The sequence below is a fragment of the Hoplias malabaricus genome, chromosome 6 (assembly GCF_029633855.1).
Source record: "Hoplias malabaricus isolate fHopMal1 chromosome 6, fHopMal1.hap1, whole genome shotgun sequence".
Classification (NCBI taxonomy): Eukaryota; Metazoa; Chordata; class Actinopteri; order Characiformes; family Erythrinidae; genus Hoplias; species Hoplias malabaricus.
Genome location: NC_089805.1, coordinates 52,970,509 through 53,040,855, shown reverse-complemented (window position 1 = coordinate 53,040,855; position 70,347 = coordinate 52,970,509). Strand labels below are relative to the sequence as shown.

At 46.0% G+C, this 70,347-nt stretch overlaps 2 protein-coding genes across 3 annotated transcripts in view; one reads left to right on the top strand and one right to left on the bottom strand.

Annotated features, from left to right (window-relative positions):
• Positions 1-18,989: 18,989 nt before the first annotated feature.
• cdk12 (cyclin dependent kinase 12) lies at positions 18,990-48,376 on the bottom strand. 2 transcript variants are annotated; one of them, XM_066673524.1, is made up of 15 exons: positions 47,586-48,376; positions 46,431-47,475; positions 44,661-45,323; positions 43,437-43,643; positions 43,125-43,264; positions 40,559-40,729; positions 36,058-36,247; positions 33,604-33,660; positions 32,085-32,186; positions 31,720-31,797; positions 31,301-31,417; positions 29,012-29,143; positions 28,564-28,766; positions 26,596-27,006; positions 18,990-22,495 (listed from the first exon to the last, which is right to left on the bottom strand). In XM_066673524.1, the coding sequence occupies exons 2-15, from the start codon at positions 47,411-47,413 to the stop codon at positions 22,248-22,250; spliced, it is 3,702 nt and encodes a 1,233-aa protein (XP_066529621.1). In that variant the 5' UTR covers positions 47,414-47,475; positions 47,586-48,376; the 3' UTR covers positions 18,990-22,247. The 2 variants fall into 2 exon arrangements, with proteins under 2 accessions (XP_066529621.1, XP_066529622.1); XM_066673525.1 differs by having other exon boundaries at positions 47,780-48,376.
• A 4,685-nt stretch (positions 48,377-53,061) lies between these two features.
• Positions 53,062-70,347, top strand: part of fbxl20 (F-box and leucine-rich repeat protein 20) — a 36,568-nt gene continuing 19,282 nt past the window's right edge. The window contains exons 1-6 of the mRNA XM_066674423.1: positions 53,062-53,624; positions 64,852-64,913; positions 65,653-65,707; positions 66,252-66,326; positions 66,481-66,575; positions 67,187-67,255. Coding sequence (XP_066530520.1) covers positions 53,583-53,624; positions 64,852-64,913; positions 65,653-65,707; positions 66,252-66,326; positions 66,481-66,575; positions 67,187-67,255 — 398 coding nt within the window. The 5' untranslated portion in view covers positions 53,062-53,582. The remainder of the gene's footprint in view (positions 53,625-64,851; positions 64,914-65,652; positions 65,708-66,251; positions 66,327-66,480; positions 66,576-67,186; positions 67,256-70,347) is intronic.

Below are 70,347 nucleotides of genomic sequence, written 5' to 3'. Positions count from 1 at the left end.
GAGAATCTATCCAACCTCTCACTACATCAGATCATCTTTAATCAACATCTAATCATATATGAAATTGCTCCACAGCCACACAGAAAGTGCACTATAACAACCTCAACTGTTAGTGCTTTTATCAATAACCTTCCAGACCTTATCACCATTTCTCACCTTAATGACTTCGAGCTCATTACAAACAACCTACAGACTGCGCTGTGTACAAACCTAGAGAGTGTTGCACCAATCAAGACCAAACAATTCAGAGAAAAAAGCTATCTCCATGGTATAGTGACAGCACACGAGCCTTAAAACTGGTTGTTTGTAACTATAAATGTAAATGGAGAATTTTTCTGAATTGCATTGTTATGCTGCGTTATGTATGTGTATGTTTTCTCTCTCTCTCTCTCCATCTCTGTTAAATTTTAGGTTATGCAGTCTGTTCCAGTTCGTGTGTTTGTTCATCTTTCCAGAGTTCATTCCAAAATCCAGTCCATGTATTTGTTCAGCTTCCTGAGTCCGTTCCACACTCCAGTCCCTGTGTTCTGTCACCGTTTTCTGTACGTCATCTCAGCACCTTTGTGAACCCTGCTAGCGAGCCATGTTCATGCTCTGTACTTTTGTGATGGTGTTGTGCATCTTGAATTCTGTGTGTTTCTAGGTTTTGACTTTGTGACATTTCTACTTCAACTATGAGTTTGTTTTGCCCCTGTTTTGTTAATGATGCTACATTTATATTTTTGCAAAGGTTTTGTAACACTGTGTATATATATATGTATTTCTCCAGAGTAGGGTCTGCTGCCATTTGTTTTGGGAGTGGGTTTTATGTGTGTTAAGACATTGTTTTTTGTTTCCTTTTTGTTTCACTTAGGTAAGTTAGAGCTGTCTGTGGGTCAGTTAGTTGGGTGTTTGTTATTTTTGTCGGCAAAAGGCCATCCTGAAGTTCACTGGTGTTTGTGTCTTTGTAAATATCACATCTACAATATATATTCTATTCATTATCCATTCTGTGTTTCTGTGTGTCTCCTTTTCCTCCACATTTTTGTCTGCATTTTCATCTCTGTTACAGTTATTCATTTCCCATACATTAACCCCAACACGCACCTTATTCTGTTACGGCTCAACCCTAGCCTGGGTTGTAACAGAATTTGGGGATCATCCTTTTTTCTATTTCATTTACATTTACACTTATGCATTTGGCAGATGCTTTTATCTAAAGCGACTTACAAAAGAGGATCTAACATTCAAACTATAGCACAATTTATACAAATTACCTAACACTGAGTGCAATATGCAGGAAGTAATAAGTGCATTAAAGAAAGACTTTCAGTGCAAGAGATACTCTCAGAAGAGCTGGGTTTTCAAGGATTTCTTGAATGCGGAGAGGGTTTCTGTTGCTCTGATAGTGCTTGGAAGCTTGTTCCACCAGCGTGGTACCAGAGATGAGAATTGCCTCGACTGACCTGTACGGGGGGTGGGCCGTGTTAGTTGGCGCTCCTTTGAGGAACGAAGAGGGCGGGTGCTAACATATGGTTTTAAGAGTCTATTGAGGTAGATGGGAGCAGAGCCAGTGAATACTCTGAAGGCCATCATTAGTGACTTATGTTTGATGCAAGCAGCTAAGGGTAGCCAATGCAGCTTAACTAATAGGGGCGTGACATGTGCTCTTTTAGGCTGGTTGAAAACCAGGCGTGCTGCAGCATTCTGGATCATCATATTTCTGGTTGCTCTCCAGCTCGCTCATCGGCCGTAAGTACAGCGTAGGATTTTGATGTGAGTCGGCAGATCAGTCTGGTTCCTGCTTTCAGGGACAATGAGGAGGAAGGCAAATTTTCCAATTTTTGAGCGGATCGCTACCACTCTTAGTTGGCCTAAAGTCTTGTGGTCTCTGCTGCTTCAGTGCAAGTTAGTGGGCAAGGCTCAGGAGGTTTGTTCCTCTCTGTCACTGGAGCAGAGCTTGGATTATGACGTCATGAAAAATACTATTCTTCAGGCATATGAGTTAGTTCAGAAGCCTACAGGCAGAATTTCAGACGTCTTACAAAAACCCCCAACCAGACTCAGTTTAACTTGGGTAAGTTAGAGCTGTCTGTGGGTCAGTTAGGTGGGGTATTGGTTTGTTAATTTTATTTAAAAAAAAAACAATCTTGACCCTTGAGCTCACAAACTACAGGCCAATATCAAACCTCTCTCTTATTGCTAAAATTCTAGACAATGTTGTGCTATTGATATTCATGAAATTTTTCAGTCTTGATTTAAACCAAACCACAGCACAGAAATGGCTCTAACAATACTAACTAGTGACTTCCTTCTTTCACTTGATAAGGGCTGTATCTCTATTTTGATGCTGCTTGACCTAGTGCAGCGTTTGATACCATAGATCATGTGATGCTTCTTGATAGCCTGGAAAATTTGGTAGGAATAAAAGGATCTGCCCTCTCTTGGTTCAGATCCTATTTAGCTGACCGTTATCAATTTGTTTATCTGAATAATAAATCCTCTAATCATACTTTAGTTAAATATGGTGTTCCACAAGGGTCAGTGCTTGGCCCTGTATTGTTCACACTCTACATGCTGCCACTGGGTAGACTAATCCGTAAGCATGGTATTCAATTCCACTGTTACGCTGATGACACACAACTGTGTATATCAGCCAAACCTAATGATGTTGCTTGTCTACGTAAAATAACAGAATGTCTAACTGAAATTAAAGACTGGATGATGCTAAATTTTTTCATGTTAAATTATGATAAAACTGAGGTCTTTTTTTACTAGGTACAGATACTCAGAATCTCATAACATTCACTCAGAAATATTAATCGTGATAATTCAAAAGTAATACACAGTACCATCATTTAAAAATTGTGGGTAGTTTTTGATTTGATACACACATATCTAATACAGTCAAAGCCTTCTTTCACTTACACAATGTTGCCAAAATTTGTCATATTTTATCCTTAAACAATGCAGAACTGGGGCATGCTTTTATAACTTCACATCAAGACTACGGCAACACACTCCTAGCAGGAAGCATGAGCAAAATGTTACACAAGCTTGAGTTAGTTCAAAATGCAGCAGCCAGAGTGTACACTAGAGCTAGTAAATTTAACCATATAATCCCAGTTGTCTCGCCCCTACACTGGATACCTGTACATTTCCCATTGACTGTTCTTAGCTTACCAATCTCAATGATTTAGGGCATCTTACTGAACTTACCTCACGTCCCGACACAAACTTCATTCGTAAGACGCCCATCTACTCTTAGTTCCTTGCATTAAGAAAACACTGAAGTAGGAAAAGCCTTTTCTCACAAAGCTACTCAGCTCTGGGATAGCTTCCAGTTACTGTTTGGGGCTCAGACACACTCAGTTTTCACACAGGATTTTTGTTGATCATTTATTCTCAGGTTACTCCTTCTCTACTGGGGTTAGAGCTGGTTTTACATTTTATCACTACTTTGTATTAACCCTGTCTTACTACCATAGTTACAGCTTTTTTAAAGTTAGCCTTCTGGTAACCACCAACCAGACTGCACTCTCTCTCTCCTGTGTGTCTGTTACTGGGTTCTCTTACCTGGCCTTTAGATGCTTTTTGCAGGGCAGTTTTGTCCCTGCTTTATCATAAACCTATTAACCCTTTTATTTTTCCCCCCTTGTCTGGTTTTCTTTCTCCTGCCTCATGATGTCCTGCTCTTCTTCTGGCGTTGCCCTGATGCAGCCCTTGACTCTGTGTCCCCTGTACAAGATTCTGGCCTTGTCTCACCTACAGCATCATGCATTTAAGGATGCCGTTTTATCCCAAATTAACTCTGCCCCTGCTTTTACCCTGCCACAGGTACACTGCCTACCTCCTCCTTCCTCATTTGCAATCACTAATGTTTTGCCTTCAAATCACTCTAACTCACCATCTATCAGTTCACTTTTACTTCTGTTCTGTTAACCCGAAGAGGATGGGTTCCCCCATATAAGTCATGGTTCCTCCTAAGGTTTCATCTTTGTGCACTAAGGGAGCTTTTCCTTGCCACCGTTGCCCATGGCTTGCTCATAGGAGAATTGGACATAGATCTCTGTACAGCTGAGACAACTTTGTTGTGAAAAGCACTATATAAATAAAATTTAATTGATTGATAGGTTTTTGTCTCCATTCCCAAGAGCAAACGGAAAATTAGGTGCAGTGGGAGCGAAGGAACAGCACTGTCATCCTACCTTAATCCATGGCTTAGGGGCCCTTGAGCAAGGCACCAAATTTCCCTAGTTGCCTGCCGTTCTGGGTGTGTGTTTACAGTCCTTAATGCATTTGTGTGAGTTCACTGCCACAGGTCGGTTAAATGCAAAAGACACATATGGTTGTACATTGTACAAATAAATGCAAATTTAAAGTCAATCCTGTAATGAAGCTGTATGGCACCTGTCCTGTAATAAAGTGGTATAAGGTTGATCATGTAATGAAGCAAAATGGCATCGATCCTGTAATGAAACGGTATAAGGTTGATCCTGTAATGAAGCAGTACTATGTCGTTCCTATAATGAAGTGGTATAAAGTCGATCCTGTAATGAAAAAGTATAAGGTCAATCCTGTAATGAAGCGTTACTGTGTTGATCCTATAATGAAGTGGTATAAGGTCAATCCTGTAATGAAGCAGTACGACGTAGATCCTGTAATGAAAAGGTACAAGGTCAATCCTGTAATGAAGCGATACTACATCAATCCTGTAAAGTCAATTCTGTAAATGAAGCGGTATGGCATCATTCCTGTAATGAAGCGGTATAAGATTGACCATGTAATTAAGTGGCACAAGGTTGATCCTGTAATGAAGCGGTATAAGTTCAGCCCTGTAATAAATCAGTATGACATTGATTCTGGATCATATAAGGTCAATCCTGTAAAGAAGCAGTACAAGGTTAATCCTGTAAAGAAGCGGTATAAAGGTTGATCCTGTAATGAAACAGTTTAAGGTTGATCCTGTAATGAAACAGTTTAAGGTTGATCCTATAATGAAATGGTATAAGCTTCATCCTGCAATAAAATTGTATAAGGTTGATCTTGTAATGAAGTGGTATGGCAGTGATCCTATAATGGAGCAGTATAAAGTAGATCCTATCATGAAATGGTATAAGGTTTTTCCTGTTATTAAGCAGTACTACATCAATCCTGTAACGGAATGGTATAAGGTAGATCCTGTAATGAAGCAGTATGACATCAATCCTGTAATGAAAAAGTATAAGGTCAATCCAGTAATGAAGTGGTATAAGGTTGATCCTGTAATGAAGCAGTATGACATCGATTGTACCCACGATCTCATTATTTCAGTCACTACCCAAAGCTCATGATCATAGGAGAGGGTTGGGACGTAGATTGAATGGTAAATCGAGAGCTTTGCTTTTCTGCTCACCTCTCTCTTTACCACAACAGACCGGTACAGGGCCTGCATTACTGATGACGCTGCACCGATCCACCTGTCAATCTCTTGCTCAATCTATGTTGAGAAATGTGGTGACAACGGGCAGCCCTGACTGAGTCCATCTCAGACTGGACATGGTCGAATGCTTTCTCCAGAACCACAAAACACATGTAGACTGGTTGAGCAAACTCCCACGCACCCTTCAGAATCCTAGTGAGGGTAAAGAGCTGGCCCTTTGTTCCATGACCGAAATGGAAATGGAAATCCTCTGAACTGCTATCCATAGGGAAGCTGTGTCTCTGTTGTATTTTTCATCTGGATCTTTATGAAAAACTCTTTGTTTGTCCCACCACCTAGGACCAGTTTGTCTTGGGAGACCCTACCAGGGGCTATTGCCCCCGACAACATAGCTCTTAGGCTCACGCAGGAGGTCAATCCTGTAATGAGACGGTTTAAGGTCGATCCTGTAACGAGATGGTTTAAGGTCGCTCCTGTAATGAGACGGTTTAAGGTCGATCCTGTAATAAGACGGTATTAGGTCGATACGTAATGAAGCTGTATGGAGCCTATTCTGTAATGAGACGGTATAAGGTTGATCCTGTAACGAGACGGTTTAAGGTCGATCCTGTAATGAGACGGTTTAAGGTCGACCCTGTGATGAGGCGGTATAATGTCGATCCTGTGATGAGACGGTATAAGGTTGATGCTGTAATTAGACGGTATAAGGTCGATCCTGTAACAAGACGGTATAAGGTCACTCCTGTAACGAGACGGTATGAGGTTGACCTTGTAATGAGACGGTTTAAAGTCGATCCTGTAATGAGACGGTTTAAGGTCGCGCCTGTAATGAGACGGTTTAAGGTCAATCCTGTAATGAGACGGTTTAAGGTCGATCCTGTGATGAGACGGTACTCCTGTAGTGTAGTAAGGAACACCACAAATACATATACATATAATTTTATAATTTGTTTTATAGCCTTGAATTTATTCAAACTCCTTCAACCTCTGATATTTGACTTAATGAAATTAATTAAGATTTATAATTGGTTTAAGCAATTAGAACATTAATAATTAGTTTGAGAATGAATAATAATCATGCTAAATGAGTTCTTCAGGATTTTCAGAAATTCTAATGAACAAATTGCAAACACTGTGATTTCAAATAATGAGAGTTTTATTAATAAAGAGAAGTATTTAATTAACATAGCACAACCTTGTAATCTCACGGTGTCCGGCAGGGGGAACTGATTCAAGCTTAAAGGTGAGCTAGGCACTACTGTCTTGTGATTAAATTGTTGCTAACTAAGGTTAATAAATGGTAAATTATAAAGAGGGTTTATTTAGACATCAGCTCCTGGAAAAGGTGTTAAATACGCTAGCTTACTCGTTCGCCGTTTCACCGAGCCGTCGCGTCCTGCTGTTTAATCTCCGTGTCCCGGGGTGTTCTCGTCGTTCCCACGTGGTGAGAAACAGGCTCGCTTATGGAGGATCTCTTTCCAGTCGATTTGAAGACTCTCGATTCCGAGCTGAGCTGCGTCGATCGAGATTTCCCTTCTTCGGTTTTTCACAGGCGTGGCTGGTTTTCCACCGTAGTGGAGAGGCTTTTTCAGAGTATTAGCTAGTCTCGTTGTTCAGCTTTCCAGGATTGATGTCTTCAGGAATCAGCTTATAACGTTAATATATCTGTTATCGATTACTCAAACGGTTGATACCTTACTTTGGCCACAAATAAGTTTCACCCGCTTTGATCACTCGTGAGATCACACTTCGATAGGTAATAAACATAAACAAGATTAAAAGAAAAGAAAGATATTCAAATTACTCGACGTATTAGTAAAACTTCATACTCTTAGCTAATTTCGAGACGTCTCTCGTAAGCTTTAAATGAAGTCTCTGAGTTTTTCCTTTGTTTCGTCGTCGTCGTGGAGGAGAGAGTGTTTGTTGTTCAAAGTTTTCTCGTCGGCGTCCTCTCTTTTTCAGTGGTCCGTTACTTCTGTAGAGTCCTCGCAACTCTTCAAAACTTCGAACTGGATGTGAGCAGTCGAGCTGCAATTTTCAAGGCCAAAACTAATCCAAAAATAATCCAAAACTTTTCATTTCTTCATTTCGATCTGGTATTCATATTTGGTCCATACTCCACTACATTCCCCCCTTTCTTTTCAGTTTTATGGTTCGTCAGGGATCATGGAGCTGAAAAGAACTTTTGCTGTGGAGGAAGGTGAGGTCAGCAAGCATATTCAAACACATTTCCAGAGCTGATGTATTCCTATTAGTGTATGGGTGTATATGGAATGTGTATGTTTGCATGCTGAAGGGATCCTAATTATTTAGGGGTAGGTCTTGTTCAAACGCAACCTCGAGAGCTGATTCTTCGACATGGCCTTCGGCTTCATATCTAAAACTTGGGGGTTCACCTCTCTGGGCTCTCTTATGTCTAACGAATTTGACCATTTTATTAGACCAAGTTTCTAACCTGCTCTGGAGGGCTCGAGTGCGTTTGAAATAGAACCAAGCTATACCAAAGGTCAAAAGATATCCTAATCCTACCAGGGTAACTAGTAAGGTGTCCGGGGTGGACCATGCATAGGTGACAGGCTGAACTGGCCATAGGGGTTGAGACGATAGTTCTCTAAGAGTGTTATCTATGGGGGTTAGGTCAATGACTTGGGTTCCCTCATATTCTAGGCGAGTTAGGGTTTTAGTATCTAGCTCGATGGTGTGTTTGGAGAAGAACTCTGAGATTTCTATGTCGCTCTCATATTGGTCAGGGTTTAGGTGATACAGGGCCAAGTCTCCTACATGTAAGATTGCGTTTACGGGGACGTCTACCCAGAAGGTTTGGCTAGGAAGGAGTACCCTTTCTGAGGTGTCATGTTGATCATAGGTTAGTAGGGCCTCTCTAAAGGGGGTGTTAACCAACCAACGATTTCCAACAATTTCAGCTTGAGTACTGGTTACCAAACGTTGGGGCGTGACGACTACCGGGCATTGAGTATTACTCATCATAGGCTTAAGGCCACAGATCCCATTTGTGCTGTCACGAATGAAAGGTTTGCTAGGGCACAAGTAGTGAATGTCTTTAGTGAGTGTGCACATAAGCAAATTGGGTACCAGATATAGGTCAGGGTTATCGTCTTGGTATGCTACAAGAGATGTTGTTTTCACACGAACGTAGGCAGAATCTTGCCAGAAACCAATGTTGACAACATCTTTCAAACGGTATATGTTTTCAGGCGCCATTATGGGAAGGTTAATAATGAATGCTAATTCTCGGTCTTGAGGATTAACATAAATTGGGATGGCGCTACCTAAGGTATAGGCTAGGTGGGCCTGGAGATCAGTAACTACTTCTCGAGTTGCTGTGGATAAAATCTCCTGTACTAAGGATAGGGGCACCAGGTAGGGAGGGATTCTCCCCATGGCTAGGCTATCTACAGAGGAGCTGATTTCTTGTAGCATATCAGACAATAACATATTCACAAGCTGGATGTGGGCAAGGTCAAGTTGTACTACTGAAAGCATGGAGTTAACCGTCTGGAGCGTTTTGTTCAAAGCGACACTGTGAGCGTTGAGCACTACGACGGTGCCACGTAGGGTTTGCCCAATGGTTTGCAGGTGCTGCTGCTGTTTGTCTAATTGGGTTTTAATGTTCGGAATTTCCGCTTGCAATTCCCCTACTTGACGTTTAACAGTGGCTACATTGACGGCATTGACGGCGGACATTCCGAGACTCAGTAGTGATCCCACAGTTGCAGCTGCCATTAGTAATCCGCCTATGAAGCGTTTAGGTCGTTTATTAAAACCATTTAGTTCTGATTGCGTTACGGTAAACTTTTGTAGCTGGCGGAGCATGTGAGTTACGTCGGCTTCAGCATGGCTGATAGCTTCCTCAGTCCATCTAACTCCATTCCGGCCAGTCTGCAGCGTGGTTATCGGTAGGTTTTTGCTACACGCTTCGGCGGGATTCAACCGTACAAATACTCTCTGGGTATGGAGGCGGCAATTAGTGATTAGCAGTCCCGGCTGGTCTTTCAGTATTATTCCTGAGTCAGGACCTGGTTCGATCACTTCAGGGAGCACGGCGATTCCTAGGGAGCCGATGATCAGGAGAATGAGCAGCGGGGCCATCCTACTGGAAGAGATGCTCATGATTAGATTTAGGGTATTTACGGCGAGTCGTTTAGATAAATTATAAAATTTTCACGATACCCCCCTTTTTGATAAAAATTTCCTAGGGTAAGCACTCTACAATAATTGACGATGAGGGACTAGGGTCTTGCACCCTGAGTGTCCTCAGTCTGGTTAGAAGCTCGTTGCCTGCTAAAGAGTGAGAGAAAAAGGGAAAAGGGATAGGAGAACTAAGGTGTGAGTAGAAGGTTATAGTTGTTTGTTAACTAACACCCTTCCTGCCTTTGGTTCTGTCGTTTATGATCTAACACAAGCGTTAGTATCCCCTACAAGTCCCATGGGGGTTGTGTGTGGTCGGATTTGGTTGCGGTGGACCCATTTGAATTCGGTACTGCCCCGAGCTTTGTTTATTTTGATCCTGTAAACAACGGGGGACAGTTTGTCTGTTATCTTATAGGGACCGGACCATCGGGGTAGGAATTTGCGGGCCAAATTCCCCCCTGTTTTTCGCGACCTTCCAACAGGTTGGACAAAGATGTAGTACCATACTTTGTCCCCTATTTGGAGTTCATCGTGGGATGCTTTGTGATCGTAGTACGCTTTGCGACCTTCTGCACTTTTTTCCAGTTTCTGCTGGGCAAAGGCAAAGGTGGCTTTGAGGTGTTTCTGCAGATCCTCCATATACTGATGAGTGGTGTAGGCTACGGCTATGCTATCTTCACCTGGCTGATATAACAGATGTAGAGGTAGAGTCATTTGTCTCCCTGTCATCAACTCAAAGGGTGAGACCCCGACCGCGTCGTGTGGGGTCGCCCGTATGGCCATCAGTACGAGGGGGAGTTTGACATCCCAGTCTCGTTGGTTTGCTGCTACGTACTTTTTTAGTATGCTAACAACAGTTCGGTTGGCTCGTTCTACCTGACCTGAGCTTTGAGGATGGTAGCTAATGTGAAGGCTGGCTTTTACTCCTAAGAGTTGCCAGAGCTGCTGCATGACCTCAGCTGTGAAATGTGTCCCTCTGTCAGAGTCGACACGGCTGGGTAGGCCAAACCGTGAGAAGACATGGTTCATCAGTAAGTATGCAGTGGTTAGCGCTGTGTCATTCGGTGCGGGGAGGCATTCTACCCATTTAGTGAATGCACACGTGACTGTGAGGAAGTACTTGTTACCTCTTACTGTTCGAGTGAGTGGTCCAACCCAGTCTATCTGGAGGTTTGACCAAGGGAAGGATACTCCTTTCTTTTGCAAGGGGGCTCTATGAAGAGGATTCGAGGGTTGAAATTGGCAACATACCAGACAGCCTTTAATGTAGTCAGCCACATCTTTTACCATGTGGGGCCAATATGCCACCTGCCTGAGCGCATGGTGTGTTGCTTTGACCCCTTTGTGTCCCGCAGATGGGGAGTCATGGGCGTGCATCAGCATCACCCCCCTGTGGCACTGAGGAACCACGAACGTAGGTGAAGTGTGCGAGTCAGTGGCATGAACTACCAAGCCTTTGACGACTTGGAGGGACGCTTTGGCGCCGTATAGGTCTTTAAGGCCTGGTATGGTGTCAAGATCTTGTGCTGCGATGGGATTAGTAGATGGGTCAGAGATGTGGCTAAGCACTTTAGAAATGGATGGGTCTCGAGCTTGGAGAGCAACTAAGTCAGCGTCCGAAAAAGCAGGGTTAATAGAGACAATGGTAGTTTTGGCATTGTCAGGCGACGCCTTCGTTACTGTTCGAGACCGTGTGACAGCTAGGACTTCGATGTCGGGTGGGTTTGGAGAAAGGGAGGGATCGAATGTCCACGATGTGCCTTCGCGGGCCCCTTGTTTGGCTAAGCTATCTGCTTGATCATTGAATTCTTTGTCATCTCCCGGGACTCGGGAGTGACCTTTCACTTTCTTCCAGTAGATCTGCAGGTCATGCGTGTCTACCAAGTGTTCGCATGCCGCGAAAAGCTCTTTGTGTTTAACTGGCTTTTTGTTTGACGTGGTGTAGTTGTTGGTTTTCCACAGTCTCAAGTGGCATGTGAAGCTTAGGCGTGCGTAGTTGGAGTCTGTGCAGATCACCAACGTTTTTACGCTTTTCTGGACCGCAGACTGGATTGTGATGAGAATTCCTGCTATTTCAGCGTATTGGGAGGACTGAGCACCCAATTTGAAACTTAGGGGTTCGTGAGGCCATCCGTTTATTCCGATAATACCCACCCCTGCCATCAGGGTGTGTTCTCGGCGGACCGAACAACCATCTACATATGCAGTGACAAGGTCTTTGCATGTGTTAGGATCAAAATAGTGGTGGTTAGCCACGGTAGGTAAGAGGGTTTCTAGAGTTTGTGGCACTTGGGAAGGCATGTCTCCTTCGCATCGCCTGCAGGAAGCAAGGCCTGTGCCTAGGGGGCTCTTGTAGTTTTGCGCGTAGCGCACCTCTAAGTCAAAGCTTTGGAGAGCCATTAGCCATGATGCTACTCGAGCGTTAGTTACTACACCCTCTCGAATTCGTTGGCTGTTTAGGAAAGTGACTGGTTGATGATGAGTTTCAACAATCACCTTCTGACCACCTAGGTAGTTGGAGAAATGTTTGACTGCCCACACTGTTGCTAGTAGTGCTTTTTCGCAGTCACTGTATTTGTTTTCGGCAGCCAGCATAGTTTTACTAGCATAGGCTATGACACGTTTGTCTCTGTCGTGTAATTGATACAGACCGGAGCTGAGACAGTGGTTCGAGAACCCTACTTCTAGGTAGAATTCTTTGCTACTGTCAGGATAGGCAAGGCATGGAGCCGTGCACAGTTTCGATTTTAGTGCCTGCATGGCGTGTTCCTGGGCTTCGCCCCAGGTGAACGGAGTGTCCTTTTTCAGGAGGTCATAAAGTGGACGAGCTAGGTCCGCGTAGTTCTCTATGAATTGTCGTGAGTAGTTGCATACTCCTAAGAAACTGCGGAGTTCCTTAAGATTGGTGGGTGCTGCGAGGTTTGTTACCCCTTGCACTCGACTCACTTGTGGTTCAACACCATCAGTGCTTACGAGCAGACCGACGTAATTCACTTTTGTTCTGCACCACTGACATTTGGAGAGTGATATTTTCGCACCTGCTGTTGTAAGCTGGTCAAGAACATGATCAATCTCGTCAATGTGTGCCTGTAGGGAGTGGTTACGCATGAGTATGTCGTCCACATATATGAGGGTGCCTCGCTCGCGGGCATCAGGGCATGCTTTGTTTAAGAAAATATTAAACTCCGCGGGTGAGTTGGCATATCCAAAAGGGCACCGAGTGAATGTGTACTGTCGGTTTGCGAAAGTGAAAGCGAGCTTGTGTTGGTCTTCTGCTTGCACCGGGATGGTCCAGAAGCCAGAGGCTACATCGATGGTGGAAAAGTATTTAGCGTTTCGGACCGAGGGAAGTTCTTGCTCCAATTGTGTCATCGGCCATCGAGACAAGGGAACTTGTTGATTTAGTTTCCGATAGTCGATGGTTAAGCGCCATTTACCATTTGGTTTTATGACGGGCCATAATGGTGCCGAGTACGTGCTGTTACAGGGTCGAATTATGCCCTTCTCCAGCAAGTCATCAATGATTTCTTGTACCGGTTCATAGGATGCCAATGGAATTTTGTATTGGCGGACAAATGTGGGTGGTGCTCCTGGACGAGTGGGAATGCGTACTGAATGAATGTCAGTGAGACCACAGTCCGTTGAATCTTTGGAAAAAGATTTTTGATATTTAAGGAGCACTTCACAGAGTTTCTCACGTTCTTCTTTGCTTTGGAGGGCGTCGGCCTCCTTTAGAACTTGTTCGACTTGGATACGAAATTCGGAGTCAGATAGTTCTTTTGAAGTACGTGGATTTGAAGTGTTTTCTCCCGCTTCGGGAAGAAGAGATGGTTCCCGGGAGGATTCCGGGGATGAATCTATGGAAAGAACCGTGATCGTCATTTGATTGTCGTCAGCGAGATCTATCCTGCAAATGGCGTCGTTACTCATGTCCAGAGCTGAGAAGAGGGCAACAGCTCGTGTCGGATGAGTGTAGAACACCTTTGATTCTGCATGATCAAGAAGCAGGGATTCAGGCATTGGTCCTATGATCGGAATTCGCAACTCGAAGTCATGGAATTTCGTACTGACTAACCAACCCAGAGGAGATGAGTGAGGGATTGTTAAGGGTTGAGTGGTTTCGTTCCGTACGAATAGATAGGTGGATCTTGCTCGCGTCTCCACCAAAGGTGTGGCTTCGAGGGTGAGGCCTAGTTCGAAGAACTGAGGTGACGGTTGGAAAAGTGCATGCGTGTGGCTTAAGTGTTGGCCAGGTCGCATGACTAAGCGGGTGGGTACATTTGCTGCGTTCGCAGGTACCACAAGTGAACCTTGGTTAGTGACCTGACATACCTCGGGAATAGTTTGTCCTGAGCCTAGGTTGCTGAGATCGGAGGACCAGGTTTCCGTTGAAACATCAGTCAAAGACCACAGTACACTATTGAGGGTGTCTACGTGGACGTCGAGGCGCACCAAGAAGTCACTTCCAATGTAAACGTCGTGCGGCAAGTTAGGGACGACTAAGAAATAATGGGTGATTACCCTTTTGTTCCACTGGACGGTTAAAGCGCAAATTCCATCAGTGGGTGACATTGCTTTTGATGTCAGGTTAAGAGGAAAGCGACAAGGACTGCTCACCAAAGGAATATTTGGTTGAGTGAGGCGCAGAGTGTTAAAGAGGGTTTGGCTTATGGCGGACTGGTTGGTCCATAGAGCCTGCATTGTCTACATGATAGTCCTGCATTGTGAGACCATTCACGATGGGAAGGCCTGGAGCGTCTGTTGTGGACGGCTGTGTGAAAGTGCATAGGAATGTGTTCCGTTGTTCTAACATGGCACTAGGGGGCCAGGGAGAGACTGCTGTCTCTGGTGTGGCCGCCATGGGCTCAGTTTCCTCTTCCTCGAAGTGAGGGATCTGACTTGGTGGATCTCCTATTGATTCAGGCCGGATTTCGAGGCGGCAACACTGAGCTTCCCGGTGGTGTGGGGTGCAGATGGGTAAAGGCTCACGCACTTGTGCCCAGATCTTTGACCTTTTGAAGTCAATCAGTGGTTCGAAGCGATTAAGGAGATCTTTGCCGATGAGGAAGGGAATTGTTTTGAGAGGAGACACATGGACTGGATGCACTAAGGTCATTGGTCCAATGGCTAAGTGTATTAGTGCCATAGACTGGATAGTGAGGCCTGCATGTGAATACGGCTGAATTTTAAGAGAACAGTTTTGGAGCTGTATTTCGCGATTTTCACGCCGCGCAATGGCTCGAACCTGGTGGAATAAGGCGGAAGACATGAGCGTGACATCTGATGCAGTGTCCAACAGGGCCTCATGTACTAGCCTTCTCTCCACAATGGTGGACAAGTAGAATTTGCGTGCAACCCCTTTCTCCGTTAGGTGTCCCATGAATTGTCGGACGGGTGTGTCGCCTTCAATGACTGAAGGGTCATTTGGCGTTAAACCTTCTTTACCGTCTAACTGAACAACTAAAACAGCACTGGAGGGTGGTTGCAAGTCACCCCCCTGTATCATCGGGTTTTCAGTGTTTGTTTGGGTCACGAGGAGATCGCACGGTGCGCTGCAAGACGGAGCTTTGCTTGTCACTTCTCCTACATAACTCTCTAACACTTCTGGGGTGTTAGAGGATGGCTTTGGGTTAGACCGCGAAGAGGTGATAGAAAGAACGTCAGGTTTTTTCTTTTTCTCTTTGCAAATCATTACAAGCATTCGGCGGATGTCCTCTAACTCCTTAGAGCTGAGTTCCTTGTCTTTAAGCTTGTCTTTAGCGTGATTTTCTTTATTTTGATACCAGTATTTCTCTTTCTTTTCTCTATAGGAATTAGAAAGCTGGTTCGGAGCTGTTCGCTCATATCCCTTATGGGGATGTGATGGTTTTCCACGGCCCGCACCGCGGTTTTCTACAGGGTAATAGTCACGACCATACCCAGCCCTGTCCCGAGGGTTCCAGAAATCTTTGTCGTGATTTCTGTCTGGCCTGCGAGGAGGGTAGCGCTTGTATTGGTGTGAGGGCGGATGAGGTTTCGGGCCCTCACCGGTCCACGGAGTGGAGGAAGGGTCCAGGGTGGATCTTTGTGGATCGGCCTGGGTGGCACCTTCTAACTCTAAATGTGAGGAGTGGGAGTCGACATTAAAGACTTGGGGTGTTTCGGACCGCCTGTTGGGAATTTGTTGGGATTTTAGGAAACCTCTGAGTGCTAAATCGCGCAGCTGTCTGCTAGACAGGGTGCGAGGGCAAGCTGAGACTCCCAACTGATGACTGGTGTGGGGATGGAGGTTTTGGATAAATAGTGATTTGAAATTTAACTCTTCCTCCATTCCGGAGTCATTTCTAGGTCCGAAGTACGCCTGTCTGAGTCGGTTATAATATTGCTGAGGGGATTCCTGGCGTTGCTGTTTTATGTTCAAAGCAGCGGCCAGTCCGGTCTGTGACAGGTGATTGGAGAATTCTTCCTCCAATGCTTGGCACAGCACATCATATCGCGCTTTTACATAGTCTGGCTGACGTTCAATGAAATTGCTGACGTCTCGGTTGGAGGTCAGTTTAATCACATATAGTCTGTCATCTATGGTGATCCCGGGGAACCTTTGGAGGTAGAAGTCAATATCTTTTAGGTAGGGAAAGATATCATTAGAACCGTCAGGTTTGGGATCAAAGCGGGTTATATTACGCGCGATTTTATCTAGGTCCTTGTATGAGGGACCATGAGAGGGTAAAGGTTGAGGGGACCAGACACTGGGTTGCAGTGCTCTGGGTCTAGCAGGGCGTTGTAAGGGACGACTGACAGGAGACACAGGGGAAGGGGAAATACCCGTTGATACCAGAGGAGGTGCTGCAGCGGCTCTAAAGGTTACGGTCCCTGAGTCTGGTTCCTGATCCTCACTATCTTCCTGCTGGTCCTGTCTTCCTATAGCGGCATTAGGTGGCACATCAGGTGTGACCTGGGGCAGTGTGTTCCCTTCAGCTATTTCGCTTTGAAGTCGACTTAACTCTGCCTCTACCTTTGCCTGCTGTCGCCGTGATACGTCAAGCTCACGTTCGCTGGCTCTGAGCTGTACTACAGCGAGGAGGGCTATTTGACCTAATGCCTCAGTTAGGGGCTTGCCCTTGAGGATGTCGGTTAAGTGGTTCTCTACCCACTTAGCCACCATGTGGTCACGATGGGCCTGTGAGGTTTTCTGCACAGTTTCTGCGAGTCCAGGCATCACATCACTGGTGATGCTGGTCAGAACAGAGAATGCCTCATTCCACAAACCTTCTACATATATTTCCGAAGAAAAAGTCCCTTCTGCCATGTTAGCTGTGTTTTTAACTGCGAGGTGTAACTTACTTCTATTTAGTTAGGATTAATTCCGTTAATCCCTTTTCTAACTAAATCTGAACTAAATTCACCTGTACCGAGTGCTCTAAGAGTAACTGCCAGTATGTATGGTGTTAGAGTTCACTTGTGAGTCTCTAAGGGAAGTCTGTTAGTAGAAGAGGGTGGAGTGAAAGTTGCTATACGCAAGTGAATACAAGAAGAGAGGAAAAAAAAAATTTAAAAAAAAATTTATTTTTTTTTTTCAATAATTAAAATTATTAAAAATTTTGAATTAAAGAATTGTCGAAAAAATTTGGATTAAAGAATTTTAAATTAAGTGAAATTTTTTCCTACATATAATTTCCAATTAAGGAATTATGAAAGTAAAAGAATTTTCCGAATTAAAGAATTATTAAGAATAGCAAGATTAAAAGACTCTCTCTTTTAACTGCGTTTGTGATCTGGTATCGAGTTAAAGTGTCAATCTCTAATTACTGCACGCTGTCTGCTGTAGTTGTATCAACTTATTATGCTTCCAAGCCTTTACTTGTAATTATTCAGATGTGCAGAGTTTAGAGACAGCCACTAGAGCTGTGATACCAGGTCTTATCAGTGTGAACTGGTCGACAATTTCAATTGCGATAGCAAGTTTTCTCCACCAGAGGGTACTGAAGGTAAGTCTGAATGGCAACAGCGAGCTTCAGTATTTAAGTTGAACTTAAATTGTAATACCAGACTAGGACACCAGAGGGCGACAAGCAAGTTACAATGCAATAGCAGCAATGGACACCAGTCGGCGCTGGTGGGAATCCCAATCGACACGGTACGGGCAGACACAATATAACACAAGTGGGAATTTCCACTGTAGCGGGAAGTTTCAACACTAGAGGGCGTTATCAGATTAAAATCTAAAATGGGATAAAGATTTTAAACGCTCAGATACTCTATCAAAAATAAAAATAACAATTTAAAAGGGGAACAGAGATTTTACACTAAGGTATTTTAAAAGAATTTCATCTGTAATGACAACTTTTAAACACCAGAGGGCTGCTAAACACTTATGTTGTCTCGGCGGACAACCTCCCAACCACTAGAGGGTGTACGGGAATCAAACGTCAAGGGTAGCACCACTTGACCACAAGGAGGAGCACGGGAGGACACGCTTCAATAGACGCTAGCTATGAAGTATTTTTCCCTGCAATTACGCACTTATACCACAAGAGGGAATTTGTCTTCCTCTGTTTTGGGGGCGTTTTGAATTTCCCTCCTTAGTTTCAGCTCCGCCCCTTCAAAGGGGTTCGCTCCTTTCTGAATACGAGTTCAGTTTAACAGGAACAGCTGACAAGAGCAGACCGCTCTTCATACAAGCCGTATTTTCGGCTGTTTAATAACCTCCCAATCGCCTAGCGCGCGATCTCGTTATTAACGCTGGTAGCGACCCAGTTTAAAACGAACGGGGGTGTTCGGTTCGGTGGTCTCACTTCGCCGGAGTTTCGCGGCGGGAGGTCGAATCCGACGGCAAAGTCTTACAGCGGAATTTCGCGCAGTTCAGACGTGCCCAGGCCTCAATTTAATGCATGCAAAATGGCGCAGAGCCGCGCTCTTTCAAAAACAACCAAGCTTATTTTCTAACCGGTATATATCACAGAACAGTTTTTCAGCAGTAACAAACACAACACGAAATTACCCACATCAAGCTTTGAATCTCAATCGTTATTCAGCAACACAAACAGCGGAAAGTATTTCATAAACCCAAGCTGATATTCAGTGTTTTACAGTTTGTTCATTAAAACGCCTTTTTCCTGCCTCGCGTGGGCGCCAAAAAATTTATATGCTGGTCTGTATATGTAGTGTAGTAAGGTACACCACAAATACATATACATATAATTTTATAATTTGTTTTATAGCCTTGACTTTATTCAAACTCCTTCAACCTCTGATATTTGACTTAATGAAATTAATTAAGATTTATAATTGGTTTAAGCAATTAGAACATTAATAATTAGTTTGAGAATGAATAATAATCATGCTAAATGAGTTCTTCAGGATTTTCAGAAATTCTAATGAACAAATTGCAAACACTGTGATTTCAAATAATGAGAGTTTTATTAATAAAGAGAAGTATTTAATTAACATAGCACAACCTTGTAATCTCACGGTGTCCGGCAGGGGGAACTGATTCAAGCTTAAAGGTGAGCTAGGCACTACTGTCTTGTGATTAAATTGTTGCTAACTAAGGTTAATAAATGGTAAATTATAAAGAGGGTTTATTTAGACATCAGCTCCTGGAAAAGGTGTTAAATACGCTAGCTTACTCGTTCGCCGTTTCACCGAGCCGTCGCGTCCTGCTGTTTAATCTCCGTGTCCCGGGGTGTTCTCGTCGTTCCCACGTGGTGAGAAACAGGCCCGCTTATGGAGGATCTCTTTACAGTCGATTTGAAGACTCTCGATTCCGAGCTGAGCTGCGTCGATCGAGATTTCCCTTCTTCGGTTTTTCACAGGCGTGGCTGGTTTTCCACCGTAGTGGAGAGGCTTTTTCAGAGTATTAGCTAGTCTCGTTGTTCAGCTTTCCAGGATTGATGTCTTCAGGAATCAGCTTATAACGTTAATATATCTGTTATCGATTACTCAAACGGTTGATACCTTACTTTGGCCACAAATAAGTTTCACCCGCTTTGATCACTCGTGAGATCACATTTCGATAGGTAATAAACATAAACAAGATTAAAAGAAAAGAAAGATATTCAAATTACTCGACGTATTAGTAAAACTTCATACTCTTAGCTAATTTCGAGACGTCTCTCGTAAGCTTTAAATGAAGTCTCTGAGTTTTTCCTTTGTTTCGTCGTCGTCGTGGAGGAGAGAGTGTTTGTTGTTCAAAGTTTTCTCGTCGGCGTCCTCTCTTTTTCAGTGGTCCGTTACTTCTGTAGAGTCCTCGCAACTCTTCAAAACTTCGAACTGGATGTGAGCAGTCGAGCTGCTATTTTCAAGGCTGGCGCGGTCACGCCCTAATGGGAGGCGTCCTCTTTCTGATTGGACGCGAGTTCAGTCTCACGTGACTCTCGCTAGGGGGAGAGAGTCGAAGGGAGTTTGAATCATTGATTCTCACATAAAGAATATGAATTTCTCATATCAAAATTCTTATACCCGCTATCAGCATATAACAATGAGTACATTGGACTATTAACATCAGACAGTTACATAAGGTTTCATCTTTACGTCCCATTTATGATGCTATGCTGGGAAAGTATATTAGTTCGTTTAATCCTATTCAGAGGTAGGATTTCTCTTCATGATAGAAAACAGTCCACAATATACACATTTCATTAGGAGGTAGGCATTCATCTGAGGGTACAGAAAGTGACATCAATACATAGGTTTAATACACAAATAATCAGAGTTTGATTATTTTCCGCTATTGTTTTCCAGCGATTCCGAGCGAGGCGTAGTTTCGCCAGTGTCCATTTGGTGTCGCTGTTGATCCGTGCTTCGGCTGTTGATTCACGGGAGTTCACTCGAGGTCACTTTGGTTTGAACATCTGTTGATCCCCGTGAAAGATAAGGGACATTGAGGTGTCACTTTGTCATAGACGGCCGTAAAAGCTCTCTTCTTTGTTTGAGGTTCCTGTCTCTTTAAGAGCATTATAAAAGTTAGTTATCTCGACAGTTCCTGTTAGTTAAAAGAGAAAAGGGGGGTGTTGTTGGGGCCATGTGTTGAGAGTGTCCTTTGATGTTTTCAGCTTATGTGTGTGCGTGTGTGTGGGGCTTTGACCCCCGCGGGCACAGACAGTCCTCTGGAATGTGACTTGGTCGCAGAGGAAAGGTCCTATTCAGACTGGAAAAGTTTTAATCCAAAACTTTTCATTTCTTCATTTCGATCTGGTATTCATATTTGGTCCATACTCCACTACACTCCCACCACCTCCCAGGCCCCCCACACCCAAGGCCTTCAGGAGAGAGAGAGAGAGAGAGAGAGAGAGAGAGAGAGAGAGAGAGAGAGAGAGAGTCTCTTTAGGTTGAACTCAGTTTAATCCAGGAAAAAAAAAGGCATTGTTTACAAAACATTTCATTTGGACTCAACAAAACAAACCTGACCCTCAACCTTTAACTCTCACCATCCTTCACACACATGGCAGAGCAATCGGGGTGTTTGTGTGTGTTTCTGCAGGTAGAAGTTTATGGATTAATCTGTAGTTCTCTAAGGAACATTAAAAGACACTCCACACTCCACAACAGAAATGATTAATATTAATCACTTCATTCATGGAAAGGGGGAGAGAGGCAGAGAGGGAAGAGGGGAGGAAGGGGCAGGGGAGGCATAGAGAGAAGGGGACACAGTGAAGGATAGAGAGAGAGAAGGGGACAATACTGGACAAAATTAAAGATCATACCAACATTTCTAATAATGAATATTAAATTCATAGTAGCCAGTTAGCATGATGCTAACAGTGCTAACTCCTGACCATTGATTTTAATTCATTGTTAGCAACATTAGCTTTTTAAACTGAATTCTTCTTTAAACTGAAATCTATTGTTTTTTCCTGAACACAAATAAAAACGGATCCAGAACTAGAACGAAGTGCCGCTGCTGTAACAAAACCTCGTAACTCACAAACCCAAAGTTTTAAGGCAAAGGCAGAGATTTTAACGTGCACTGAAGCCTCAACACTTCTGTTGATATGTATATGAACATTTAAAATGCATATTTTAAGCTAACTTCTTTTTATTCAGCATTACTCATAAAAGGTTCTGAACTTTTGCACAGCGTTAAACTGAACTCAGATCTGAGCAGAAGGAGGTGGTCTTTCACCGCGTTTTCTGTGGACAACCGTTAATGAACAACTTACGCTCCACAGAGCAGGTCCTTTACACGGGGACAACCGTGTTTACAACAGGTTTTGTACAGAACACACCCAGGCCACTAGGGGTCAGTCTAACAGCTGCTGCACAGCATGGAGAAAGTGACTGAATGCTCCTTTAAATTTTACCTTTAGAATATAATCTGTGTCCAAACTTCCACATACAACTGAGATTTAATCCTGGAGTCTTTCAGACTGTTCCTATTGGCTGATAGGAGCTGAACCGGTCAGCTGAAGGCCAGCTGGATGATGTAAATGAATACTTTGATTACGGAAACAAAAAAAAAAAAAAGAAAGAAAGGAATTACGAGGTTTTGTTAAGAGAAAAAAATAATATCTCAGTCCATCAAAGTGCTCCAGTAGTGAAACAGAGGCTCGAGTCGGTCAGCGTCCTCCAAATGTCTTCATATCTTCACACAGTTTTCCAAACTCTTCTCTGAATGCTTTCAGAACATTTTCCCAGTTTTCCAGATGTTTGTCGAGCTGTTTTCCCGCTGTTCTGCCGGAAAACTGCGAAGGTTGTCTGAGTTTATCTGACAGTTTCAGAGTTGTTTGACATCACGCTCAGCGCAGGAGTCATGGGAGAAGCGGAGGTCCTGGTCCCGTGGGAAGTGAGAGGGAGGAGGGGGCGAGGAGGAGGAGGAGGAGGAGGAAGGCTGGAGTTCTGTCGACGAGGCCTTGCCGTCAGGTGCATGCTGGGAAATCAGCTGCAGCAGAGCCGCAGCCACGTCCGTGTTGATATCATCAGAGTTGGCTGAGGTCGGGAGATCAGCATCCGGCAGCTTGTCGTCTGAAGAGAGGAGGAGAAATGTTTAAAATGAATACACAACCCACAGTCGGTCCCTCTGCATAAAACCTGACCGCTCATCTGTACCTGGGGAGGGAGGATCAATACTTTGACATCAATACTTCCCATCCTTGCCTTTACTTTTAATCATCAATTCCAGATGTGTTTTCTTTAATAAAGTGTTCTTCTGTATGTCCTAGCCATCTATTAATAATAATAATAAAAAAAGTAAAAAAGTAGCACAGTATAGGAACTAGGGTTAGGACGCGTGGGGACAACTTAAACAGAGACGCATTTCTACAACATTTAATGTGGAAGTTCGAATAAAAAGCTGCCCGCTGAGTTCAGCTTCATATCACAGACAGGAGCAGGAGATCACTGTGGAACACTTAGTGGTGCCCTACATTTAACGCTGTTAAAGTCCAGCGGAACCTCCCTAATTGCGCTGTAGACTAGTGTCAAATAAATACTTTAAAATCATCCCGTATCCGGACACAAAGCCATGTTGGGTATTGGACTGATATGGGACGCGTTGTGTTCCGTACTTTAGAGATTGGATTAAGACGTGTGAAAATGCCCTTCTCATTGGTCATCACTTATTTAGCCAATCAGCCGCCAGAGTTAGCTTTCTATCATTTAATCAAATACATTTTAAATTCAACACTTGGACTTTGAATAAATATTTATATTCATTGTCTGTAACCCTTATCCAGTTCAGGGCGGCGGTGGGTCTGGAGCCTACCTGGAATCACACCCTGGAGGGGGCACCAGTCCATCACAGGGCGACACACGCCCACACATTCACTCACACATACTCTACTACGGACAATTTATAAAATGTATTTATTTTTAATACATTTTTATATTTTTATTATATGTTTATTTTTTACTTACTTTCTACTTGTGTTTAATTTAAAAGGGTCTCGTTGAGAATAAAGATGGCGATGGAAGGCAGTGTCTAGGCCACCTGAGGGTCTTTTTTTTTTTTTAGGGAAAAAAAAAAAAAACGCACTTTGACTGGAAAAGCACTGAAACGTTGAGTGCATCGTCTTCAAACGGTACAAAAACAGATCGAGTATAGGGCTGTGTCCAACCCAGACCTGGTCCTCTTTAGTCCAGAGTCTCAGCTCACCCCACACCGTGCTGCTGGGCGCTGTCTGTCTCACTCAGACTTCTCTGAAGACCCTTCAACTACACATCGCCGACTCCGCTCTTCACCACACAGTGGCGCCAAAACAGAACAGACTGGAGTTCAGTTTCTACAATGTCTCACAAATCCTCTGGGTCTGTTCAGCCCTGACCTCCAGCCCATGTCCCTCAGCCCCAGGTCAGAGCCGTACACTTAAACCCTCCCTCAGCCCCGGGTCAGAGCCGGACACTCGGAAACCTTCCCTCAGCCCCGGGTCAGAGCCGGACACTCGGAAACCTTCCCTCAGCCCCGTGTCAGAGCCGGACACTCGGAAACCGTCCCTCAGCCCCGGGTCAGAGCCGGACACTCGGAAACCTTCCCTCAGCCCCGGGTCAGAGCCGGACACTCGGAAACCTTCCCTCAGCCCCGGGTCAGAGCCGGACACTCGGAAACCCTCCCTCAGCCCCGGGTCAGAGCCGGACACTCGGAAACCCTCCCTCAGCCCCGGGTCAGAGCCGGACACTCGGAAACCCTCCCTCAGCCCCGGGTCAGAGCCGGACACTCGGAAACCGTCCCTCAGCCCCGGGTCAGAGCCGGACACTCGGAAACCGTCCCTCAGCCCCGGGTCAGAGCCGGACACTCGGAAACCGTCCCTCAGCCCCGGGTCAGAGCCGGACACTCGGAAACCGTCCCTCAGCCCCGGGTCAGAGCCGGACACTCGGAAACCGTCCCTCAGCCCCGGGTCAGAGCCGGACACTCGGAAACCGTCCCTCAGCCCCGGGTCAGAGCCGGACACTCGGAAACCGTCCCTCAGCCCCGGGTCAGAGCCGGACACTCGGAAACCGTCCCTCAGCCCAGGGTCAGAGCCAGACACACTGAAACATTCCCTCAGCCCCGCGTCATAGTGGGTTCATCAGAGTGGAGTTAACCCTTTCAGAGGTGCGTGTTCTGACACGGTTCTATCAGAGCAGGGTTAACTCTTTCAGCAGTGCGTGTTCTGACCCGGTTCTATCCGAGGTCCGTTAACTCTTTCAGCAACGCGTGCTCTGACCCGGTTTTATCAGAGCGGTGTTAACTCAGCAAAGTGTTGTGACCGGGTTCTATCAGAGCACCTGTCTTCTCTCAATGCTCGTCCTTCCTCTGAACGCTGCGGGTCGGTTCTGATCACTGCAGACGGTGAACACCCCAAAGATCTGGAGTTCTGGAGACCAACCAAAACATTATAACCTCCACAATGTGGTCCTCAGATCCTTACATTTCCTGCTCCATCCACTTCATGAATTAACCCTTCACTCACTGCCTGATATATACTCCCCACCTCCACAGGGGGTGCTGTCACCCATTTGACTTCACATCAGTGATTTTAATATTGTGGCTGATGGCTATAAAATGTATACATTTCTGTACAAACACCCACAGACTGGCACAGAGAGGTGATTGTTCACGTGCTCATTTGCATATCAAAGCTATTTGCGATGTCAGTGTTGTAACAAACACATTATTATAACTTTAATAAACAGAAAACCCTTCAGACAAGGCTTCTAATGAAGTGGTCAGTCAGCGCAACTTACCTTGGTGCTGAACTGTAATGGCTTCCTTTTAAAGTCACTCTGTAATCTCACTCAGGGCTTGAGTCACATTCTGTAATTCTAAAGTCCTGAGTGAGATTACACAGAGAGAGAGAGAGAGAGAGGAACAGAAGAGAGACAGAGAGAAAAGAGTGGCAGGTACAGAGACTGTGAGAAACTGAAAGGAAGTGTAATCTGTTCTCTGGGCTGATGTGGATGACGTCACACAATGGAAACAGAAATAAAAACAATTTCTAAAAATGAGACAAAAAAAGAGCCAAGTGAAAGAAAGACATGCAGGGGGTGTGTGATTTGTTTTTAATTTATTAGATTCACCTCCCGACCACGTTACAGATTCTCTATCAAACCATCCAAAAAAAAACTAAACAAACGTGTTCACAGAGAGAGAGAGAAGAGAGAGATGGAACAGAGAGGAACAAAGAGTGGGTGAACGGGTAAAAAAAACAAACAAAAAAAAAAAAACAGTGTAGGGTAAAACGGATGACGACAAAACATGAAGGTGGTCTCCGCATGAAAACCCTGCCATGCTCCGTGTGTAAATCTGACTAGAATAACGGGACTATTCCAGGACAAGGAGAATGAAGGATGAACACATGGAGAATGGGGTCTGAGTGAGTGCAGTTCTGAAGGAGAAAGAGTTACATCCTCTGCGCCACAACAGCCCCCTTGCCCCAAGGCCACAGCCCTAACCCTAACCCTAACCCACAGGTTAAAAGGTCTGCAATTAAATCCTGAACTTAGGCTTCATTTATCCAACTTAATCCATCCAGCTTTACTGAGAAACTCTGGGGTATGTGTTTTCTGAAGTTTGCAGCCCACCTCATCCACTCCACCCGCCACCATGCTACCACGCTGCCTCAAGAACTGGTCACAGGCTGAGGGGGGTTCCGTTAGCAAGCGAGGGACAGTTTTGTTCCCTGTGGATGTAGACGCAGCCAGGCAGAGTGGACAGGGGGGACACGTGAAGACAACATATACTACGCTCTGGTTCCCCACCGCAGTGCAGTCTGTAGGGACTAAAGAGCAGCGATGGAGATGTGGTGTTCTGCGCGAGTGCAGACAGCTGCGCGAGTTATGGAGGATTATGAGGCTTTGTTCCCATCAAAGAAAAAGAGGAAACAAAACAGGACGAGAAATTCACAAAACAATCTTCAGCAAAAAAAAAAAAAAAAAATCTGAAACCCGAGTGATTTTATTTCCTCTGCTCATTTACGCGCCTCGCTCTCGGACCGCAGGGCAAAACAACAACAAAAATAAACAATAGCTTTGATACAGGTAGCGTTATTACCACCACGAGTGTCCACAGTGCCCCCTGTGGCAAATGGTCTGCATTTACACAGAATAACTCGATCTCAGAGTTCCCTAGAGAGTAAACTCAGACTTGCCCTTTCCATCGCTGCTGGAAATGGAGGCGGAGCCTCGTGTTACAGCCTCGTCCGATTGGACTCCGTTGGTGTCGTCTGTCGGCCCCGCCCCCGCAGGCGGGGCTTTGATGATGTGGCTCAGTAAGAGCGAGAGCAGAGCGGCCGGGTCCTCGGTGCCGGGGTCCGAGGGGATGGACGAGCTCTGCAGGAGCGAGGACAGAACGTTTACTGACTCTGGGTCGGGAGTAGATGCAGAGGCAAGGAACGAGGATGTCGAGGCAGACGCGGAGGGGAGGAACGAGGAGGCATCAGAACCGGACCCCAGCAGCTGCTCCACCGCCGGCGCCAGAGACCCCCGGTCTGACTGACCCTGCAACAGGTTCAACAGCACGGCCAGCTCCGTCTGATTCAGCTCTGCCGCAGCGTCCAGACCTGCAGGGGAGAGGGGGGGGACACAGTATGAGACACCTATAGATACAGAGAGACACATCGATCACGCCTGGAGACCTACAGCTGGACCACCCTCCTCTTGCTCAACACCCAGAGCTCGGTGAGACATGCAGTAGTTGCTGTCCTGTATCTATCATCTGTGTCCATTTTTATTTTAATTAAATAAACAAAATAATGAATAATAAAAAAACTGTTTATATTAACCACCTCGAGCTCGGACATGCCAAGATCCCCTACCTAAAAAGTGTGTTCCCAAAAAGCTACACATGCTAATATTTAACACAAATGAGAAGTCTGTACGTCATTCCTCTGTTTGTTTAAATTAACTTTAAATATGGACTTCCCAAAAACCTATTTTCAAAGATGCTGATATAGTTAAAAAAACACTGCTGAAAACATTCCTGAAGTTTCCTTTAGAGCTCTGAACTTTGTAAATACGGCTGTCATCAGAACTTACCTGACTTTAGGTAGTGCTCTGGAGCAAATATGTGCTTTCAGTAGGTGAGGGTCAGGTTTCTATAAATCATCTAAACATATGCTGTACATATGATGGAGGAATGAACACTGCAGGGGTGTGGTCTCAGTGGCCCTTCAGTGTGTAATGTGCATGGGAGTGAGGAGCAGCTTTGCTATTCAGCCAAGATAATGCTTCAGTATATTTATGAAAGTTTCTCACATTTAACTTTGAATATTCCCATGGTAAATTTCCCAACTTGGAAAATTCCCAGAATTTTGCAACCATAGCCCCCACCTCATCAGTAAGAACAACTAAATTATTTAGCAGTGACACAGACTGCTTTGGAGCAACAACGCCATATTTATGAGCTTCAGACGACTGCTTGAAAGCAGCAGGGTGCCTCCAAACTTTACTACAAGCTGTTTTTTTTCCTCTATCAGCTGAGCTCTGTGCCTCTGCACAATTACAAATCATTTACCATCAGCCTCACAAATTTCGTCCCTGGAATATAGTACTGAACTATCGTAGCATCGATGCTAACAGCGCCATACGTGCTGCAGAGAAACGAGTCAAATATATTTCACTTACGCATCACAAAATAAAGCCGTTCCTTCTCAAGCAGCTGAAAAGCTAGGGTTAGTAATCCTCCAATAAGAGTGACTGGATTAGCATACTATTATCATATGAATGAGAATGGGCCATCAAGGGGTACGGCCTTAATCTCAGAGAGAGAGAGAGAGAGAGAGAGAGAGAGCGAGAGAGAGACAGAGAGAGATGCTTCATTACTTACATTTCTATAACAGCCAGGTAAAAATACATTCATTTTCAAACTCCATATATTTCAAACTTAGACTCTAAGGTTTCTGGGGTATGTTTATTATGTTTCTAGGAGAAAAACCCGCTGAATTATGTAAGTGGTTTGGCGCAAGCTCTGATTTCTCACACAGTGCGGACGCTAAAGAACAGTGTGGTGACCTGAGGACTGACCACTGTCCACTTAGTGCTGAGGAGCGACGCCGCTGACCTGTGTCAGGAGTGTGGAACCGGGGCAGGGTCAGAGTGGGTGAAAGGTTATTACAGACCTGCCAGCTCCGTGTTGGAGATGGGTGCTGGTGGGGGCGGAGCAGGGGGGCTGAGGGGAGGGAGGTAGTTCTCTTTGCTGGGGGGTCCTCCAAGGTCCTTCTGTGGCACTTTCTGAACAGGCTGTTCCTCTGACACCCCGCTCTGCCTCTGCCGCCGTCGCTTCTTACTCCACAGTTCATGGCAATCCTGCCAGTGAGGCAAGCTACACACACACACACACACACACACCACAATCTCAGATTTACACTTTTAAACATTAAGATTCACAAGCTCTAAACTCAAACTTCTGCATGTTTCTGCTTTTTCTTTATTGTATCTTTCACAGGTGTCTTGTGTTAAACATTTCTTGCAGAGATCCACAGAGATGAGACAACACCAGATCTCTGTACAGATATCAGAAAGAGATCTGAAGCCCTAGTTTTAACACCTGATTTTAGAGCCACTTACTCAGGAGGGGGCATCTTACTGGGGTCCACGTCACACAGGAACTGACTCTCCAGCGCCTGCTCTGCTGTACATCTCCGCGAAGGGTCAAGGGTCAACATGCGGTCCAGCAGATCCAGCGCTGAGGATGGCAGACTGGGGGGAGGGGGGGGGGGATTGGGGGGGGGGAGAGAGAGAAAGAAAATCAGCCTGTCACTTGAGACACAGTCAGACACGGACAGCCTTTTAAATTGTCAAATGGTGTAACCACATACAAATATCTAATATTTCACACCTCCTAGAGGTCAATGTAATTGCTCTCATTAAATAAGTAGTTTATTGTGTAATATCCCATGAGAGTGTTTTATTATATGTGTTTTTATTGTTCTGAGTGAGACCTGTGCCTGCCGTAAACATCTGGTTTTGTGTATATTCTTTGATCATTTGAATAAAAATGGTTTAAACACCCGTTATTACAGTGTAGTAGAGTATTAAATTATAATCCATATTAACTTTTGTACAATTTTAGTGTTTTACACCAACTGACCACAAACCTTCTACAGCAAAAGGACAAGAAACTGACACAGAAAATAGTCAAAGTAAATAGAATTCGATATTTCAGCATATATTTATGTCACTCATTCCATTTCAAAAACAATTTCATAACATCACTGAAGAAACAGGATTAACTTGTGTTCGATTCTGATTTCACTTCAGTTCTCATACAATTTCAGTTCATAACATGACAGCCATTGTTTTCAGAGAGAGAGTGAGTGAAGGAGAGAGAGTGAGTGAGTGAGTGAAGGACAGAGAGAAAGAGTGCGTGAAGGAGAGAGAGAAAAAGAGTGAGAAAGAGAGAGAGAAAGAGAGAGAAGGAGAGAGTGAAGGAGAGAGAGAAAGAGTGAGTGAAGGAGAGAGAGAAAGAGTGAGTGAAGGAGAGAGAGAAAGAGTGAGTGAAGGAGAGAGAGAAAGAGTGAGTGAAGGAGAGAGAGAAAGAGTGAGTGAAGGAGAGAGAGAAAGAGTGAGTGAAGGAGAGAGAAAGAGAGTGAGTGAAGGAGAGAGAGAAAGAGTGAGTGAAGGAGAGAGAAAGAGAGTGAGTGAAGGAGAGAGAAAGAGTGAGTGAAGGAGAGAGAAAGAGAGTGAGTGAAGGAGAGAGAGAAAGAGTGAGTGAAGGAGAGAGAGAAAGAGTGAGTGAAGGAGAGAGAGAAAGAGTGAGTGAAGGAGAGAGTGAAAGAGAGTGAGTGAAGGAGAGAGAGAAAGAGTGAGTGAAGGAGAGAGTGAAAGAGAGTGAGTGAAGGAGAGTAAGAGTGAGTGAAGGAGAGAGAGAAAGAGAGTGAGTGAAGGAGAGAGTGAAAGAGAGTGAGTGAAGGAGAGTAAGAGTGAGTGAAGGAGAGAGAGAAAGAGAGTGAGTGAAGGAGAGTAAGAGTGAGTGAAGGAGAGAGAGAAAGAGAGTGAGTGAAGGAGAGAGTGAAAGAGAGTGAGTGAAGGAGAGAGTATCAAACTTTTTTCTTCATTTCTTTCATCACTAAACTGTTTTGATTAAATTTTAAAAACTGACAAACCTCAGTATGCACACGTGTAAAACTATTTTAATTATTGTTTTTATTCCCTGTTGTCATTTATTTGGAAATTATTTGCTGCTTTTATTTTTGCTTTATATTCTTTTTGTTGTAATGATTTGGTAAAATTGTTCTAATTACAGTCACAACAATAAAGCTTTTGAATCTGAGACAGAGAGCGCGAGCTTTGATTCTGCTCCACAGCTCGGGGCCCCATTAGTGTTTGTGTTTTCAAACCCTGTAGATATCCTTCAGCATTAACAGTGCCTTCACAGATGTGACGGTCCCCCACGCACTGTGGGTTTGGGGAGTGTTTCTGACCCGTGCAGTGATTTCCTACAGAAACCTGTGTGTGTTTAATTCAGTGCGGTCTGAGGGCTAAAAGACCACAGTCTGGGCCTTGTCTCTTTCTTATAGAGATTCCTCTGCAAGGTTTAGTGATATTATGGGATGTAGATGATGAAATCCACAGGTCCTTTTACAATTTTAAGTTGAGAATTGTTATTCTTCAATTATTTCATTGTTTACCCGTGCAGTCTCTTACAGAGTGACCGCCTCCACATTTGCAAAAAAAACTTTTTAAATATTGAAATATTTTTTAAAGATTGTTTTTATATCCTTTTCAATTAAATATAGAGTTTAAAATTGAAAAAAAAATATTTTGGTTTTATTTACTCTGGAAATGGTGTGAATGGTAAATACGACTAATTCATTTTAAAATAAAAGTATTAAAGTGTGATAAACGTGAACTTACAAAGAGAACTCCTCTCGTAATCTGCGACGGTACTGTTTCTTGGGTTTCATGGTGTTGAAGTAGGGCAGTTTAATCACATCAGGCCACACGGCTGGACAGGGGCTTCCACACAGACGACTGGAAAAGAGTTTACAAACATTTTAAATCACAAATGGGATCGAGAGAACTTTCTGCAACAGTGAGGGGTGCTGTATGGGAGATTAAGGACAATGTTTAGGACAATGGGAACCATTAAGGACAATGGGAACCAGTTTGTTGTTGACTTTAACTTGTTCCAGATCAAAGGGTATGGCTAAATCTGCTGGTTCAAAATCATTTTTGCTGTTAATTATAATTAAATATATAAAGTTAAATATAAAGTTAGATATAATCTTAACACAAAACTCAAAAAATTAAACAAACACAAACAAGTAAGTTACCTGATCAGCTCCAGCTGCAGCAGCTCCTGATTGGCCTGGAAGATGGGCTTCTTGGTGAACAGCTCTCCCAGAATGCACCTGCAATATTAGCCAGAGAATAAGACTTGGGCAGAGAAGCGAAGGTCTAAGGGACACACTTCTCTTTAGCAGCACTACTTTAACTTCTCTACAAAGATCAAACAAACCGTTTACAGAAAGAGGGGGCAATGTTTGGGAACAGTTTTTTTTAAAGCAAGAAAAAAGACATTTAGAAGAGAACTGACTCTAAAATAATGTATTAATATTAGTTTGTGTTAGTTTTTATAAACTGTTCAGAGCTAAAATAACTGAAGAAAGAAAAGAAGGCCGTGGTCAGAGCCTCGTACCCGCAGCTCCAGACGTCAATGGCAGGGGAGTACCTCTCCTCGCCCAGCAGCAGCTCCGGAGGGCGATACCACAGGGTGATCACTTTATTAGTGTACGGACGACTGCAAACAACCAATCAGAGAGCAGGAATTGCACAGTATACTGTATCATTTTACTCATTATTCACATTTTTTAATTTTGATTGACATTTAAAACCTGTTTTTATTTTGTTATTAAAGAGGATTTTTCTCTCTTCCTTTTGCAAAATCAATAACGTGGGAAAGTCAGAATAATTTCAGAAGCAGACCCTCTGTGTTGAACGTGTCCAACATTTAACTCTCTCTGCTCTCCTCAACTCTCCCATAAACACACACAGGATCTGGATCAAAGCTCTTAGGATGGCAGAGACTGTGGTCGTGAGCCACGGATGTCACTTCCAGTGGACATGTCACGCGCTCAGTTGGATTGATTGTTGCTGGGGTTTTTTTTTTTTATAAAAAACACATATTTATAACCTTAATTGCTAATCTTTTTCTCAGCAGCTGGGTCGCCAGATTCAAGCGCCTCCTGGAGCACCAGCGGGAGAAGACGAGGCTCGAGGCCACCCACGACGTGTCCTACACTTCACCTCCTCCATCACGGCAGCTTTACCGCATTCTTTACTCCTGCACCGTGCTGGAAGCGCCAGCGTGGGTAGCCAAGGTCGTCGTGTCCCTCCTCGTGCCAGTCTTCACCTCTGAGGTCTGAAGTGCTCAGCTCCTGGCCTTCACTGGTACCAGCATCGAAAACTAAACAGGGTGGTGTTCTTATTATTGGTGACGCTATAGTCTTCTACAAAAAAATAAGAGTCTCAGGCACTAAGATGTCCTGTCTCCCAGGTGCACGTGCCCCCGGCACCGTTGTTCTCCACTTGGGGACAAACGACACCTCCGCAGAGAGGTCCTGAAGGAGCACTACCACTCGATACTGGATACCAACCTGAAGAGGACAGTCGTCAGGATCATCGTCTCGGGTTTGGTGAAAGAAAGAAACTGCAGTCGTGACCCTTGGGCCAGGAGAGAACGCCACTGTGACCCAGGAGACACTGTTGTCGTGACCCTCAGACAAGGAGTTATGAAGCGTTTTATCAGGACACATGGTGTTTAATAGGGATATCAGCTCCTATTTCCTATGCCTTATTTCCTCTAATAGCGTCTGCTAAATCCTGTAAATATAATAATTCCACTGTTAAATAAAGTCTGACTCTCTCTAGTTTATTCACCACACAGTGGAGGCGGCTATGTTTAAAGGAACACTAGGTAAGAATCATAAAGATTCTGAAGCTGTGATTGCTAAGGTTTATATTACATAGTGTTCCTTTAATGTATGGGCCCACAGAGCCATACTGTGTACTCAGTTAGATGTACAGACTGATGGCTCCTTTAAGGCTTTGAGGTGGTGGGAATGAAACCAATATTATAATCAATATTCTGTTAATCAATAACTGATCAGATTCCACACAGGTTCCCTCCATTTCTTATCCCCGAAAAACCTACTCACCTCTCCTCGGAGTTATAGAGCCGAGCCAAGCCAAAGTCTGCCAGCTTAATCTGCCCACTGAGAGAGAGAGAGAGAGAGAGAGAGAGAGAGAGAAAACACAGGGAGAGAACAGAGAAAAGTGAGAGAGAACACAGAGTTTGAGTTTTAAACTAAACTTTATTATTTCCATCATTTCACACTCCCTCAGTTAACACGGACCCACAAGAAAACACTGATGAATTCAGACAGTCACTCACTCCGTGCACAACATTTCGTTAAAAGAACTACAACAAAAACTGGTTTGTAAAAGTTAAGCTAATCAGAGAAATATTACACAAAACTCCACAATAATCCCACACTCTCACATCCACCCAGACTCTTCACTGTGTCATATATCCACCTTCGTCCTCTTAATCATCCTCAAACACCACATCAGAACACTGAACAACACCTGCATTATAGTGACGAGTGAGGACAGAGAGAGGGGAAAGGCGAGGACAGTGGGGACATAGAGGGGGGAAGGCGAGGACGGTGGGGACAGAGAGGGGGGAAGGCGAGGACAGTGGGGACAGAGAGAGGGGAAAGGCGAGGACGGTGGGGACAGAGAGGGGGGAAAGGCGTGGACGGTGGGGACAGAGAGAGGGGAAGGCGAGGACAGTGGGGACATAGAGGGGGGAAGGCGAGGACGGTGGGGACAGAGAGGGGGGAAGGCGAGGACAGTGGGGACAGAGAGAGGGGAAAGGCGAGGACGGTGGGGACAGAGAGGGGGGAAAGGCGAGGACAGTGGGGACATAGAGGGGGGAAGGCGAGGACGGTGGGGACAGAGAGGGGGGAAGGCGAGGACAGTGGGGACAGAGAGAGGGGAAAGGCGAGGACGGTGGGGACAGAGAGGGGGGAAAGGCGTGGACGGTGGGGACAGAGAGAGGGGAAGGCGAGGACGGTGGGGACAGAGAATGGGGAAGGCGAGGACAGTGGGGACAGAGAGTGGGGAAGGCGAGGACAGTGGGGACAGAGAGTGGGGAAGGCGAGGACAGTGGGGACAGAGAGTGGGGAAGGCGAGGACAGTGGGGACAGAGAGGGGGGAAAGGCGTGGACGGTGGAGACAGAGAGTGGGGAAGGCGAGGACAGTGGGGACAGAGAGAGGGGAAAGGCGAGGACAGTGGGGACAGAGAGAGGGGAAAGGCGAGGACAGTGGGGACAGAGAGAGGGGAAAGGCGAGAACAGTGGGGACAGAGAGAGGGGAAAGGCGAGAACAGTGGGGACAGAGAGAGGAGAAAGGCGAGAACAGTGGGGACAGAGAGAGGGGAAAGGCGAGAACAGTGGGGACAGAGAGAGGAGAAAGGCGAGAACAGTGGGGACAGAGAGAGGGGAAAGGCGAGAACAGTGGGGACAGAGAGAGGGGAAAGGCGAGGACAGTGAGGACAGAGAGAGGGGAAAGGCGAGGACAGTGGGGACAGAGAGAGGGGAAGGTGGGGACAGAGAGGGGAAGGCGGGGACGGTGGGGACAGAGAGGGGAAAGTCTTGTACGGTGGGGACAGACTGGAAGTCATGGACAGTGGGGACAGAGAGAGGGAAAAGTCGTGGACAGTGGGGACAGAGAGAGGGGAAAGGCGAGGACAGTGGGGACAGAGAGAGGGGAAAGGCGAGGACAGTGGGGACAGAGAGAGGGGAAAGGCGAGGACAGTGGGGACAGAGAGAGGGGAAAGGCGTGTACGGTGGGGACAGAGAGAGGGGAAGGCGAGGACAGTGGGCACAGAGAAAGGGGAAGGCGAGGACGGTGGGCACAGAGAAAGGGGAAGGCGAGGACGGTGGGCACAGAGAAAGGGGAAGGCGAGGACGGTGGGCACAGAGAAAGGGGAAGGCGAGGACGGTGGGCACAGAGAAAGGGGAAGGCGAGGACGGTGGGCACAGAGAAAGGGGAAGGCGAGGACGGTGGGCACAGAGAAAGGGGAAGGCGAGGACGGTGGGCACAGAGAGAGGGGAAGGCGAGGACGGTGGGCACAGAGAAAGGGGAAGGCGAGGACGGTGGGCACAGAGAGAGGGGAAGGCGAGGACGGTGGGCAAAGAGAGAGGGGAAGGCGAGGACGGTGGGCACAGAGAAAGGGGAAGGCGAGGACGGTGGGCACAGAGAAAGGGGAAGGCGAGGACGGTGGGCACAGAGAAAGGGGAAGGCGAGGACGGTGGGCACAGAGAGGGGGGAAGGCGAGGACGGTGGGCACAGAGAAAGGGGAAGGCGAGGACGGTGGGCACAGAGAGAGGGGAAGGCGAGGACGGTGGGCACAGAGAGAGGGGAAGGCGAGGACGGTGGGCACAGAGAAAGGGGAAGGCGAGGACGGTGGGCACAGAGAGAGGGGAAGGCGAGGACGGTGGGCACAGAGAGAGGGGAAGGCGAGGACGGTGGGCACAGAGAGAGGGGAAGGCGAGGACGGTGGGCACAGAGAGAGGGGAAGGCGAGGACGGTGGGGACAGAGGTACCTGTTGTTAAGAAGAATGTTGGAACATTTGATGTCTCTGTGCAAGAAGTTCTTCTTGTGACAGTAATCCAGACCCTCCATCAGCTGCCGCATGAAGCTGCGCACATGCTCTTGAGAAAACGACACCAGCCCCGACTCCAGCAGACCCATCAGGTCATGGTCCATGTACTCAAACACCAGGTAGAACGCCCCTGTATACACACACACACCACCACCACCATTAACACACACAAACGACACCAGCCCTGACTCCAGCAGAGCCATCAGGTCATGGTCCATGTACTCAAACACCAAGTAGAACGCCACTGTATACACACACCACCACCACATTTCACACACACTGGATATTCAATGTCACTTCCTCAGACAAAAGATGGAGACCAGAGGAGAGTAACACGGATGTGTGGCAGCGCCCCCTGTGGAGGTGGGGGGTTTATCAGGCGCTGAGTGAAGGGTCAGTTCCTGAAGCTGATGGTGAAGGAGAGATGGTCAGTGGAAGGTTCAGAGGGCCACTCTGATGGTTGTAATATTCTGGTCAATCTCCAAGCCACCCGGTCCTGTGGGGAGTTCCCAGTGTGTAGTCGTCACGCATCAATGACCCCATCGTCCCTCCTCTGTCCACTTTTGCTCAGTCAAATCAAATTTTATTTATATAGCGCTTTTCACAACAAAATGTCGTCACAAAGCAGTTTTACATGAGGAAGAAACCTTGGAAGGAACCAAGACTCATACTGGGAACCCATCCTCCTCTGGTCGACAACAGAAACACAACAGAGAACAGAACAGAAGTAAAAGTGAAATGATGACGGATGAAGGGGTAAGAGTAATGTAAATGTAGTATATTAGTGATGTATGAGTCTGAGGAAGGAGAAGGGGATCAGGGATTCTGTGTGAGTTAAAATTAGGTGCAGAGTTAATCTGAGATAAAACAGCATGGCCAAGCATGATAGTGTAGATGAGACAAGGCCAGGATCTTGTACAGGACACAGGGGCTGGATCAGGGCAACACCTGGAGAGCAGCAGGACATCTCAAACATGAGAGAGACAGGAGAAAGAAAACCAGACAAAGGGAACAAATAAAATTACAGAGGTTAGTAGGGTCATGGTAAAGAACGGGCAAATTTGTCCTGCGAAAAAAGCTTCCACTGGTCAGGCAAGAGAACCCAGCGACAGACAGCGTGTTGGCGGTTACTAGAAAGCTAACTAAAAGAGCTGTAGCTATGGTCATATGACCAGGTTAATACAGAACAGTGATAATATGAAAACCAGCTCAAACACTAATAGAGAAGGAGAACCTGAAAGTGAGTGATTAACCAAAAGCTTGTTAGAAAAGGTAGGTTTTTAATCTAGATTTAAAGATTGAGAGTGTGTCTGAGCCCCGAACAGTAACCGGAGGCTAGTCCAGAGTTGAGGAGCTTTGTGAGAAAAGGCTCTTCCTCCTGCAGTGTTTTTCTTAAAGCAAGGAACAAAGAGTAGATGGGCATCCTGTGAACGAAGTGTACGTGACGGGCGATAAGGTATGAGAAATTCAGTAAGATACTGCGGGCCTAAACCATTTAGAGATTTATAAGCTAAGAGGAGTATTTTATAGTCAATGCGAAATTTTACAGGTAGCCAGTGTAGGGACGAGAGAACTGGGGTGATATGGTCTAATTTTCTAGCTGTAGTGAGCACCCTGGCTGCTGCATTTTGAACTGAAGCTTGTGTAACGCTTTGCATGAGCTCCCTGCCAGGAGCGCATTGCAGTAGTCTAGACGTGAAGTTATAAAAGCATGCACTAGTTTCTCTTTTTTTTACGGATAAAATATGCCAAATTTTGGCAATATTGCGTAGGTGGACGAAGACGGTTTTGACTGTATTGGATATGTGGGTATCAAATGTGAGAGTCGAATCAAAGGCTACCCCTAAGTTTTTAATGATGGCATTGTGTTTTACTGTTGAATTATCAAGGTTAATAGCAGCATTTCTGAGTGAATGTATCTGAGTATCTGTACCTAGTAACAAGACCTCGGTTTTATCAGAATTTAACATGAGAAAATTTTGCATCATCCAGTCTTTTAATTTCAGTTAGACATTCTGTTATTTTACGTAGACAAGCAACATCATTGGGTTTGGCTGATATATACAGTTGTGTGTCATCAGCATAACAGTGGAATTGAATCCCATGCTTACGGATTAGTCGACCCAGTGGCAGCATGTAGAGTGTGAACAATACAGGGCCAAGCACTGATCCTTGTGGGACACCATATTTAACTAAAGTATGATTAGAGGATTTGTTATTCAGATAAACAAATTGATAACGATCAGAAGCATCACATGATCTATGGTATCAAACGCTGCACTAAGGTCAAGCAGCACCAGAATAGAGATATAGCCCTTATCATGTGAAAGGAGTAAGTCATTAGTTACTCTTGTTAGAGCTGTTTCTGTGCTGTGATTTGGTCTAAATCCAGACTGAAAAATGTCATGAATGTCATTGTTTTGTAGATAAGAGCACAACTGCTGTGACACGACTTTTTCTAGAATCTTAGCAATAAAAGGGAGGTTTGATATTGGCCTGTAGTTTGCGAGTACAAGAGGGTCAAGATTGGGTTTTTTAATAATTGGTTTGATTACCGCTAGTTTCAGGGGTTTTGGTACATATCCAATGTTGAGGGATGAGTTTATTATTGTGAGCAATGGTCTAATGACTTTAGGTAAAATTTGTTTAAATAATTGTGTTGGTACAGGATCCAGTAAACATGAAGTTGATTTAGATGAGCTAATTAAACTAAGCAAGTCGTTTTCATCGACAGAACTGAAGTAGTCTAAGTGCATTTTGGGGCGAATGCAATCAATTTTATCATTAAAAAACCTCATAAAGTCATTGCTACAGAAATCAGAGGGAACAATGGGGTTGATTTCCTTTTTGTTTCCAATTAGATTTGATACAGTGCTAAAAAGGAATCTAGGGTTGTCTTTGTTGTTTTCTATAAGGGAAGAGATGTACTGTGATTTGGCTTTAGATAAGGCATGTTTGTAGTCGGTGAGGCTGTGCTGCCGTTCAATTCGGAAACATTCTAGTTTTGTGTGTCTCCATTCATGTTCACGGTTACGAGCAGCCAGTTTTAATGCACGCGTGCTGTCACTGTACCATGGAGCAAGCCTTTTCTCTCTAAATTGTTTGGTCTTGACTGGTGCAACACTATCTAGGTTTGTACACAATAAGTGTTGTAGGTTGTTTGTAATGAGCTCAAGGTCATTTGGGTGAGTTGGAGAAGAAATGGTGGTAAGGTCTGGAAGGTTGTTGATAAAATCACTAACTGTTGAGGATGTTATAGTGCGCTTTCTAATACAGCGTGGCTGTGGACAAATATCAAAGTTTAACTCAATTTCATATGTGATTAGATGGTGATCAGAGATGGTCTCATGTAGCAAGAGATTGGATAGATTCTTTATCTCAATGCCCCGTGTTAACACTAGGTCCAATGTGTGTTTGCATTGATGAATGGGCCCAGTAACATTCTGAGTGAACCCTAGCGCATCCAAAATCGATTCAAATGCAATTTTAAGTGGATCATGATCCTTCTCAAAGTGAATATTGAAATTACCAACAATTAAGGCCTTTTCTGAAACGATAACTACACTTGAGAGAAAATCAGCAAATTCACAAAGAAATTCTGTATAAGGGCCAGGAGGACGATAGATTGTGATGAGCATAAAAGAGTGCTAAAAGTGCTCAGTGCTGACAGTTTAGAGACGCTCTGACCAAAACATTATAACCACCTGTGACCCTCGGATCCTTTCACTTACCATCTCTCCTTCACCATCAGCTTCAGGAGCCAAGAAGGATCTGCTTCACCCACTCAGACACGGGGCAGTTCCTCTGGGCCTCTGCCTCTAAACCGGAGGGGAGCATTGTGCTGTTCGGTCACACAGCAGCTAAGATAATTAATTGCTGTGTGTGTGTGTTCTGTAGTTTTGTGAGCAGTGTGTGTGTGTGTTCTGTAGTTTTGTGAGCAGTGTGTGTGTGTGTTCTGTAGTTTTGTGAGCAGTGTGTGTGTGTGTTCTGTAGTTTTGTGAGCAGTGTGTGTGTGTGTTCTGTAGTTTTGTGAGCAGTGTGTGTGTGTGTTCTGTAGTTTTGTGAGCAGTGTGTGTGTGTGTTCTGTAGTTTTGTGAGCAGTGTGTGTGTGTGTTCTGTAGTTTTGTGAGCAGTGTGTGTGTGTGTTCTGTAGTTTTGTGAGCAGTGTGTGTGTGTTCTGTAGTTTTGTGAGCAGTGTGTGTGTGTTCTGTAGTTTTGTGAGCAGTGTGTGTGTGTTCTGTAGTTTTGTGAGCAGTGTGTGTGTGTTCTGTAGTTTTGTGAGCAGTGTGGGCGTGCTCAGTGGTCAGTGTGTTTTTCTCAGGTCAGTCTGAGGAGACGTGAGTAATGAATGGAAACCCCAGGTCTGTCACTGTTTAACCACTGAGAGGCGCCGGTGCCCCTAAGCCAGTGTAAACCGTTAAAGTGGAGAATGACCTCTGACCTTTGTCCTTCTTGAAGTCCAGTGCGTCCTGCTTGTCCGTGACAATCTCCTTCATGTTGACCACGCTGCGGTGGTTCAGCTGACGAAGGATCTTTATCTCCCTGATGGCCGTGATGGGGAAGCCCTCCTTCTCGTTATCCAGCCGCACCTTCTTCAGGGCCACCAGCTCCCCTGAGACACAGCACAGACCGGCAGCGTTACAGAGGGACTGAGAGGGGGACTGGGAGAAACCAGGAGCGTTACAGAGGGACTGAGAGGGGGACTGGGAGAAACCAGGAGCGTTACAGAGGGCCGGGGTGGGGGGGATCCGGGAGAAACCAGGAGCGTTACAGAGGGCCGGGGTGGGGGGGATCCGAGAGAAACCAGGGGCGTTACAGAGGGACAAGGGGGGACATCCGAGAGAAACCAGGAGCGTTACAGAGGGACAAGGGGGGACATCCGAGAGAAACCAGGAGCGTTACAGAGGGACAAGGGGGGACATCCGAGAGAAACCAGGAGCGTTACAGAGGGACAAGGGGGGACATCCGAGAGAAACCAGGAGCGTTACAGAGGGACAAGGGGGGACATCCGAGAGAAACCAGGAGCGTTACAGAGGGACAAGGGGGGACATCCGAGAGAAACCAGGAGCGTTACAGAGGGACAAGGGGGGACATCCGAGAGAAACCAGGAGCGTTACAGAGGGACAAGGGGGACATCCGAGAGAAACCAGGAGCGTTACAGAGGGACAAGGGGGGACTGGGAGAAACCAGGAGCGTTACAGAGGGACGGGGGGCGCTGGGAGAAACCAGGAGCGTTACAGAGGGACGGGGGGGGGCTGGGAGAAACCAGGAGCGTTACAGAGGGACAAGGGGGGGGACTGGGAGAAACCAGGAGCGTTACAGAGGGACGGGGGGGATTGGGAGAAACCAGGAGCGTTACAGAGGGACGGGGGGGGATTGGGAGAAACCAGGAGCGTTACAGAGGGACGGGGGGGGACTGGGAGAAACCAGGAGCGTTACAGAGGGACGGGGGGGGGGGACTGGGAGAAACCAGGAGCGTTACAGAGGGACAGGGGGGGACTGGGAGAAACCAGGAGCGTTACAGAGGGACGGGGGGGGGGGACTGGGAGAAACCAGGAGCGTTACAGAGGGACGGGAGGGGACTGGGAGAAACCAGGAGCGTTACAGAGGGACGGGAGGGGACTGGGAGAAACCAGGAGCGTTACAGAGGGACGGGAGGGGACTGGGAGAAACCAGGAGCGTTACAGAGGGACGGGAGGGGACTGGGAGAAACCAGGAGCGTTACAGAGGGACAGGGGGGGACTGGGAGAAACCAGGAGCGTTACAGAGGGACAGGGGGGGACTGGGAGAAACCAGGAGCGTTACAGAGGGACGGGGGGGGGACTGGGAGAAACCAGGAGCGTTACAGAGGGACGGGGGGGGACTGGGAGAAACCAGGAGCGTTACAGAGGGACGGGGGGGGACTGGGAGAAACCAGGAGCGTTACAGAGGGACAGGGGGGGACTGGGAGAAACCAGGAGCGTTACAGAGGGACAGGGGGGGACTGGGAGAAACCAGGAGCGTTACAGAGGGACAGGGGGGGACTGGGAGAAACCAGGAGCGTTACAGAGGGACAGGGGGGACAGGGAGAAACCAGGAGCGTTACAGAGGGACAGGGGGGATCTGGGAGAAACCAGGAGCGTTACAGAGGGACAGGGGGGATCTGGGAGAAACCAGGAGCATTACAGAGGGACAGGGGGGACAGGGAGAAACCAGGAGCGTTACAGAAGGACAGGGGGCGACCGGGAGAAACCAGGAACGTTACAGAGGGACGGGGGGGACCGGGAGAAACCAGGAACGTTATAGAGGAACAGGGGGAGACCGGGAGAAACCACGTGCTTCACTCGTTTTAATAAAAATGTTTTTTCTTTTTTTTAGCTTTACATCTGATTTTTTTTTCAATGTACAACTACGAGAGAAAGTTAATAAAACCTTTGGACATTTGATTTTCATTTGAACATTGAGAGACGAGCTTGAGTTCTGTTTATAAAATGTTCATAAAACATCTTTCACATATCACCATTAAACTAAAATATACTGAGAGATGTTTTTGGTCCTTTTCGCCCAGCCCTGCTGAAGACTGAAGGATGGATGAAGCAGAAAGGACTAGACGTAGAGGAGCACACACAGGAGGAAGCACTTTGGTGAAGTCTGCTTCACAGGAAACTGACTTTTTAAAAAAACAATCAACTGTTGTTGCTCTGTTTGTTTTCTGTTCACAGTTTAACGGCACAGCTATGAGTCTTTACTTGCGCAGGAAAAGAACATTACTTTATTTAGGAAGCACTATTATTTAATCTGTGCCAATAGTGTATTTTTGAGCAGTGTGTCATGGACGTCTACAGCTGAATATTAATAAAGGTTCCTGTGTGACACAGAGGTGTGTTTTAGTTATTATCTCATGAGAAGAAAAAGAGATATATCAGATATCGCCACTCTGCTAAAATGTACAGAGGGGAGTCTGTGTCAGATCTGCATGAAATAAACATCTACTGAACATCTGAACGTTTCCTGAAACACACACACACCTGTGTCCTTGTCCTTGGCTTTGTACACCTGGCCGTACGTTCCTTCCCCGATGATGCGAATGATGTCGAATTTATCCACACAGCGTTTTCCCCAGTCGATCTGAGTCTGTCGACTCTCGCCGAAACGTGGAGAACAGAACCTAAACACACACACACACCACAACAAACACAGACACACACCACAACAAAGACAGACAAGTACACACACAATTAATAAATAGGGTCCTCTCTGATTGGCTGATCTCAGAACACTGATCTTCAGTCCGGTCAGAGTCCTCTCTGATTGAAATCATAAAGGTGAGGCAAACTTACTTTGGTCTCTTCTTATAAGTTGACTGAACGGGGGGCGGGGCTTCCTGCACAGGAGATGGAGGAGGGGAGGTGTCTCCTCCAGGGAGTAAAGGGGGGAGGGGTAAGTCACTGAGGAGGCGTGGCCTAACTTCCCTCTCTTTCTCCTTCTCTTTCTCCTTCTCCCGTTCTTTCCTTGATGACCTGGGAGCAGACGGCGTCTTCTTCGGACTGAGAGAGAGAGAGAGAGAGAGAGAGAAAGAGAGAGAGAGAGAGAGAGAGAGAGAGAGAGCAGGAGAAAGAGAGAGAGAAAGGGAGGGAGAGAGAGGGAAGAATGGAGAGAGGGAGAGAAGGAGAGAGGAAAGGAGCAAGAGAGGAAGGGAGAAAGAGAGGAAGGGTGGAAGAGAGGGAGGAAGGGAGCAAGAGGAAGGGAGAGGGAGAATAGAGAGAGGGGGAAATAGAGAAGGGAGAGAGGGAGGAATAGAGAGGAAGGGAGAGAGAGGGTGGAAGGGAGCGAGAGATGGAGGAAGAGAGAGAGGAAGTGAGAGAAGTTCTCAGATCTAAAAAAAAAATCAGCTAAAAATGCAAACAGAAGCCATTGATCTAGAACGTCAAACAGAACCCAGGACCTTTAGTCGGGACAGAGTAGCTGGGGTTCTCTGGGCTCATTGATCTAGAACGTCAAACAGAACCCAGGACCTTTAGTCGGGACAGAGTAGCTGGGGTTCTCTGGGCTCATTGATCTAGAACGTCAGACAGAACCCAGGACCTTTAGTTGGGACAGAGTAGCCGGGGTTCTCTGGGCTCATTGATCTAGAACGTCAAACAGAACCCAGGACCTTTAGTCGGAACAGAGTAGCTGGGGTTCTCTGGGCTCATTGATCTAGAACGTCAGACAGAACCCAGGACCTTTAGTCGGGACAGAGTAGCCGGGGTTCTCTGGGCTCATTGATCTAGAACGTCAGACAGAACCCAGGACCTTTAGTCGGGACAGAGTAGCCGGGGTTCTCTGGGCTCATTGATCTAGAACGTCAGACAGAACCCAGGACCTTCAGTGAACTTCTCTGGAGTTAATCCCAAACACTGATTACAGACTCTGACCAATCAGCAATGAGCTTTCAATCCACAGGACACACCTGAGTTCAGGTTTTCTGTGTGTGTGTGTGTGTGTGTGAGGTTGCGTGAAAGCTTGAGTGTCAGTGCGAGAGTGTGTGAGATTGGACAGGGAGTGACGTGTAGATGTCTCACCTGTCCCTGCAGTTCCCCAGCAGAACCGGCGGCAGGGGGAGGGGCGGCAGCGTGGACGTCTTGATTGGCTGAGCTGTGCTGGGTGTAGCTTTGGGGGCGGGGCTTTTGGGCTTGTCAGGGGCAGAGGTTCCCTGAGCGGAGGATGGAGGGGGCAAAGGAGGAGAAGAGAGAGGGAGGGGCGGAGGAGAGGAGAGGGGTGGAGGAGAAGAGAGAGGGAGTGGAGGGGGCGAGGTCAGTGGAAGAGGAGGTGGTGAATTTAAAGGAAGGGGGGGAGGGGAAGAAAGAGGGAGAGGGGGAGGAGGGGAAGGGGCAGGAACTGGGGGTGGGGCTACATTAGTTTCCTCTGTGTTCTGAACATTAGTGGGTGGTCTCCGGGGCTCAGGGTGCGGAGCTGCTTTCTCAGGCTCCGCCTTCACCTCCGCATTGGTCTGAGCAGCAGAGGAGTTCCGAGCCGCCGCGGCCTGACGCTCCTTCTTCCTGCGCGTTAGCTCCGCCCCCAGGCTGGAGGTGATGGGCAGGCGGGTGGAGGAGGGGGAGCGACTGGTCGGCCGGCTGTGGGTGGAGACTCCACCAGAGATAGAGTGTTTCTTACTCCGCGAGTGCGAGGAGGAGCGGCGAGACGAGGAGTAGAGAGGAGACCGGCTGCGGGACCGGAGAGAGCGCCTGCAGGAAGAAAAAGCTCATCAGCCATTTTAAAACACAAACAGATTGACATGCTTATTTTCTATAAGAGTCCAACTAATCAGAGGGTGCTGGACACTGTGCTGTGGACATGACAACACCCACTACTGACCGACAGACCCACAGTTAAAGCCAGATGGGAAACCTTATCAGAAGCATTGAGGCCAGAAACCCCACCCCCCACCTCAAAACAGTCACCGCAGGACTCTAAAACATGCATCTTCTACACCCACCCCCCACCACAGGACCTGAGTCAGTCTCTTCCCACACCAGAACTCCCCCACCACCCCCAACTCAACTACAGTCCTGGAGTAGGGGCTACAGACCCATCAGTCCTGGAGCAGGGGGCCGGTAACCCCGCCCCCCCCAACACAACTCAACTATAGACCACACAGCTTTGGAGGAGGTACTCAACTACAGAGCATACAGTCCTGGAGCAGAGACCCCCTCCCCCAACACAACTACAGATCCATGGGCTGCAGTCAGACCCCACCCAGACCACAGCCTGTGAACTAGACTCAGAGCTCAGTCAGCACTGTGTCACGATCGTGTCCAGCAACAGATAGCAACACCAATGCTGACGTCCAGGGGACACCGTACGACAGGTGCAAACTCTGCAGACCAGGGGGTACCATATGACCAGTGCAAAATCTGCAGAACAGGGGGCACCGTACAACCAGTGTGAACTCTGCAAACACCCACATTGACTGACACTCACCATAAGCCCAGAACCTAACTCTACCCTGAAACACCCACATTGACTGACACTCACCATAAGCCCAGAACCTAACTCTACCCTGAAACACCCACATTGACTGACACTCACCGTACTCCCAGAACCTGAACCCACCCTGAAACACCCGCACTGACTGAAACTCGCCGTACGCCCCCAGAACCTGACTCCACCCTGAAACTCCCGCACTCACTTAACACTCACCGTACACCCAGAACATGACCTCACCGTGAAACGCCTGCACTGCCTGACACTCACCTGGACACCTAGGCACTGACACCACCCTGAAACACCCGCACTGACCCCACCCTGAAACACCCACACTCCCCGACGAACGTGAACGTGCTGAGACTCACCTGGCCGGTGGGCTGGTGCTGGAGGAGCGTCGGTTCCCATAGGGGCTGGGGTCTCTCTCATAGCTGGAGGAGCGCCGGCGGGTGGAGTAGGGGCTCTCTGACCTCTGCCGGCTGCGACGGGACGTCTCGCGGTACGGACTGGGGCTGGAGACCCTGCGGCGGGAGGAGGAGGAGAAGCTGTCTTCCGGCGCTGTCGGGGACAGGGCCTTGCCCTTGGCCTTGGGGCTGGACCTGCGGCTCTTGGAGGCTTTCCTGTGGGAGTGCCCCCTGTCCAAGTGCTCGGCGCGCCCGCCCTCCCGGGACGCCCTCTGCTTGTCTTTGTGGGACTTGGAGGCCGAGGAGGCGCCGTCTTTGCTGCGCGAGGACGAGGACGGGGTCACCGTCGCGGACAGATCTGCGCCGGCTCGTTTCTCGCCCGGATCTTGTCTGAGGGACGCGTACGAAGGCGCCTCCTTGTCCTTATCCCGGCTCCGTCCCTTGGCCTCTCTGACCCCTCTGTCCCGGTCCTTGGAGCTTTTCTTCTTGGTGGAGGCCCCCCCTCCCTCTCCCGACTCCCTCACCCTGTGCGGGTCTTTGGATTTCTTTCTGGAGCGCCTGTGTTTACGGGCTCCTCCTCCTTCTCCAGAGCCGTCCACCTTCAGGCGGTCGTCCTCCCTCCTGTCGGTGGGCCTGGAGGCCGCGGAGGGCGGGTCGAAGAACGTGTCCGAGTCTGAGCTGATGTCGTCGTACTCCACCAGCGGCTTTAGCGCCAGGGCGCTGCTGGGCGCCAGGGCCTCGGGAGCCGGATCGCGGCCGTGTTTCAACGTCTTGTGGCGCTTGTGTTTCGACGACGAAGCTGAAGACGACGAGCACGAAGACGAGGAAGATCCAGGAGCCGCTCGGGCCTGAGGACGGCCGTCTCTGTTCATCAAGCCGGCGGCGGAGGGCTGCAGCTCGGCGTCAGATTTCCTCTTGGTCCCATGATGGCGGTCTGAGCCCGGCATAACTCCCCTCAGAACCGCGGCCCTGATCCGCCTCTCTCTGTGTCTGTCCCCCGCACGGAGCTCTGCAGAGAGAACACACACAGTACCGCTCAGAGCCAGCCGCCAAACTCCGCCATTCCCACAAACAGCACAAATTCAGCAGAAATAACCACATAAATATCAGTCCGCTCACGGTTTCACTCGGAGTTCATCCCGCGGCCAGCGTGCGCTCCTTTTTCTTTTGAAACAAACCAAAAATATAATTATATCCAAAGTGTGGAGCGGTTAATCGCCCGAAACCCTCTTTATTCACAGATCTGCCGAGTTTCTTGCGGCTTGCGAATAAAAAGAAAAAAAAGAAGAAAACAAAAAGAGGACACTGCGTACTTTTCTTTCTCCTCGTCTTCTTTCTCAAAAACCCGAAATGTGTCCTTTTTTAACAAGCCCTGGCCTCTCGGAGCAGCCTTTAGCCCGCGGAGAGGGGCTCCGGGAGGGAAGTGTGTTCAGACTGGAGCCGGGTGGCTTTCTGTTGTTTACATGTTCTCTCTATCTTTAATAGGCTCAAGTTTTGAACGTTTATCGGAAATAATCACATATTCGTGTTCAGAATTCATTCCAGTTTATTTTAGCAGCTGTTAAAGTAAGACAAGGCCAGAGATCAGGGCGATGTTGGTGGATTTTAATCAGCGCCTCCACCGCCCTCCGCTTCAACGCTGCCAGGCCGCCATGTTAGCTCAGGCTAGCAGTGCGCGTGCACGGGGGCGCGCGCCGCGCTTTTGTCCCGGGGGCCGTCTCCATGGAGACTGACGTGTTTCATTTGCATAACGGATAAAACCAAACAGCGCTGCGTTTAAAAGTTAAGGTTATGTTACTAAATAATTCGCGTTCATATCGCTTTCCGACGCCAAATAAAATGCTCTTTAAATTATAAATGCTTTAAAATCATTGTCCGTTTTAATGGTGCGCTGTCATTCATCAGCTTTGCTGGGCAACAGCCAATCAGCTCATACCTAGTCCCGCCTCAAGAACGCTGTGGTTGGTTGGTTAGAATTGTTATATGTTTCATTCTTAATATATATATTTATATTTATATATTGTTATATATATATATATATATATATATATATATATATATATATATATATATATATATATATTTTATTTATTTATATTATATATATATTAAATATATATAATTTTATATAAATACCTTATTCACTACTTTTACTAAATATTTCCTGAAGGAAACTATTAAACCGTATTAAAGCAGGGATTTGTGCTAGTTTTTACAGTTTTATAGCATTTAATAATGTCGAAATATATGTGAACATACGCTTTAAAATGTTTAAAATGTCTTAATTATGCTTTTTGTTTCGCATCTATTATGAGTTGTCAATCAGACTTAGACAACAGCCAATCCAGAGAGACCTAGCCCCGCCCACTGTATGGAGTAGTTCCGTTAGTGATTCGTCTCTCTCGTCTTTTAATTCGTCCTTCGGATTTTTCGGATGTTAATTATCACAGACTCGACTACAGTACGATACCGTGCCCGTTTTATTGCCACTGCCACGTAAATATCCGCCAAAACACTGAGGCTGCATCCCAAATGTCTCCCTGCTTCCTGTAGTGCACTAGTGAATAATGAACTGGGTCTCACTCCCAGTTTGCTGCCTTTATCCCTATTCCCTACAATAGCAGCTGTGTAGCAGCATTTTAACTACAGTGAAACTATAAAAGAGATTACAGAGTTATATCAGGACAGTCAGTCAGTGTATTTATAATGTGCTTTTCACAGCTGATGTGTCAGAGCAGCTTTACAGTTACAGTGGTAAAATTCAAAAGAAGTTTAAACTAAAACGTTAGCTAGCTAGCTCTCTGCCTTGTAAAACAAATGACTAAGACCCAGTAATGTTGCTAACACAGATCCCCTTTTATCGTACCCCCTATCCAACATTTGTGTGCTCCTCTGGTTTTCTGTGCACTATTCTATGGGCCATGTCCCCTGAGAAGTGCACTATGTAAGGAGTAGGTAGAGGTTTGAGACAGAGAAAATAATGATTCATTTTCTGTGAATCTCTTTGTGAAAGAGATGAAAAAACCCTGACATTTGACCAGAAATAAAGCATTGAAGACTCTCAAAGAGTCAAGAAAAATAAACAATCAGTTTGGCTATGAATGTGAATTATTTCAACACCGAGCACTCCTTCTTTATTTAGTTATATTTATTATTCTAGATATTTACAAATATTTGATGATATAGAGGTGTAAACTCTTCTGTGTTTTGCGCTGAAAATACAGATTGATTTAAACAGTTTCCTGAGTGAAAACATGAAGCCAAACCTGTTTGTGATTAAAGCCACAGCAGAAACTTGGGTGTGGGCTGTTCTAATTAAACCAGTGAGAAATGAGAGTGTTTTGATCACAATCTTAACCCTAACCATAACCTTAATCTTTACCCTGCAGGAAAATTCTTAGCTGAGTTTAAAGAGAGAGTGAGAGACAGACAGACAGATCATTAAACTGTCAGGTTTACCCTCATGATTCTACACAGATAACACTAGAGCTGGGCAATAAGTCAATATCAATATATATCACAATATAAACTGTGTCAATATCAATTATACGATTTTAAACACATTTTCAATATTTCAGTACACGTTATTTACATCATCTGTCACTGACCGATGGTCATTAGAGGGCGCTGCTGTCAGTTCAACTGATGTTGTGTTGCTTTCAGTTTTTCTGTAGCTGTTTTATTGTTAATATCAATATTGTAATTATATTGTATCGATCGAAATTAAGAAATATATATTGTGATATATATTTTGGCTGTATCATCCAGCTCTAGATTAAACCTGGTTGGGTTCGAGGATCTGAAGGTAAACATGGAGCAAGATATGGAATAATTCAGAGTTTATTAATTTCAAACAGACTTCGCTCTGTGTGTGTGTGTGTGTGTGTCTGTCTGATATGTCTATGTGTAACACATGCTCTGAAATCTATACTGAAAGATGCATACTGCTCCATGTCCATGTTGTTTCTGTTTATGCCATATATATATATATATTAGCAAGCAGGACCCTCTGTGTCTAAGGAGTGTTATATATATATATATAGGTTTGTGTGTGTGTGTGTGTGTGTGTGTGTGTATACAGTGAGCTGCGGAAGCAGTTCCACTGCTCCACACACCAGAGGAACCCCAGAGTTCTTTGTGTCACAGTTCTATAATGTGAAATTATTTGTTATTGTACAACATTCAATGAAAAAATGACAGTGCTGCTGTTTCTTCACTTTCGCCACCACAAATTCTCCTGAACAGAAGCATGAGGGAATTGAGTGAAATGTTTCATTTTTGTTTGATTTAGTGTAAAAAACAAAAACATGAAAGTCTCGAAAGAAAAGTTTACTTGATGTTTATTAGATTTTGGTTGGTGTTTGTTTGCTGTGGTTTAATAAACAGAAGGTCTAGGGATTGGAGGAAAATGTGATGTTTGTGTTTTTGAGTGAAGTATGATGTGATGTTTAAGTTCCGTATTTTATGTTAATTTGATGTTTGTTGTTTGTTTCATGAGTTTTCACGAGTGTTTGTTTGGGGTTTCGTGGATTGATGTTTGTTTTTTGATGTAAATGTGATGTTTTTGTTTTTAATTCTTCCTCATGGCAGGACCGGTCCGACACCGTGGGTTCCGTGCTGCAACACTGATAACTGCAACAGTTCCGCTATCGGTTTACACGAGTTAATCTGATGACAAGCAAACAAATAAATCAACTAAATTAAAGCCCGCCTTTAACTAAAACTGCGCGCGAAGGCGGCGAAAACTCCGGACTTTACTGTGATGTATTTATCGGTTCAGATCCGAATGGAACCGGTCTCTTTTATTTACGTCTGACCCAATCCTCGTCTGTAAATAGAGCAGCCCCTTTACGTCACATCCCGGAAAAGAGAAATCCCATTCCCATTTCCCATGAATAGACCATCAGACGGGTATAAGTCGTCCAAAACCGCCGCTCTCTTTCATCTCTGTCCTCAGAAATCCCGATTTGCCTCGGAATTTCGGCTCTCTTCAATGAATCAGAAGAATCAACTAAATCGGTTCACCGAGTCGACTCAGTAGGCACTCCAACGGCTTTTGTAGCATTGCAGTCGCCCCCCCACCCCCACCCCTCCCCCCAACACCAACACACGCATTTAATAAAGCAAACATCCTCTATCCATTGAACAACTTTATACATCCTTTAATTATTTACATCATTATTGCACTATTCAATCAAATACTGAGGTCAAAGTTCACCTTTGGTTTTACTCAATATACATTCAGTAGACGTCGAAATGAACACACCACTGAACACTCTACAAAAGTAGTAGAGCACTTGAGTGTTCAGCAGTGTGTTACATACTCCAGTGTTTAGTATATTCAGAGTATTCAGGATCAGTAATGTTCAATATCAGAAGTTTGATCAATATTCGAAGTGTGTTCAGTGTCAGTAGAGTGTTCAGGATCAGTAATGTTCAATATAAGAAGTGTGTTCCGTAAATGAATGAATGAATGAATGAATGAATACCTCCCTATGGAGCAGTAAATGAGCAACATTTTCATCTGCTTCATGCTTTTCAGTGTTTGTGGTCTCTAGTCCTATTCACACCAAGTACAGATGTGTTTTTTTACGTAGTGGAACCTTCTCACCGAGTCTGACGTGTATTAGTGTCAGCTCTGAAATCATGGGATGCTGGAAGAGGAAGAAGAAATGGATTCACTGAATAGGAGAACACTGCAACAAAATGCCACACTGAACCCGCCCCAGTCTCCAGAACAGCACAGGAGTTCAGCAGTGTTTCCGAAGGCCACTGGGAACAATTGGACTCTGTGTGAAAAGACCTTCTCTCTGATGTTTCTCTGCCGTGAGCAGAGAGAGAAAGAGAAAGCCTAGTACCGGACCCAAACACTTTGGGTTTTTTTTACCCATTTACAGACATTGGGGCTTCGTAAACACATTAGAGTGGTTTCCAGAGCAGCACATGGAGAGGACACACACTCAGAGCTTTATACACAGGGTTTTAGATTAAAATTACCGATGTTCCCTTTAACCCCGAAGTTGTCTGTCCAGTGGAAAAGGGCCAAAATTCTATTGGACAATTCTCAGGTTCGGGCTTACGATATCCGAGTAATCCTAGGGGGCTGTTCCTAAAGGGCTGTTCCACAGGACACAGGATTTCTTAGTTTAGCCAGATAACTTAAACCCAAAATCAAGCCTGTCCAACAGGAACAGAGCTCAGGGAGATTTCTAGTGCACAGTCCTAACTTTGGGCATGTGACCTGGCTAAACTGAGAAATCCGGCTTTGTGGAACACCACCCAGGACCCAGGAGTTCTCCAAATCAGCTCTTTTTCTGTTGAACTCATTTGACCTCATGTTTAAGTTAACTGGCTAAACTGGGAAATCCAGCTTTGTGGAACAGCACCTCGAGGGCAGATTATGATAAACCCGTATGTAAACAAAACCAACCACTGAGTCTTCTATGAGTCGACTCTTACTGAATCTGTTTCAATCTGGGTCGACTCAGTCGTGAACGACACATCAGCAGATCTAGCTCTGACACTGATCTGAGATCTGCTTTAATGTCCACAAACTTCAGTCTTTACGGAAGAGTCGTGAGTTTTATTCGATAAGGACCTCGCCTTAAACACTATAAACTCTTTAAAACAAAACACGAAAATACTTTTAAATGAATCTGTGTTTGAGTCAGAGTTTCTGAGGAAGTGAATGGAGAGCCACATCTCCCTGCTTTGTTTACAAACACGAAATCGCTCTACCACCTTAAAACACAGTAAAAGGAACCTGGAGAGTTTTTCTGAGGCTCGAAAGAACGGCCTGTAAACACCAGTAACTCGGCAGTGTTTGCTATTGTCTTAATTTCAGCAGTTTGCCGGGGGGAGGAGGAGGAGGAGGACGGGGGAGCCGCAGGTCTCAGATCAGCGCTGTGTGCTCGGCTCCAGCTGCTGCACTGTGTTTACTCTCTCCGCTCGAACCCTGCGGCCGAACCCAGGCGAAAGATGGAGGTTCGGGAGGTGATTTCTGAACCCTGAGGGAGAATGAGAGGACACAGCGGCGGACACAGCGCGTTTGACGGGGTCTTGCTGCTGTAAGAGCGGATTTACGGTCGGATCGTCGCAGGCTCGCCGCAGCTCGCTATGGGGAAGGAGGTGAACGGAGTGTCGCGGAGTCGCTTTGAGGTGGGATTTTTATATTTTTAAAAATATTCGAACTTTGACATCGCCGTGTTTGTGTTCATAGACGCTCAGTCTTTCGGCTCAGGCACTTCCCTGTGTGTTTACAGCCTGTTTACTGCTGTTTTACCAGCGTTTTTCAGCTCTGAGGCTTAGGCCGCTGGAGTCATTGGAGTGTGAGTGGTGGTGGTGGTGGTGGTGGTTGTTGTTGTTTAAACTCGCGGCTCTCTTGTCGGTGACGTTTCTGTCTGATGTTGGATGGTATATTTTAGACATTCACATTTATCATCTTCCTCTTTGTGTGTGAGAGAGAGAGAGAGAGAAAGAAAGAAAGAGAGAGAGTGTGTGTGGCTCATGAAAACAGCCCCTGTGTTGGTAATGTTATAAAAGACATAATTTACTGAAATAAAGGCGCACAGTCATGGATTTAAACCCCTCAAAGTGTTCAGGGCGCTAGGAGCTGGTATTTAGAAAGTATTTGTTTATCTCTGGGACATTTCAGACTCTGGGCCTTACTGAACATTGCACCTCAACACTATCTGTGACGGTGTGTTGTCAGTGTGTCAGTGTGACGGTGTGTTTTCAGTGTGTCATTGTGACGGTGTGTTGTCAGTGTGTCATTGTGACGGTGTGTTGTCAGTGTGTCAGTGTGACGGTGTGTTTTCAGTGTGTCATTGTGACGGTGTGTTGTCAGTGTGTCAGTGTGACGGTGTGTTTTCAGTGTGTCATTGTGACGGTGTGTTGTCAGTGTGTCAGTGTGACGGTGTGTTGTCAGTGTGTCAGTGTGACGGTGTGTTGTCAGTGTGTCATTGTGACGTGTGTTGTCAGTGTGACGTGTGACGGTGTGTTTTCAGTGTGTCATTGTGACGGTGTGTTTTCAGTGTGTCATTGTGACGGTGTGTTTTCAGTGTGTCATTGTGACGGTGTGTTGTCAGTGTGTCATTGTGACGGTGTGTTGTCAGTGTGACGGTGTGTTTTCAGTGTGTCATTGTGACGGTGTGTTGTCAGTGTGTCATTGTGACGGTGTGTTTTCAGTGTGTCATTGTGACGGTGTGTTTCCAGTGTGTCATTGTGACGGTGTGTTTTCAGTGTGTCATTGTGACGGTGTGTTTTCAGTGTGACGGTGTGTTTTCAGTGTGTCATTGTGACGGTGTGGTTTCAGTGTGTCATTGTGACGGTGTGTTTTCAGTGTGTCATTGTGACGGGGTGTTTTCAGTGTGTCATTGTGACGGTGTGTTTTCAGTGTGTCAGTGTGACGGTGTGTTGTCAGTGTGACGGTGTGTTTTCAGTGTGTCAGTGTGACGGTGTGTTTTCAGTGTGTCATTGTGATGGTGTGTTTTCAGTGTGTCATTGTGACGGTGTGTTTTCAGTGTGTCATTGTGATGGTGTGTTTTCAGTGTGTCACTGTGGCAGTGTGTTTTCAGTGTGACGGTGAGTTTTCAGTGTGTCATTGTGATGGTGTGTTTTCAGTGTGTCATTGTGGCAGTGTGTTTTCAGTGTGTCAATGTGACGGTGTGTTTTCAGTGTGACGTGTGTCAGTGTGACGGTGTGTTTTCAGTGGATCAATGTGACGGTGTGTTTTCAGTGTGTCTGTGTGTTGTCAGTGTGATGGTTGATGGTGTGTTTTCAGTAAGTCAATGTGACGGTGTGTTGTCAGTGTGATGGTGTGTTTTCAGTGTGTCAGTGTGACGGTGTGTTTTCAGTGTCATTGTGACGGTGTGTTTTCAGTGTGTCATTGTGACAGTGTGTTGTCAGTGTGTCATTGTGACGTGTGTTTTCAGTGTGTCATTGTGACGTGTGCTTTCAGTGTGTCATTGTGACGGTGTGTTTTCAGTGTGTCATTGTGATATTGTGTTTTCAGTGTGTCATTGTGACGGTGTGTTTTCAGTGTGTCATTGTGACGGTGTGTTTTCAGTGTGTCATTGTGACAGTGTGTTTTCAGTGTGTCAGTGTGACGGTGTGTTTTCAGTTTGTCAGTGTGATGGTGTGTTTTCAGTGTTTCATTGTGACGGTGTGTTGTCAGTGTGATTGTGTGTTTTCAGCATCTTTTCAGTGTGTCATTGTGACGGTGTGTTTTCAGTGTGTCATTGTGATGGTGTGTTTTCAGTGTGTCATTGTGGCAGTGTGTTTTAAGTGTGTCATTTTGATGGTGTGTTTTCAGTGTGTCATTGTGGCAGTGTGTTTTCAGTGTGTCATTGTGGCAGTGTGTTTTCAGTGTGTCAATGTGACGGTGTGTTTTCAGTGTGACATGTGTCAGTGTGACGGTGTGTTTTCAGTGGATCAATGTGACGGTGTGTTTTCAGTGTGTCTGTGTGTTGTCAGTGTGATGGTTGATGGTGTGTTTTCAGTAAGTCAATGTGACGGTGTATTGTCATTGTGATGGTGTGTTTTCAGTGTGTCAGTGTGACGATGTGTTTTCAGTGTGACGGTGTGTTTTCAGTGTGTCATTGTGACGGTGTGTTTTCATCATCTTTTCAGTGTGTCATTGTGACGGTGTGTTTTCAGTGTGTCAGTGTGTCGGTGTGTTTTCAGCATCTTTTCAGTGTGTCATTGTGACGGTGTGTTTTCAGTGTGTCATTGTGACGGTGTGTTTTCAGTGTGTCATTGTGACGGTGTGTTTTCAGTGTGTCAGTGTGACGATGTGTTTTCAGTGTGTCAGTGTGACGGTGTGTTTTCAGTGTGTCATTGTGGCAGTGTGTTTTCAGTGTAACGGTGTGTTTTCAGTGTGTCATTGTGACGGTGTGTTTTCAGTGTGACGGTGTGTTTTCAGTGTGTCAGTGTGACGGTGTGTTTTCAGTGTGTCAGTGTGACGGTGTGTTTTCAGTGTGTCAGTGTGACGGTGTGTTTTCAGTGTGTCAGTGTGACTGTGTTCTCAGTGTGTCAGTGTGACTGTGTGTTTTCAGTGTGTCAGTGTGTTGTCAGTGTGATGGTGTGTTTTTTGTGTGTCGGTGTATTTTCAGTGTGTTAGTGTGACGGTGTGTTTTCAGTGTGTCATTGTGACGGTGTGTTTTCAGTGTGTCATTGTGACGGTGTGTTTTCAGTGTGTCAGTGTGACCATGTGTTTTCAGTGTGTCAGTGTGACGGTGTGTTTTCAGTGTGTCATTGTGGCAGTGTGTTTTCAGTGTAACGGTGTGTTTTCAGTGTGTCATTGTGACGGTGTGTTTTCAGTGTGACGGTGTGTTTTCAGTGTGTCAGTGTGACGGTGTGTTTTCAGTGTGTCAGTGTGACGGTGTGTTTTCAGTGTGTCATTGTGATGGTGTGTTTTCAGTGTGTCTGTGTGTTTTCAGTGTGTCATTTTGATGGTGTGTTTTCAGTGTGGCAGTGTGTTTTCAGTGTGTCTGTGTGTTTTCAGTGTGTCATTTTGATGGTGTGTTTTCAGTGTTGCAGTGTGTTTTCAGTGTGACGGTGTGTTTTCAGTGTGTCATTGTGAGGGTGTGTTTTCAGTGTGTCATTGTGACGGTGTGTTTTCAGTGTGTCATTGTGAGGGTGTGTTTTCAGTGTGTCATTGTGAGGGTGTGTTTTCAGTGTGTCATTGTGACGGTGTGTTGTCAGTGTGACTGTGTTTTTTCAGCATCTTTTCAGTGTGTCATTGTGACGGTGTGTTTTCAGTGTGTCATTGTGATGGTGTGTTTTCAGTGTGTCATTGTGGCAGTGTGTTTTCAGTGTGACGGTGTGTTTTCAGTGTGTCATTGTGATGGTGTGTTTTCAGTGTGTCATTGTGACGGTGGGTTTTCAGTGTGTCAATGTGGCAGTGTGTTTTCAGTGTGTCAATGTGACAGTGTGTTTTCAGTGTGTCAGTGTGACGGTGTGTTTTCAGTGTGTCATTGTGACGGTGGGTTTTCAGTGTGTCATTGTGACGGTGTGTTTTCAGTGTGTCATTGTGACGGTGTGTTGACAGTGTGTTGTCTGTGTGATGGTGTGTTTTCAGCATCTTTTCAGTGTGTCATTGTGACGGTGTGTTTTCAGTGTGTCAGTGTGGCAGTGTGTTTTCAGTGTGTCATTGTGGCAGTGTGTTTTCAGTGTGTCATTGTGGCAGTGTGTTTTCAGTGTGTCATTGTGGCAGTGTGTTTTCAGTGTGTCATTGTGGCAGTGTGTTTTCAGTGTGTCAATGTGACGGTGTGTTTTCAGTGTGACGTATGTCAGTGTGACGGTGTGTTTTCAGTGGATCAATGTGACGGTGTGTTTACTGTGTGTCTGTGTGTTGTCAGTGTGATGGTTGATGGTGTGTTTTCAGTGTGTCAATGTGACGGTGTGTTGTCAGTGTGATGGTGTGTTTTCAGTGTGTCAATGTGATGGTGTGGTTTTCAGTGTGTCAATGTGATGGTGTGTTTTCAGTGTGTCTGTGTGTTGTCAGTGTGATGGTGTGTTTTCAGTGTGTCAATGTGGCGGTGTGTTTTCAGTGTGTCAATGTGATGGTGTGTTTTCAGTGTGTCAATGTGACGTTGTGTTGTCAGTGTGTCTGTGTGTTGTCAGTCTGATGGTGTGTTTTCAGTGTGACGGTGTGTTTTCAGTGTGATGGTGTGTTTTCAGTGTGACGTGTGTTGTCAGTGTGATGGTGTGTTTTCAGTGTGTCAATATGATGGTGTCTTTCCAGTGTGTCTGTGTGTTGTCAGTCTGATGGTGTGTTTTCAGTATGACGGTGTGTTGTCAGTGTGTCAGTCTGATGGTGTGTTGTCAGTGTGACGGTGTGTTTTCAGTGTGTCAATGTGACGGTGTGTTTCCAGTGTGTCTGTGTGTTGTCAGTGTGATGGTGTGTTGTCAGTGTGATGGTGTGTTTTCGGTGTGATGGTGTGTTTTCAGTGTGTCAATGTGATGGTGTGTTTTCAGTGTGTCAGTGTGATGGTGTGTTTTCAGTGTGTCTGTGTGACGGTGTGTTTTCAGTGTGTCATTGTGATGGTGTGTTTTCAGTGTGTCATTATGGCGGTGTGTTTTCAGTGTGTCAATGTGACGGTGTGTTGTCAGTGTGTCTGTGTGTTGTCAGTCTGATGGTGTGTTTTCAGTGTGACGTGTGTTTTCAGTGTGTCTGTGTGTTGTCAGTCTGATGGTGTGTTGTCAGTGTGACGGTATGTTGTCAGTGTGTCATTGTGATGGTGTGTTTTCATTGTGTCATTGTGGCAGTGTGTTTTCAGTGTGTCAATGTGACGGTGTGTTTTCAGTGTGTCTGTGTGTTGTCAGGGTGATGGTGTGTTTTCAGTGTGTCAATGTGACGGTGTGTTGTCAGTCTGATGGTGTGTTGTCAGTGTGACGGTGTGTTGTCAGTGTGACGGTGTGTTGTCAGGGTGACAGTATGTTTTCAGTGTGACATGTGTTATCAGTGTGTCAGTGTGATGGTGTGTTTTCAGTGTGTCTGTATATTGTCAGTGTGACGGTGTGTTGTCAGTGTGTCAATGTGACGGTGTGTTGTCAGTGTGTCTGTGTGTTGTCAGTGTGTCAATGTGACGGTATATTTCCAGTATGTCTGTATATTGTCAGTGTGACGGTGTGTTGTCAGTGTGACGATGTGTCTTCAGTGTGTCAAGATGATGGTGTGATGTCAGTGTGACTGTGTTTTTTCAGTGTGAAGGTGTGTTTTCTTTGTCTCTGTGTATTTTAGTGTGTTAGTGTGAGGGTGTGTTTTCATTGTGGCGGTGTGTTCTCAGTGTGACAGTGTGTTTTCAGTGGTGACGGTGTGTTCTCAGTGTGACTGAGTTTTCAGTGTGTCGGTGTGTTGTCAATGTGATGGTGTATTTTCAGTGTGTCAGTCTGACAGTGTATTGTCAGTATGACGGTGTGTTTTCAGTGTGTCAATGTAATAGTGTGTTTTCAGTCTGACAGTGTGTTTTCAGTGTGTCAGTGTGACTGTGTTCTCAGTGTGTCAGTGTGACTGTGTGTTTTCAGTGTGTCAGTGTGTTGTCAGTGTGATTGTGTGTTTTTTGTGTGTCGGTGTATTTTCAGTGTGTTAGTGTGACGGTGTGTTTTCAGTGTGATGGTGTGTTTTCATTTTGGCAGTGTGTTCTCAGTGTGACAGTGTGTTTTCAGTGGTGACGCTGTGTTTCCAGTGTCTCAGTGTGACTGTGTTTTCAGTGTGTCGGTGTGTTTTCAGTGTGTCAGTCTGACAGTGTATTGTCGGTGTGTTTTCAGTGTGTCTGTGTGTTGTCAGGGTGACAGTGTGTTTTCAGTGTGTCAGTGTGATGGTGTGTTTTCAGTGTGTCAATGTGACGGTGTGTTGTCAGTGTGATGGTGTGTTTTCATTTTGGCAGTGTGTTCTCAGTGTGACAGTGTGTTTTCAGTGGTGACGCTGTGTTTCCAGTGTCTCAGTGTGACTGTGTTTTCAGTGTGTCGGTGTGTTTTCAGTGTGTCAGTCTGACAGTGTATTGTCGGTGTGTTTTATGTGTGTCTGTGTGTTGTCAGGGTGACAGTGTGTTTTCAGTGTGTCAGTGTGATGGTGTGTTTTCAGTGTGTCAATGTGACGGTGTGTTGTCAGTCTGATGGTGTGTTGTCAGTGTGACGGTGTGTTGTCAGGGTGACAGTATGTTTTCAGTGTGACATGTGTTATCAGTGTGTCAGTGTGATGGTGTGTTTTCAGTGTGTCTGTATATTGTCAGTGTGACTGTGTGTTTTCAGTGTGTCAGTGTGTTGTCAGTGTGATGGTGTGTTTTTTGTGTGTCGGTGTATTTTCAGTGTGTTAGTGTGACGGTGTGTTTTCAGTGTGATGGTGTGTTTTCATTTTGGCAGTGTGTTCTCAGTGTGACAGTGTGTTTTCAGTGGTGACGCTGTGTTTCCAGTGTCTCAGTGTGACTGTGTTTTCAGTGTGTCGGTGTGTTTTCAGTGTGTCGGTGTGTTTTCAGTGTGTCAGTCTGACAGTGTATTGTCGGTGTGTTTTCAGTGTGTCTGTGTGTTGTCAGGGTGACAGTGTGTTTTCAGTGTGTCAGTGTGATGGTGTGTTTTCAGTGTGTCAATGTGACGGTGTGTTGTCAGTCTGATGGTGTGTTGTCAGTGTGACGGTGTGTTGTCAGGGTGACAGTATGTTTTCAGTGTGACATGTGTTATCAGTGTGTCAGTGTGATGGTGTGTTTCAGTGTGTCTGTATATTGTCAGTGTGACGGTGTGTTGTCAGTGTGTCAATGTGATGGTGTGTTGTAAGTGTGTCTGTGTGTTGTCAGTGTGTCAATGTGACAGTATATTTCCAGTATGTCTGTATATTGTCAGTGTGACGGTGTGTTGTCAGTGTGACGATGTGTTTTCAGTGTGTCAATGTGATAGTGTGTTTTCAGTCTGACAGTGAGTTTTCAGTGTGTCAGTGTGACTGTGTGTTCTCAGTGTGTCAGTGTGACTGTGTGTTTTCAGTGTGTCAGTGTGTTGTCAGTGTGATGGTGTGTTTTTTGTGTGTTGGTGTATTTTCAGTGTGTTAGTGTGACAGTGTGTTTTCAGTGTGATGGTGTGTTTTCATTGTGGCAGTGTGTTCTCAGTGTGACAGTGTGTTTTCAGTGGTGACGCTGTGTTTCCAGTGTCTCAGTGTGACTGTGATTTCAGTGTGTCGGTGTGTTTTCAGTGTGTCAGTCTGACAGTGTATTGTCAGTAAGACGGTGTGTTTTCAGTGTGTCAATGTGATAGTGTGTTTTCAGTGTGACAGTGTGTTTTCAGTGTGACTGTGTGTTCTCAGTGTGACGGTGTGTTTTCAGTGTGTCAATGTGATAGTGTGTTTTCAGTGTGACTGTGTGTTCTCAGTGTGTCAGTGTGACAGTGTGTTGTCAGTGTGATGGTGTGTTTTCAGTGTGTCTGTGTGACGGTGTGTTTTCAGCATCTTTTCAGCATGTCATTGTGATGGTGTGTTTTCAGTGTGTCAGTGTGACGGTGTGTTTTCAGCCTCTTTTCAGTTTGTCGGTGTGATGGAGTGTTTTCAGTGTGTCATTGTGGCAGTGTGTTTTCAGTCTGTCAATGTGATGGTGTGTTTTCAGTGTGACAGTGTGTTGTCAGTGTGACTGTGTCTTTTCAGTGTGACAGTGTGTTTTCAGTGTGACGGTGTGTTTTCAGCATCTTTTCAGTGTGTAATTGTGACAGTGTGTTTTCAGTGTGTCATTGTGGCGGTGTGTTTTCAGTGTGTCATTGTGGCGGTGTGTTTTCAGTGTGTCATTGTGGCGGTGTGTTTTCAGTGTGTCATTGTGGCGGTGTGTTTTCAGTGTGTCATTGTGGCGGTGTGTTTTCAGTGTGTCAATGTGATGGTGTGTTTTCAGTGTGTCAATGTGATGGTGTGTTTTCAGTGTGTCAGTGTGACGTTGTGTTTTCAGTGTGACGTTGTGTTGTCAGTGTGACGGTGTGTTTTCAGCATCTTTTCAGTGGGTCATTGTGACGGTGTGTTTTCAGTGTGTCAGTGTGACATTGTGTTTTCAGTGTGACAGTGTGTTGTCAGTGTGACGGTGTGTTTTCAGCATCTTTTCAGTGTGTCATTGTGATGGTGTGTTGTCAGTGTGACGGTGTGTTTTCAGCATATTTCAGGTGTCATTGTGATGGTGTGTTTTCAGTGTGTCATTGTGATGGTGTGTTTTCAGTGTGTCAGTGTGACGGTGTGTTTTCAGCATCTTTTCATTGTGTCAGTGTGATGGTGTGTTTTCAGTGTGTCAGTGTGATGGTATGTTTTCAGTGTGTCAGTGTGACAGTGTGTTGTCAGTGTGATGGTGTGTTGTCAGTGTGACAGTGTGACGATGTGTTTTCTGTGTGTCATTGTGACGGTTTGTTTTCAGCATCTTTTCAATGTGTCAGTGTGATGGTGTGTTTTCAGTGTGTCAGTGTGACTGTGTGTTGTCAGTGTGACTGTGTGTTTTTAGTGTGTCAGTGTGATGGTGTGTTTTCAGTGTGTCAGTGTGATGGTGTGTTTTCAGTGTGATGGTGTGTTTTCAGTGTGTCAGTGTGACGGTGTGTTTTCAGCATCTTTTCAGTTTGTCATTGTGACGGTGTGTTTTCAGTGTGTCAGTGTGATGGTGTGTTTTCAGCATCTTTTCAGTGTGTCAGTGTGATGGTTTGTTTTCAGTGTGTCAGTGTGATGGTGTGTTTTCAGTGTGTCAGTGTGATGGTGTGTTTTCAGTGTGTCAGTGTGATGGTATGTTTTCAGTGTGACAGTGTGACGGTGTGTTTTCTGTGTGGCGGTGTGTTGTCAGTGTGTCATTGTGACGGTGTGTTTTCAGCATCTTTTCAGTTTGTCATTGTGACGGTGTGTTTTCAGTGTGACGTGTGTCATTGTGGCGGAGTGTTTTCAGTGTGTCAGTGTGATGGTGTGTTGTCAGTGTGACGGTGTGTTTTCAGCATATTTCAGGTGTCATTGTGACGGTGTGTTTTCAGTGTGTCATTGTGATGGTGTGTTTTCAGTGTGTCAGTGTGACGGTGTGTTTTCAGCATCTTTTCATTGTGTCAGTGTGATGGTGTGTTTTCAGTGTGTCAGTGTGATGGTATGTTTTCAGTGTGTCAGTGTGACAGTGTGTTGTCAGTGTGATGGTGTGTTGTCAGTGTGACAGTGTGACGATGTGTTTTCTGTGTGACGGTGTGTTTTCAGTGTGTCATTGTGACGGTTTGTTTTCAGCATCTTTTCAATGTGTCAGTGTGATGGTGTGTTTTCAGTGTGTCAGTGTGACGGTGTGTTTTCAGTGTGTCATTGTGATGGTGTTTTTTCAGTGTGTCAGTGTGACGATGTGTTTTCAGCATCTTTTCAGTTTGTCATTGTGATGGTGTGTTTTCAGTGTGACGGTGTGTTTTCAGCATCTTTTCAGTTTGTCAGTGTGATGGTGTGTTTTCAGTGTGTCATTGTGGCGGTGTGTTTTCAGTGTTTCAGTGTGATGGTGTGTTGTCAGTGTGACAGTGTGTTTTCAGCATATTTCAGGTGTCATTGTGACGGTGTGTTTTCAGTGTGTCATTGTGGCGGTGTGTTTTCAGTGTGTCATTGTGATGGTGTGTTTTCAGTGTGTCAATGTGACAGTGTGTTGTCAGTGTGACGCTGTGTTTTCAGCATCTTTTCAGTGTGTCAGTGTGATGGTGTGTTTTCAGTGTGTCAGTGTGACAGTGTGTTGTCAGTGTGACAGTGTGACGGTGTGTTGTCAGTGTGAGGGTGTGTTTTCTGTGTGTTTTCAGTGTGACAGTGTGTTGTCAGTGTTTCAATGTGACGGTGTATTTTCAGTGTGTTAATGTGATGGTGTATTTCTTTCAGTGTGATGTTGTATTTCTTTCAGTGTGATGTTGTGTTTTCAGTGTGTTTGTGTGACGTTGTATTTTCAGTGTGACAGTGTGTTGTCTGTGTGTCCATGTGTTTTTAGTGTGTCAATGTAGCAGTGTGATTTCAGTGTGTCAGTGTGACGGTCTGTTTTCAGTGTGTCAGCATGACTGTCTGTTTTCAGTGTTACAGTGTGTTGTCTGTGTGTCCATGCTTTTTCAGTGTGTCAATGTGAGGGTTTGTTTTCAGTGTGGCGGTGTGTTCTCAGTGTGTCAGTGTGACTATGTGTTGTCAGTGTGACGGTGTGTTTTCAGTGGTGACAGTGTATTTCCAGTGTCTCAGTGTGATGGTGTGTTGTCAGTGTGATGGTGTGTTTTCAATGTGTCTGTGTATTTTGGGTGTGTTAGTGTAATAGTGAGTTTTCAGTGTGACGTGTGTTGTCAGTTTGATGGTGTGTTTTCAGTGTGACGTGTGTTGTCAGTGTGAAGTTTGTTTTTAGTGTGACGTGTGTTGTCAGTGTGATGGTGTGTTGTCAGTGTGACGGTGTGTTTTCAGTGGTGACAGTGTGTTTCCAGTGTCTCAGTGTGACTGTGTGTTGTCAGTGTGACGGTGTGTTGTCAATGTTTCAATGTGACGGTGTATTTTCAGTGTGTTGCTGTGATGGTGTATTTTTTTCAGTGTGATGTTGTGTTTTCAGTGTGACAGTGTGTTGTCTGTGTGTCCATGTATTTTCAGTGTGTCAGCGTGATGGTGTGTTCTAAGTGTGACAGTGTGTTTTTATTGTGTTGGTCTGACAGTTCGTCTGGTGGAACTGTTTTCTCTGGAGCGATGGAGTTCCCCTGGTCTGTGTGTGTGTGTGTGTGTGTGTGTGTGTAGGAGAGTGGATTGTTCCCACAGTTATAGGAACAAAGTTTCTGATTAACCCCTTCACGTTAGAGGAAGGCACCCACTCTGATCTCTTTCTAATTTGAATTTCTCTCTGTCAATGTCTCTCTCTTTCTCTCTCTCTCTCTCTCTCTCTGTCTCTCTCTTATCTCTCTCTGCTTTTCTCTGCAGATGTTCTCCAACAGTGATGAGGCTGTGATCAATAAGAAGTTGCCAAAGGAGCTGTTGTTACGGTGAGAATCAGATCTTCAGCTGTTGTCTGTTGTGCCTCATCTCTCTATATTTTTTTCACTCTGATCCAACAAATCACAATTTGAAATTCTGTTTGGAACTCATGGACACTGCTCCTCCGCTAAAGATTAAAGGGACATGGGCTTGTTATAAACACACACTTCAGAAGCCAACGTCTGTGGTGGTGTGTGTGGGGGGACAGTGATGTTGTATGCGGTGGAGGTGTGTTAGTGCACAATGCGTGGGGGGCTGTCACATCTGTGAAGGCACCGTTAATGCTGAAGGATATATACAGGGTTTGGAATGACACACTGCCTTCCAGACAATGTCTTTTTCAGGGAAGGCCTTGTTTATTTCAGCGAGATGAGGCCAGTCCACATTCTGAACATTTCATTTTCAGAACCACAGCGACTGGTCTCCTCAGTTCCCAAACACACACAGTGCTGTTAAAGAGGAGCTGAGGATCACGATGGGAACACCACTATGTCACTGCTATTCTGGTAATGGTGTTTGTAGTGGATCACAATTAATGCCACTGTCTGAGAAACAGTACCAGGGATTCATTTGTGTGACCTAGGGTACTGAGAAGGAATCTTCATAAGACGCATCCTACAATCTCCACTGGCTCCGCCCTGGGCTCATTAATTATTAACGTAGGTGTAGGTTTAACTCTGGGAGTCTCTGAAGCACCCAGGTCCTGACAGCACTAAACAAATAAACATGATGTGTTCTTTTTTGTAGAATATTCTCCTTTCTGGATGTGGTAACACTCTGCCGCTGCGCACAGGTCTCTCGGGTAAGAGTGTGTATGTGTGTGTGTGTGAGAGAGAGAGAGAGAGAGTGTTTGTGAGTGTTAATGTGTGTTTTCATACTCTGTGTGTGTGTCTGTGAGAGAGTGTGTGTGTGTGTGAGTGAGAGTGTGTAAGAGTGTGTTTTCAGTCTGAGTGTGTGTGTGTGTGAGAGAGAGAGTGTTGTGAGAGTGAGTGAGAGTATATGAGAGTGTGTTTTAATACTAAGTGTGTGTGTGTGTGTGAGAGAGAGAGAGAGAGAGAGAGAGAGTGTTTGTGAGTATGTGTTTGTGAGAGTGGGTGTGTGTGAGTGAGAGTGTTTTCATACTGAGTGTGAATGTGAGAGAGAGAGTGTTTGTGTGAGAGCGAGTGTGTGTAAGAGAGAGAGTGAGTGTGTGTGTGTGAAAGATAGTGTGCGTGTCTGTGTGTGAGAGAGTTAGTGTGAGAGCGAGAGTTAGTGTGAGTGTGTGAGTATGTGTGTGAGAGAGTGTGTTTTCATACTGAGTGTCTCTCTCTCTCTCTCTCTCTCTCTCTCTCTCTCTCTCTCTCTAGGCCTGGAACGTGTTGGCGCTGGATGGCAGTAACTGGCAGAGGATTGATCTGTTTGATTTTCAGAGGGACATTGAGGTCAGTGACAGGAACCTGTTTGTGACGGTGGGACCTGTGTGTTCCCTGTGTTCTTTAACACGGTGGAAAATGAACACACAGTCTCCAGTGGACGAGTGTGTGTTTAGAACACTATCACACACTATCTATGTGTGTGTGTGTGTGTGTGCTGCAGGGTCGTGTTGTGGAGAATATCTCAAAGCGTTGTGGAGGTTTTCTGAGGAAGCTGAGTCTGAGAGGATGTCAAGGTGTAGGGGACAGTGCACTCAGGTGAGAATAACCCTGTCTGCCTTTCTGCCCCCTGCCTGCCTCCCCGCCCTCCTGCCTGAGTCCCTGCCCTGCCTGCCTCCCAGTCCCCTGCATGCCTGCCTTCTCACCCCCCTGCCTGCCTCCCTGCCCCCTGCCTGCCTCCTCTCCCTGCCTGCCTCCCAGCCCCCTGCCTGAGTCCCCGAATTCCTGCCTTCACACCCCCTGCCTGCCTGCCTCCCTCCCCACCCTGCCCGCCCTGCCCGCCTCCCTTCCCGCCCCCCTGCCTGAGTCCTCGCCCTGCCTGCCTCCAAGCCCCATGCCTCCACCAACCCACCCCCCCCCCCACGGCCTGCCTCCCTGCCCCCTGCCTGAATCCCCACCCTGCCTGACTCCCTACCCCCTGCCTGACTCCCCACCCCCTGCCTGAGTCCCCACCCGCCTGCCTCCCAGCCCCCTGCTTGTAAGTATGTTTGCATGTATGTATGTATGTGTGTGTGTGTGTGTGTGTGTGTACACATATGCGTATTTGTGTGTGTATACGTGTGTGTGTGTGTGTGTGTGTGTGTTGTATAAAGCCGCTGTCTGTGGGTCAGTGACCTTTCACAGTGTCTCTATGATCTCCTCTGTTGCAGAACCTTTGCCCAGAACTGCAGGAACATCGAGCTGCTGAGTCTGAACGGCTGCACTAAGATCACTGACAGGTCAGTCTCCCCCAGACACACACACACACACACACACACACACGTTCTGATTTTCAGGACCTGCTCCACCTGAAAAAAACGCTGGACATTGTCCACCCCCAAAAATTTTCAGCTAGGAGGACTTTTGGGGAGTGTCCTTTGGGGCGGTGCCTTTTGGGGAGTGTCCTGTGGGGCGGTGTCTTTTGGGGAGTGTCTACTGGAGGGGGGGGGGGTAGTCTTGTGGGGCAGTGTCTTTTGGGGAGTGTCATGTGTGGCCGTGTTTTGTGAAGTGGAGTCCTTTGGAGCAGTGTCTTTTGGTGAGTGTCTTGTGGGGCGGTCTCTTATGTGGTGGTGTCCTGTGGGGCACTGTCTCATGGGGCTGTGTCCCGTGTGGCTGTGTTTTGTGGAGCTGTGTCCTTTGGAGAGTGTCTTGTGGGGCAGTATCTTTTGGGGCTGTGTCCTGTGGGGCCAGTGTCCTGTCTCACACTGCAACCCTGCCTGTCTCACACCGTGACCCTGCCTGCCTGTCTCACACCACGACCCTACCTGCCTGTCTCACACCTCGACCCTGCCTCCCACCACCTCGACCCTGCCTGCCTGCCTGCCTGCCTGCCTACCACCGCCTCGACCCTGCGTCCCACCACCTCAACCCTGCCTGTCTCACACCGTGCCTGCCTCCCACCACCTCGACCCTGCCTGCGTCCCACCGCCTCGACCCTGCGTCCCACCACCTCAACCCTGCCTGTCTCACACCGTGCCTGCCTCCCACCACGACCCTGGCTGTCTCCCACCGCGACCCTGCCTTGTCCCCTGCAGGACAAGGTCGTCTGTGTACAGTAGGAATTTAACTTCTGTGTCATAGTGTGATGCAGCTACAGCACTAACTCATCTGTTCCAGCTACAGCACTAACTCATCAGTGTAGATGCTAAAGGGTCAAGGGACTCAGACCCTGCCTCCCACCACACAGATCCTGCCTCCCACCAAACCGATCCTGCCTCCCACCAAACCGATCCTGCCTCCCACCAAACCGATCCTGCCTCCCACCACACCGATCATACCCACCACAACCCTGCCTGTCTCACACAGACCCTGCCTCCCACCACGACCCTGCCTGTCTCACACCGTGCCCCTGCCTAGCTCCCACCACCTCGACCCTGACTGCCTCCCACCACCTCGAGCCTGCCTCCCACCGACCCAGCCTGTCTCACACCGCGCCCCTGCCTGGCTCCCACCACCTCGACCCTGCCTGCCACCGACCCTGCCTGTGTCACCCACCGCGACCCTGCCTGCCTGCCTCCCACCGCGACCCTGCCTGCCTCCCACCGCGACCCTACCTGCCTCCCACCATAGGCTTGGATACATAATTTAAGCATTAAAGACTTAATGGCTCCCTTCTGAATGATAAGGATTTAAATTCTTAAACTCAAGGATTGAGTTTAAGAATTATTTAGACGCAAAAAAACCCCTGAAACATCTCCTATCATGTTGTGGGATTGTGCAAAGGCTTATTTAAGAGGCTGTATTATTTCTTATACAACAGCAAGAAAAGACAAAATGTGGCCAAACAGCAAGAATTAGATGAAAGAAAAAGTGAGCTGGAATATAATCATAAACAGGGTAGATCACCTAACATTTTGAAGGATCTAAGTATATCCCACAGAGGACTCCAGGACTTGCAGTCAGAAAAGATTGAGGGAAACCTACGTTTTGCCAAACAACAGTATTACGAAAATGGAAATGGAGCAAGTAGACTTTTAGCCCGCAAAAACAGCAGTCCTTAAATGTAGTTCAAAAGCTAAAATGAGGTGATAAAGTTATTGTAAAACCAAGTGAAATAGCCGAAAGTTTTGCAGAGTTTTATAAAAATCTTATACCAAGATACTGATACCTGCCCTGATGAGGTTAGTATAGCAAATTATTTACAAAATATAAATGTTCCTCAATCATCTGATACAGTAGCTAAAGAATTGAATGAGCCAATTAAAGAAGAGGAAATAAAACAAGTTATTTTATCCCTTAAGGATAATGAGTGTCCTGGTCCAGATGGTTTCATAAATGAATTCTATAAATGTTTTGGAGATATTCTCACTCCACTTTTATTAGATGCATATCACTATGCTCTAGAAACCAAAACAATGGCGCCACCGTGGTCTGATGCAACAGTAGTGGTATTGCATAAAGAAGGTCAGAACCCTACCGATTGTGTCCCTACCGATTGTACCCACTGTCTATGCTTAATGGAGACGTATTCTAACAGCTATTCTTGCTAGACGATTAAATTACATAATAACCCAAATTATACATCCAGATCAAACAGGATTTATTGCTGGGAGGCACTATGGAAATAACATAGGCTGCAAATTGAATATTATATAATTTCTTTAGATGCCCAAAAGGCATTTGATCGCGTATCTTGGAAATATCTAATTCAGACATTAAAGAGGTTTAAATTTGGCCCCAATTTTGTAGATCGGATACATACACTTTACTCATCCCCACAGGCGGCTGTCAGAGTCAATGGCTTTAGATCAGCAAGGTTTAACTTAGAACGCAGGTATAGGCAAGGATGCCCTCTATCACCCCTTTTATTTGCAATTAGTATTGAACCACTGGCCCAACTTATCAGGGATGATAATGGCATTAGCAGGATTTTGATTGGCATAGAAGAACATAAAATCTCACTATACGCAGATGATGTTTTATTATATTTGACAGAGCCTGCATCATCGATACCACGCTTAAAGACAGGCTATAAAATAAACGTTGATAATACAGAGGCAATGGATGTTAATGGTAATGTTCCACTGAGGGTAAAACAACAGAGTGGTTTTGCGTGGTCTAATGAGCCCATTAAATACTTGGGTATCAATATTCCTTCTTTGTTACAATATTTATTTCACGTTAACTAGAGTAAAATACTGGATATAATTAAATAAAAGGTCTAGAGCAGTGGGCAGCATTAAATCTCTCCATTTTTGGCCGCATAGAAACTATTCGTATGAACGTTCTCCTAAGCTTGCTGTATTTATTCCAAATGTTACCAATAGGAATTCCAAAATCTACATTCGTTGAATCGGATAAAATATTCTCAAAATGTATATGGCAGAATAAG

Excerpts from the sequence above, each read along its gene's own strand:
- cdk12 (XM_066673524.1), bottom strand. The coding sequence starts at position 47,413 with ATGCCGGGCTCAGACCGCCATCATGGGACCAAGAGGAAATCTGACGCC. Across the intron at positions 33,661-36,057 it reads AACATTCTTCTTAACAACAG|TGGGCAGATTAAGCTGGCAG; the intron begins GTACCTCTGTCC and ends TCTCTCTCTCAG. Across the intron at positions 29,144-31,300 it reads TTACGAGAGGAGTTCTCTTT|TCTGCCATCCTCAGCGCTGG; the intron begins GTAAGTTCACGT and ends CCCTCCCCCCAG.